Consider the following 69,249-nt stretch of genomic DNA (forward strand, 5'->3'; position numbering starts at 1 on the left):
CAAATGATGTGAAGTTAATGAGAATTAAATCGGAGGAGGATCAGACAGGACTACAAAGAGACCTGGACAGGCTGGAAGCCTGGTCCAGCAACTGGTTCCTTTAATTTAACCCCGCCAAATGCAAAGTCATGAAGATCGGGGAAGGGCAAAGAAGACCGCAGACAGAGTATAGGCTAGGTGGCCAAAGACTGCAAACCTCACTCAGGAAAAAGGATCTTGGGGTGAGTATAATAACGAGCACATCTCATGAGGCTCAAATCAACCCTGGCAGCATATGGGCGCCTGGCAAACCTGAGAATAGCGTTCCGATACCTCAGTAAGGAATCGTTCAAGAATCTGTACACCGTGTACGTCAGGTCTTACTGGAGTATGCAGCATCAGTTTGGAACCCACACCTGGTCAAACACGTCAAGAAATTAGAGAAAGTGCAAAGATTTGCAACAAGACTAGTCCCAGAGCTAAGGGGAATGTCCTACGAAGAAAGGTTAATCGAAATCGGCCTGACGACACTGGAGGACAGGAGGTTTAGGGGAGACATGATAACGACATACGAAATACTGCGAGGAATTGACAAGGTGGACAGAGACAGAATGTTCCAGAGAGGGGACACAGAAACAAGGTGCTACAATTGGATGTTAAAGACTCAGATGAGTCAAAGGGATGTTAGGAAATATATCTTTAATCATAGAGTTGTATGGAAGTGGAATAGTCTGGCAAGTGACGTAGTTGAGGCAGGAACCATACATAGTTTAAACACGAGGTTCAGTAAAGCTAATGAAGCAGGGAAAGAGAGGATCTAGTAGCTATCAGTGAAGAGGCAGGGCCAGGAGCTATGACTCAACCCTTGCAACCACAAATTATATATATATATATATATATATATATATATATATATATATATATATATATATATATATATATATATATATATATATATATATATATATATATATATATGCACATATGTGTGCATGTGTGTATAAATGTATGCATATAGTATAAGTGAATAAGGAAGAAATGAGTTGGCACAGTCATCATTATAAGGAAGGAAACGCAGTGATACGTATGTATGTATGAATATGCGTATGTATTGTTGTATGAGTGCATGTGTGTGTGTGTGTGTGTGTGTACTCACCTAATTGTACTCACCTAATCGTGGTTGCAGGGGTCGAGACTCAGCTCCTGGCCCCGCCTCTTCACTGACCGCTACTGGGTCCTCCCTCTCCCTGCTCCATGAGCTTTATCATACCTCGTCTTAAAACTATGTATAGTTCCTGCCTCCACCACATCGCTTGCCAGACTATTCCTTTTCCTAACAACTCTGTGGCTGAAGAAATACTTCCTAACATCCCTTTGACTCATCTGAGTCTTCAGCTTCCAAATGTGACCCCTTGTTGCTGTGTCCCATCTCTGGAACATCCTGTCTCTGTCCACCTTGTCTATTCCACGCAGTATTTTGTATGTCGTTATCATGTCTCCCCTGACCCTCCTGTCCTCCTCATAATGTGTGTGTGTGTGTGTGTGTGTGTGTGTGTGTGTGTGTGTGTGTGTGTTTGTGTGTGTTTGTGTGTGTGTACTCACCTAATTGTACTCACCTAATTGTGGTTGCAGGGGTCGAGACTCAGCTCCTGGCCCCGCCTCTTCACTGATTGCTACTAGGTCCTCTCTCTCTCTGCTTCCTGAGCTTTATCATACCTCTTCTTAAAACTATGTATGGTTCCTGCCTCCACTACTTCACTTGCTAGGCTATTCCACTTCCTGACGACTCTATGACTGAAGAAATACTTCCTAACGTCCCTGTGACTCGTCTGAGTCTTCAGCTTCCAGTTGTGACCCCTTGTTCCTGTGTCCCCTCTCTGGAACATCCTATCTCTGTCCACCTTGTCTGTTCCCCGCAGTATCTTGTATGTCGTCATCATGTCTCCCCTGACCCTTCTGTCCTCCAGTGTCGTCAGTCCGATTTCCCTCAACCTTTCCTCGTACGACATTCCCCTGAGCTCTGGGAATAGCCTTTTTGCAAACCTTTGTACTTTCTCTAACTTCTTGACGTGCTTGACCAGGTGTGGGTTCCAGACTGGTACTGCATACTCCAGTATGGGCCTAACATACACAGTGTACAGTGTCTTGAACGATTCCTTATTAAGGTATCGGAACGCTATTCTCAGGTTTGCCAGGCGCCCGTATGCTGCAGCAGTTATTTGATTGATGTGTGCCTCCTGTGACGTGCTCGGTGTTATGGTCACCCCGAGGTCTTTCTCCCTGAGTGAGGTCTGTAGTCTTTGTCCACCTAGCCTATACTCTGTCTGCGGTCTTCTTTGCCCCTCCCCAATCTTCATGACTTTGCATTTGGCAGGATTAAATTCGAGAAGCCAGTTACTGGACCACATGTCCAGCCTGTCCAGGTCTCTTTGCAGTCCTGCCTCATCCTCATCCGATTTGTGTGTGTGTGTGTGTTAGTTACCATTTTGTCCTAGGCACATGTCGATTAGACACTAGGCCTGTTGTATATGAGCACGTGTGTGTGTGTGTGTGTGTGTGTGTGTGTGTATGTGTGTGTGTGTGATGCCTGTGTGTGCGTCATGCATGTGTGTGATGCGTGTGTGTGTGATGCGTGTGTGTGTGATGCGTGTGTGTGTGTGATGCGTGTGTGTGTGTGATGCGTGTGTGTGTGTGATGCGTGTGTGTGTGTGATGCGTGTGTGTGATGCGTGTGTTAGTTAGTTACCATTTTGTCCTAGGCACATGTCGATTAGACACTAGGCCTGTTGTAGGTGTGTAGGTGTGTAGGTGTGTTGTGTGTCGTGTGTTGTGTGTTGTGTGTTGTGTGTTGTGTGTTGTGTGTTGTGTGTGTGTGTGTGTGTGTGTGTGTGTGTGTGTGTGTGTGTGTGTGTGTGTGTTGTGTGTGTGTGTGTGTGTGTACTCACCTATTTGTACTCACCTATTTGTGGTTGCAGGGGTCGAGTAATAGCTCCTGGCCCCGCCTCTTCGCTGATTGCTACTAGGTCCTCTCTCTCCCTGCTCCATGAGCTCTATCATACCTCGCCTTAAAACTATGTATGGTTTCCGCCTCCACTACTTCACTTTCTAGGCTATTCCACGGCTTGACTACTCTATGACTGAAGAAATACTTCCTAACATCCCTTTGATTTATCTGAGTCTTCAACTTCCAATTGTGACCTCTTGTGTCTGTGTCCCAGTGTGTGTGTGTGTGTGTGTGTGTGTGTGTGTGTGTGTGTGTGTGTGTGTGTGTGTGTGTGTGTGTGTGTGTGTGTGTGTGTGTGTGTGTGTGTGTGTGTGTGTGTGTGTGTGTGTGTGTGTGTGTGTGTGTGTGTGTGTGTGTGTGTGTGTGTGCGTGCGTGTGTGTGTGTGCATGTGCGTGTGCGTGTGTGCGCGCATGTGTGTGTGTGTGTGTATGTGTGTGTGTGTGTGTGTGTGTGTGAGTGTGTGTGTGTGTGTGTGTGTGTGTGTGTGTGTGTGTGTGTGTGTGTGTGTGTGTGTGTGTGTGTGTCTGTCTGTCTGTCTGCCTGTGTCTGTGCATGAGCGAGTATTTGTGTACACGTTGCAAGAAGCATACCAGGTGGGATGAGACATCTTGCCAGCTCTGCTAATTTTTGCCTCCACCTGTCAGGAAACTTCTCTCACCATCTTACATATACTGTACTTGCTGATCGTGGTAAATCCACACTTACATCTCTCCACCCACATTTACTCACCAACCCATGTTTCTCACCGTCCACCCACCGGTACAGGATTGTCTCACCCTCCACCCACTCCCCAGTTGTCCTCTACCTGTTCACGAGCTCCGTGTAACATTTCCTGCCAATGTTTGGATATAATTCTGGTAATGTAAAAAAAATGAGCTTATGAAATACAACAGCTGTGTTTTAGGCAGAATGTAAGTTTGGAAAGTTTTATATCAAAATTAAGAAAACAAACACAGTATTTATGATTACTATCAGAAATTTTGTAATATCTGTGGATGTTTATGACATAGATATATGTGTTTTGGGAATGCCACACATACATAAATATGCAAAACAACCACTCTGAAAGAATAGAGAAATTCCAAGCGCTTTCGTGACTACTCACATTATCAAGGAACTATGATAATGTGAGTAGTCACGAAAGCGCTTGGAATTTCTCTATTCTTTCAGAGTGGTTGTTTTGCATATTTTGAAATCACCTGTTTACTGTGATCTTATTGCATACATAAATATATGTGTGGGAATACTCTCGATGAGACAATTAAGACATCATATAAGGTCACATTGTTATATCTGTATTTTCTATAATATTGAACAAAATATAGTAAAGTCACAAGGACGAGCACACAAAAGTAGTACATTAAAACAGATGACTGAAGAGGGAAAGGGGGCTGTACCTGTATCTATCTGTATCCGGAGGTCGCTCCGGGGGCCAACGCTCCCCGCGCCCCAGTCTTTGACTAGGCCTCTCTAGTGGATCAGGGTCTGATCAACCTGAGAGGGACCTGGGACCAGGGACCTGAGACCACTCGATCTGCAGCCACCTGTTACACCCAATGTATCTCCCACAGCAAGAGACTGTGGGCACCTTCCTGCTTGGTAAAACACGTGCCCAGACCCGGGATCGAACCGGGGACCTTTAGATCTTCAGTCTAACGCTCTCCCAACTGAGCTATCTAGGCATTCTTATAGCCTGAATGTATTTACTTATGCGTGTGGGTCTGTGTTCACACAGATCTGCTAGTGGAGCCAGGGACTTGACCAGGGCCAAGGTGTGTCCACCTGGTCACCTATCCAGAGACTGTCCAGACCAAATGGGGCCTAATCTAACCAACGGACACTCATATCAACTACCAATCATAATGAATCAACAACAAATCATAATGTATCAATCACCAGTCATTATGTATCACTTAAAAATGCATTGTAAAAATCTGTTCATCTGAGATTGTTGGAAGTAATAGTAATGTGTGATAACGAGGAGCGGGATTTATATGAGATAAAGGAAGAGTATTGGAGACAGTTGTAAAAGAGGATGCAGAGTTGGGGAAAGGCAGACAGACTGTTGTAACGTACGTGTCATGTTCAACAGGTGAGCAGGTGGTACACCTGGCACCCCCTTACAGGTGGTACACCTGCATCCCTCGCAGGTGAACAGGTAGCACACCTGGCAACCCCCCCCCCCGGTCACAGGTGAACTGGTGTATGCCTGGCACCTCTCACGGGTACAGTTGGTACACCTGGCACCTCTCATAGATACAGGTGGTACACCTGGCATCCCTCACAGGTGAACAGTTGGTATACCTGGAACCTATCACGGATACAGTTGGTATACCTGGCACCTTTCATAGGTGAACAGTTGGTACACCTGGCACCCAGTACAGGTAAGCAGTTGGTACACCTGACACCCTTCACAAGTGAACAGCTGGTACACCTAGTACCTCTCACAGGTGAACAGGTAGTACACCTGGCATGCCTTACAAGTGAACAGTTGAAACACCTAGTACCTCTCACAGGTGAACAGGTGTTACACCTGACATGTCTCATAGTTGAACAGATGGTACACCTGGCAGCTGGTGGAGATGATAATCTCTTACCTTCACCTTCCCCTACAACCTTTCCTTCACCCTTCACCTTTCACCTCCCTGCACTTCAGCCATCCCCATCCCCCCAGTAAGCCACTCTCTTGCACTTCACTGGGTTATCCTGGTATGGCGCATACCTGGAGAGGGTTTCGGGGGTCAACGCCCCCAGCGGCCGGGTCTGTGACCAGGCCTCATGGTGGATCAGGGCCTGATCAACCAGGCTGTTACTGCTGGCCGCACGCAACCCGACATACGAACCAGTGCCTTCATGAAGACAGCCGCCAGGGGTCTATTGGTAATCTCCCATATGTATGCTGGGAGGAAGTTGAACAGCCTTGGGCCCCTGACACTTACTGTGTTGTCTCTTATCGTGCTAGTGGTGCCCCTGCTTTTCATTAGGGGGATGTTGCATCGTCTGCCGAGTCTTTTGCTTTGATAGGGAGTGATTTTCGTGTGCAAATTTGGTACTAATCTCTCTAGGATTTTCCAAGTGTATATAATCATGTATCTCTTCCGCCTGCGTTCTAGGGAGTACAGGTTGAGAAACTTCAAGCGTTCCCAGTAACTGAGATGTTTTATCGCAGTTATGTGTGACAAGAAAGTTCTCTGTACATTTTCTAGGTCAGCAATTTCACCTGCCTTGAGAGGTGCTCTTAGTGTGCAGCAATATTCCACTACGACAAGATCCTAGATGCACTAGAAGACAAAAAGAATGCAGATGTAATATATACAGACTTTGCAAAAGCCTTCGACAAGTGTGACCATGGCGTAATAGCGCACAAAATGCGTGCTAAAGGAATAACAGGAAAAGTCGGTCGATGGATCTATAATTTCCTCACTAACAGAACACAGAGAGTAGTCGTCAACAGAGTAAAGTCCGAGGCAGCTACGGTGAAAAGCTGTTCCACAAGGCACAGTACTCGCTCCCATCTTGTTCCTCATCCTCATATCCGACATAGACAAGGATGTCAGCCACAGCACCGTGTCTTCCTTTGCAGATGACACCCGAATCTGCATGACAGTGTCTTCCATTGCAGACACTGCAAGGCTCCAGGCGGACATCAACCAAATCTTTCAGTGGGCTGCAGAAAACAATATGAAGTTCAACGATGAGAAATTTCAATTACTCCAACATGGTAAACATGAGGAAATTAAAACTTCATCAGAGTACAAAACAAATTCCGCCCACAAAATAGAGCGAAAAACCAACGTCAAAGACCTGGGAGTGATCATGTCGGAGGATCTCACCTTCAAGGACCATAACATTGTATCAATCGCATCTGCTAGAAAAATGACAGGATGGATAATGAGAACCTTCAAAACTAGGGATGCCAAGCCCATTATGACACTCTTCAGGTCACTTGTTCTATCTAGGCTGGAATATTGCTGCACACTAACAGCACCTTTCAAGGCAGGTGAAATTGCTGACATAGAAAATGTACAGAGAACCTTCACGGCGCGCATAACGGAGATAAAACACCTCAGTTACTGGGAGTGCTTGAAGTTCCTGAACCTGTACTCCCTGGAACGCAGGCGGGAGATACATAATTATATACACCTGGAAAATCCTAGAGGGACTAGTACCGAACTTGCACACGAAAATCACTCACAACGAAAGCAAAAGACTTGGCAGACGATGCAACATCCCCCCAATGAAAAGCAGGGGTGTCACTAGCACGTTAAGAGACAATACAATAAGTGTCAGGGGCCCGAGACTGTTCAACTGCCTCCCAGCATACATAAGGAGGATTACCAATAGACCCTTGGCTGTCTTCAAGCAGGCACTGGACAAGCACCTAAAGTCAGTACCTGACCAGCTGGGCTGTGGCTCGTATGTTGGATTACATGCAGCCAGCAGTAACACCCTGGTTGATCAGGCTGTGATCCACCATGAGGCCTGGTCACAGACCGGGCCGCGGGGGTGTTGACCCCCGGAACTCTCTCCAGGTAAACTCCAGGTAAAATCCTAGATAAAACAAGTGACCTGAAGAGTGTCATCATGGGCTTGGCATCCCTAGTTTTGAAGGTTCTCATTATCCATCCTGTCATTTTTCTAGCAGATGCGATTGAAACAATGTTATGGTCCTTGAAGGTGAGATCCTCTGACATGATCACTCCCAGGTCTTTTGCGTTAGCTTTTCGCTTTATTGTGTAATTGGAATTTGTTTTATACTCCGATGTAGTTTTAATTTCCTCACGTTTTCCATATCGGAGTAATTGAAATTTCTCATCAGTGAACTTCATTTTGTTTTCTGTGCCCATTTAAAGATTTGGCTGATGTCTGCCTGGAGTCTTGCAGTGTCTTCAATGGAGGACACTGTCATGCAGATTCGGGTATCATCTGCAAAGGACGACACGATGCTGTAGTTTATATCCCTGTCTATGTCAGACATATGAGGATGAGGAACAGGATGGGAGTAAATACTGTGCCTGTGGAACAGAGCTTATCACCGAAGCCACCTCAGACTTTACTCTGTTTACTACTACTCTTAGTGTTCTATTTGTTAGGAAATTAAAGATCCATCTACCAACTTTTCCTGTTATTCCTTAATCACGCATTTTGTGCGCTGTTACACCATGGTCACACTTGTCAAAGGCTTTTGCAAAGTCAACTACATCTGCATTTTGTTCGTCTTCTAGAGCATCCAGGACCTTATCATGGTGGTCCAGTAGTTGGGACAGACAGGAGCGACCTGCTCTAAAACCATGTTGCCCTGGGTTATGTAACTGATGGGAATCTAGATAGGTGGCGATTTTGTTTCTTAGAACCCTTTCCAAGATTTTTATGATATGGGACGTTAGTGCTATCGGTCTGTAGTTGTTTGCTGTTGCTTTACTGCCACCTTTGTGGAGTGGGGCTATGTCTGCACAAGAAATATATTTTTTAATTAAAATCCACATGATTTTTCTCATGAAGCCATAACAAGTATGTGGTATCCCAGACTACTGAATAATTTTTCACGTACAGTTACACGAGTGTTAGATGATTACAGTTGTCTGGCATAGTAACATATGTGTAAGTACTTAGGACATTATTATTATTATAATCAAGGGGGAAGCGCTAAACCCGGAGGATTATACAGCGCCTAGGGGGGGATGTGGAAGGCATTCAAATTCAAATTCAAAGTTTATTCTCTATAAGGATTACAATGCTGAGTTTACAGAAATTTGGTTATTGTGTGGTTTACATGTAGTAAAATTGTGATTACAGAGTGTACCACTAGAACGCTTAGCATGGCTAGGCATTTCGGGCAGACTTAGTTTTATTCTTAATTGTAAAATATTCAGGCTTAATTTGGGGAACTGGAGCACAGATCCAATTCCCTAAATCAAGAGCCCCTCACCAACATCAAGGAACCTTCCTTGAGGGGGAAGTACTTAGGACAGCTCTGAAAAGTGATTTATTTCCACTGAAGTCCTTGTATTATCTAATTATCAGCAGCCTAGCTATTAGATGCAGGAGAAATCAGTTGTGAAAAAAAAAGGTATAATCGGAACCTTATTTTTTAAAGTGGTGGAGGGGTAAGCCAGTGTAAGGCCTCGGTCAGATGACCAAAAGCTCCAGCGGGTCATGATAGAGCTAAAACCCGCATCAGGAAACACTTGTCCTGTTTCCTAACCTAACCTAGTCGTGATTATATCCTTAAAAATTAAAACAACTAGGTGACTCAACTGCGTGAAAATCAGTTACAGTAACATGAACTACAATAAGAATAAAGTAAACTGAGTGGTATACATGGACATTAAACAAAGAAACCAGCTTAATAAAATAGTTATACCAATGTTAACTTTACAATTATTATAATAAAAAAGAAACGCTAAGCCACAAGGGTTATACAGCTTTAACTTTACAAGAAATCACTTTCTTTTCTTTCTGTTGCTTCATTTATTAGCAATGTTTTCTCTTTCTGGACTGTGTTCTGGTAGGACTGGCCTTGACCTGTTCAAGAAGTTCGTTTCACTTCTTTATTGCTGTATAATAAAAGATGTATGAAGCCTGACTACCTACCGTAGGTACTACAAAACTGTGTTTACCTCCCCTAGTACCATACTGGTTTTAGTTCCTAACCTTGACAAACTTGGCAGCAAGATATTCTGAACATTGCTTGTGAACAGTTTTATAAACATGATTTAATTTCAGTTGTTTTACTGTCTTCAACATTCAACATATCCAGCTGTTATAATTCATCCTGGTCTACATGTTCTCTTGAACCCAGGTCCAGGACCCAGGTCCAGGATGAGTCTTACCATTTTGTTCTGGGTGATTTATAGTCTTTTTATTTTTTATTAAGCCAAAGTACCACTAAGAACAACAATAATCTACATGACACTGTATAAGATTTAGACATAAGGTTCTGTGAGCCTCAGTAGTCAGATACTGTGTCTCTCTATACAAGAGATATAACCTGGCATTTCCTTTTTTAAGTACATTCGTATCTGTCAATTCTCCTGACATGCTTGTGGAAAATTGCATTTATCTGAATGTAACTAATTATGTACATAACAGTAAATGATAACAAAGATAATTATTATTTATCAATGTTACATAGACAAGTATGAATTTGGGACACCTAGGTCGCAAAAAATGTCCCCCTTCGATACCTACCACTGTCATAACCACAAGTTGCTCTGGACCTATTAATTAAATGAAATATACATACACCAGGAATACTGGTAAATATATAAATTTGTGGACTGTATATTAAATAATAATAAATGGTTATATATATACACAATTACATAACAGAAGGAAAATATATCTTAATATCACTCACCAATTTGACTGGAGATTAATGTATATCATACTCAGAAAACCTCACTCTAACTAAATTTATGAAAACACTGGCCAGAATTATACACAAATCTAGAGAGCTTATCTGAGGTTCATGGAGCTGTCTTGTCCAGTCGTCTGATATCTCAAGTTATGCAGGAATGCACATCCAACAATTTCGCTTCCTATTTGAGAGGTGTCAATCCAATTTTAACCTCTAGAGCACGAAAAATTCTTCCCGTTTTATTAACGTTCTATCCAATTCAAAACCAAGATGGCGAGTCCCTTTCTGCGCAGGCGCAGCTTCCCGTTTTCGATTACATAAATTTTAAATACAGTATGGCCATCTATTTACATTTAATAACTACTGTATTTCTGGAAAATATATACAGTATTTTCCACAATGGTTGGGGTCGGTGGGAGTTCCCAAATATTTCACTAAAGTGATGTTACCTCGTTGGAGTGTGCATGACACTATGTTACGTATACTACACAATGAAATAAAGTTGTGCATTTTTTATGTAATAAAATCATATGTTATATATGTGGACTAAATCAAAGTATGTTACTCCTTCCTCACTTGTAGCATCTCTCTCTCTCTCTTCAAGAGAGAAGCAGGCAGATAGATAGATAGATAGATAGATAGAAATAGATAGATAGATAGAGAAAGAGAGAGAGAGAGAGAGAGAGAGAGAGAGAGAGAGAGAGAGAGAGAGAGAGAGAGAGAGAGAGAGAGAGAGAGAGAGAGAGAGAGAGAGAGAGAGAGACGATTACAAACAGAAAAGAGCATGTGTGTACAGTGTGAAGAATGCCTAGATAGCTCAGTTGGGAGAGCGTTAGACTGAAGATCTAAAGGTCCCCGGTTCGATCCCGGGTCTGGGCAGATTAGATGTTTTAACTAACATCACACAGGAAGGTGCACGTAGTGACCATGTTAGCGTGACTGCTTCTTGCTGCGGGGAAATCTTTCTGCGGGGAAATCTCGACCTACATATTCCTACATTTTTTTTTTTTTGGTGGGGGAGAGATGTTAAAGCAAACACCAGTCACTCGTGTGTAGATGACACCTGTCACTCAGGTGCAGGTGACACCTGTCACTCGTGTACAGATGACACCTGTTACAGAACCCTGGCTGTTATACATCATGTCAGTGTTACAAACTCTCATCTCCCTTCCCTTCCTTACCTGTATTCCCTTTCTTACTTGTCCCTTCCTCCCTTGCTTGTCTTGTTTTCCACCCTTACCTATCTTCCCTTCCTTCCTTACCTATCTTTCCTTACCCCTCTTCCTCACCTCTTCCATCTCTCTCCCCCCCCTCCATTACGTCTTTTTCACTTTTCCCTCTCCCCTTCCCTTATCTCTTACCCTTACCATCTTAATACCTCAAGAAAGACATGGCAAGAATCAAGAGACAGACAAAAGAGAGTACATAAAAGGGAGTATATAAAAGGGAGTACATAAAAGAAAGAAGGATAGCAAAAGATCCTATAAACTATATTGAAGTTATCTGCTGAGGGCTAACACCTGTATAACAACCTCTAACTTTGTCTATAAATTTGAGGTTAGGAGAGTATAGCACAAGGATCTCTTCCCACTCTCCAGCCACACTACCCGTATAAATTATTATTGCATTCATGTGGGGGAGGGGGGTGCAAAACCCTGAGGGATGGGAGACGTTCAGGTTTGATCCAAGGAAGGGGACAAGTTCAATTCCTTGCTTGAAGTTTCAAAGCAGTATCCAGGAACCTCCCTGCGAGGAGGTTCTGCCATGCAAAAAATAAATTAGTCTATTCTCATAGATAATTAAAAAAAAAATAGTTCAATATTTTTATTATGTAACGCATATTGATGGAGTGGGTGGTAGTCAAGTATTACAGAGGCACAAAATGGGTATACTACATCTAGTGTTTACCTGGAGAGGGTTTGGGGGTCAACGCCCCCGCTGCCCGGTCTGAGACCAGGCCTCGTGGTGGATCGGGGTTTGATCAACCAGGCTGTTACTGCTGGCTGCACGCAAACTGATGTACGAACCACAGCCCGGCTGGTCAGGTACAGACTTTAGGTGCCTGTTCAATGCCTTCTTGAAGACATCCAGGGGTCAATTACAATTTTTCGACACCTTTTTATATGTATATAAATGCAGATCAAGTTGTGGTCACTTTTTCCTACTTCTCTCCCCTCACATGATGGGATAAAATCATAATTCGTAATCATTATATTAGTACGTTATTATTACATTATTATTATTATAATCAAGGGGAAACGCTAAACCCGTAGGATTATACAGCACCTGGGGGGGGGGGGATGTGGAAGGCATTCAGGCTTAATTCGGGGAACTGGAGCACAGATCCAATTCCCTAAATCAAGAGCCCCTCACCAACATCAAGGAACCTTCCTTGAGGGGACGTTATTATTACAACAGTCAGACAATCTGCTTTAATGTGAGAGAATTAATGTAATAGTCGGGGATAAGGAAAAGTTGTGGGATTCTCCGTCTTTAATAGCATTAATCGCTGCACGACATTATACAATGCTTAAAAACACTAGAAATTACCTAAGGAGAACGTTGGTCGTAGAAGGACCAGAAGCATGAGAAAGTTATTAGTTAAACTTTTTGGGATGAGGCTGAAGCATAGTATAGTTTAGTTTACACAAAACTGCCTTGCTCACCTCCAGTATATTTAATTCTCTTGTAATTAATGTAACTCCTAATTTTAGTTTTACATCCACCTAAGAGGCTGTATATATATAAGCAACCAGTTAGTTATTGCCAATCAACTAGTTATTGCCTCATGCTAAGGGACTTTCTGCATGTACACCTAAATGTCACTCATCCTCGTACAAACATTGTATCATGCTGAAATAATATTTGATCTTTAGCACTGTAAGTTTTATGGATGAGGCCAAAGGCCGTCTCCGGCGAGTAGTCGATAGATCCTACCATTTTCGTTACCAAACTTGTCCTATCTCGGCTGCCCTCATGACATCAGCAGCCCATCTTACCATGGTTCACGTTATACCAGCACTCTTCTTGAGTGCTTTCACTGTCATTTACAGCAACTAATGCACCTTTCAGGATGCACTACGCTAAATTAAGATTTCACTCTAACCTATCCTTGTTTTACAACTTCTTTTATGCAGATTTCAGCGTCAATTTGTGAATGCTTCCTTCATGATAAATTGTTTATGTTTTACTGGTTATTTGTGTCCCTTGAGCGACTAGTTTACTGTACACCTCTGGTCATCCTGTGAGCAGTAACGCAAAGACGGGATTGCAGGTTTTGCTGGGATACTTTGAATCTCTTACTCCCTAAGCAATTACGGAGTCAAAGAAATTTCTAAGCAAGATAAGACTTGTTGGGATTTTTAACCTGGGGAGGGTTAGCCACCCAGGACAGCCCAAGAAAATCATTGCGTTATCGAGAACTAAGTAAGTAAATATGTAAGTTTATTCAGGTACAGGTACACATAAGTAGTTACATAAATGATCTTACATAGCAGCATATGTGTAGATTACCTAGGATAACACAAGAAAGTCAGACAAAGTGACTTATTTCCATTGATGTCCTTCAACCTTGTCCCCCAGGATGCCACCCACACTAGTCGATTAACACCCATGTGCCTACTTACTGCTAGGTGAACAGGGAGAACACGTATCCTGAAAAAGAAAAAGAGGAGGAAGAAGAAAAAGAGGATAAGATTTAATGTTCCATAGAACAGAAGGATTAGAAGGATGACTATAAGGACTTGTGAATGGCAGTGATAGCCTGTAAACCCTTCATGCCGAGGATAACCCAAGAAAGCCATGCATTGTGGCTTATTTCCATCGAGTCCTTATAGGTTCTTATTGGTTCTTATTAAAAATATATTAAAAAACTGGATTAGAGTTCAATTTTTGTGGATTCCCCTCACAAAAAGCTTCTATAAATGTGAAAATTTAATGACGTGGCTAAACTAACATTAATGAGGAGAATGCCAAATATAGTTTTGTTTTTTAAGCGAAGAGAAACTAGCACAAGAGTTTGAAGAAAGTTTAATAATACGGACCCAAAAGCCTATACATCCTTTGGCCCTTCATATTACTATATGTTTTGTATGTACAGTAATTATAAATAAATAACTGAATTGAACCAACGTGGATGAAACTATGCGAGTTACTGCCCATCATAGTGAAATGTGTCAAGTAAAATATGTCTGTGGAGAAGCTAACAAGATCACTAGACTACGAGACATTTTCACTGCTAGACTCCATAAATATTTCTTTGTAAAAATTAAAAGAATTTCGATAAGCCACAGGATTCCTAACTTCCAACATACTATATCAGAAACATGAAGATGAAGAAAGGACGTGTGGAATATCACTTGAGAATGCCTAGATAGCTCAGTTGGGAGAGCGTTAGACTGAAGATCTAAAGGTCCCCGGTTCGATCCCGGGTCTGGGCAAATGCATGTTTTATTTAACATCACACAGAAAGGGTCCCTCTCAGTAACCTGGTTACCACGACTGCTTCTTGTTGAGAGAAATAGGATATAGGGGGGTGTAGCTCAGTGGTAGAGCATTCGACTGCAGATCGAGAGGTCCCTGGTTCAATCCCGGGCGCCCCCTAACTTTCCTTTTGCGGATGTTAAAGTAAACAAGTGTAGGTAACACCTGCCTGTCATTCACATTCATTTGTTACCACTGTGTAACAGGTAGATTACTACGTCACAAACCCTCCTCTCCTGACCCCTTACCTCGCTCCCCCTCTCCATCCTTCCTCGCGTTTCCTTCGTCTCCTTTATTTCCTCTTCCTTCTCACTTCTCTTTTCTTTTACCCACTTTTCTCCCCCCTTATCTCTCCTACTTTCCATAACACCTTAATTAATGCTCGTAGGAAGACACGAAGTGGATTAATTAAAACACAATACAAACGAGAGAGAGAAGAGAGAGAGAGAGAGAGAGAGGGGGGGGGAAAAAAAAAAAGAGAGAGAGAAGAGAGAGAAGAGAGAGAGAGAGAGAGAGAGAGAGAGAGAGAGAGAGAGAGAGAGAGAGAGAGAGAGAGAGAGAGAGAGAGAGAGAGCATAACCCACAGGTACAAAAAAAATCGTATAGTGGATCGAAGGGTACCTGAATGACAGATGATGAAGTGTAAGGTAAAGAGTGGCATCCCACAAGGATCAGTACGAGGACCACTCCTTTGCTTCACATAGTATGTCAATGACCCACCAGATGTGATCGAATCTTATGTGGTTGTTTGCAGATGTAAAGCTATCGAGCAGACTATGAACAGGGGAGATCAGTGATGGTCTCCAACAAGGATTAGATATGTTATAAGTGTAGTCAAACAAGTAGCTCCTGTAATTCAATACAAAGTGTGAAAGATCACGAAATTTAATGAAGAGGAAGGAAGATCAAAGACAGAATACTGGCTGGCAGTTGAGAAACTACAGAAATCGACGAAAGAAAAGACTTGGAGGTAAAATCACATCGAACATATCTTTTGTGGGAAATTATGGGGACGAGGTTCACAGGTACATTCCTGAAATATTTCATCCACGTAATTTGAGAGGGGTGGGGGGGCACAACTAAGCAACAATTTATTGTACTTACCAATGTTAGTTGTATCTCAGATAGGCGGGATTTTAGAGATACTAGGCTGCACCATGTCTTTCCTCCGAGACCCACACGTACTCTTTCCCACCCACAAACAAAGTCAGGCCTATCAACTGACAACATAAAATTAATACCAATAATGTTGATAAATTACAAGATATTGAGTGGACTGTATGATGGTTTGTGACTTGAAAAGTTACCAATTTAATTACTCGATCATAATTATTATTTTTTTGGAAATACACCACGATGCTACCACTACAACTAGAATTTACTATGGTCAATGCAAAAACTAATGCACATTTTGGGTAAGCATCACTTAGCTAAGGTGTGCTCCTAGGAAGAATCGGTGTCCTCTTATTTTTCCGTTCTTGTTGCCAAACTGTAAGGGTTTTCTATAATATTTATCCCAATTCTTCAGCAAGAACGAGTCAGCAATTTCTTAATTACGGACTGAAGACGATATACACCAAATGACCTTCGAAAACGCCTGATTACATTGCACAATTCAGACTAGTGTTCACACATTCAGTTTCAATATGGCATCTCCCTTGTCTGCTTCCCTCAGCAGCTGTTCTACCTCCCCCCTCTCACTCGAAATTTCTCGAAAGGGTCAAATTAGCATCACATTTTATCACACAATTATTGTATTATTCAAATTTACTCATGCTGAATTTAGGAAAATTAAAAATTTTCCACATCTGAAAAGCACATAAATTTACCGTATGGCTTCTGAATCCTATGTGAGGATAGCAAATTTTAGAATAGCTCTCAGGAATTTTAACAAAGAATCTTTTAGGACATTGTATGCAATGTACGTCAAGCCCATCTTAGAATATGCAGCACCAGCCTGAAGCCTTCACTAAGAGAAAACACAATAAATGTCCTGGGTCGAAGACTGTTCAACAGCCTCCCACCAGGGGATACGGGGAATTACCAATAGACCTCTGAGTGCCTTCAAGAGGGAGCTGGACAGATGCCTAAAGTCAGTACCCGACCAGCCGAGCTCGTACTTTGGACTACATGCGGCCAACAGTAACTGCTTGGTTGATCAGGCCCTGATCCACCAGGAAGCCTGGTCAAAGATTTGGCAGCGGGGGCGTCGACCCCCAGAGCACCCTCCAGGTAGACTCCAAGCCTCCATCTGATTAAGCTTTTGCAAAAGAATGAACAGGCACAAAAGTTTTCAATCAGACTAGCCCCAGAACTAAGAGGCGTACACTATAAGGAGAAGCTAATGGAATTTAACCTGACGGCTCTGAAAAAAGATGAGTACAAGGAAAGACATAATTACAGAATATATAATACTCAAAGGAATTTCTTGGGACTAGGCACAATGGGACTCAGATGAAGATGTATGGCGTTATTCGGATGATTAACGCAGAGGTTTAGTAACCGAGGATAACTCAATAAAGTCACTGTGGCTTATTTCCATTTAGGTCTATTGATTCATTTTCCCAGGATGCAACCCACATAAGTTGGCTAATACTGGTGTTGTTTTTGGTATTTGTGAACGACATGACGGAAGGAATAGACTCCGAAGTGTCCCTGTTTGCAGATGATGTGAAGCTGATGAGAAGAATTCAGTCGGACGAGGACCAGGCAGAACTACAAAGGGATCTGGACAGGCTGCAGGCCTGGTCCAGCAACTGGCTCCTAGAGTTCAACCCCACCAAGTGCAAAGTCATGAAGATTGGGGAAGGGCAAAGAAGACCGCAGACGGAGTACAGTCTAGGGAGCCAGAGACTACAAACCTCACTCAAGGAAAAAGATCTTGGGGTTAGTATAACACCAGGCACATCTCCTGAAGCGCACATCAACCAAATAACTGCTGCAGCACATGGGCGCCTAGCAAAACTAAGAACAGCATTCCGCCATCTTAATAAAGAATCGTTCAGGACCCTGTACACTGTGTACGTTAGGCCCATATTGGAGTATGCGGCACCGGTTTGGAACCCACATCTAGCCAAGCACGTAAAGAAACTAGAGAAAGTGCAAAGGTTTGCAACAAGACTAGTCCCAGAGCTAAGGGGTCTGTCCTACGAGGAGAGGTTAAAGGAAATCGACCTGACGACACTGGAGGAGAGGAGAGATAGGGGGGACAAGAGGAATTGACAGGGTGGACAGAGACAGAATGTTCCAGAGATGGGACACAGCAATAAGAGGACACAGTTGAAAGTTGAAGACACAGATGAATCACAGGGATGTTAGAAAGTATTTCTTCAGCGATGTAGTGGAGGCAGGATCCATTCATAGCTTTAAGCAGAGGTATGATAAAGCTCATGGTGCAGGGAGAGTGATCCAGTAGCGGCCAGTGAAGAGGCGGGGCCAAGAACTATGAATCGACCCCTGCAACCACAACCAGGTGAGTACAACTAGGTGAGTACCCAGGTACCTACTTACTGCTAGGTGAATAGGGGCAACATGCCCAACGTTTCCACTTGTGCTGGAATCTAACCTCTGCCCTTCAGATGCAAGCTGAAGGCGCTACCACTTGAGCCGCGATGTCGAAGTTAAAACACAGATGAGTCCCAGCAATGTTAGGAGATTCTTTTGAGTCTCAGTAAGTAAGTGAGTTTATTTAGGCACAGTTACACATAAGTACAATCATCATAAATAGTATAAAGTACCTAGGATAACCCCCCAAAAAAGTTAGACAAAATGACATTTCCATGGGGTAACAGGGAAGCGGAATGAACCGGAGGTAAACTCCATACATAGTTTTAAGAGTAGATGTGATAAAGCTCATGAAGCCAGACACTAGTAACGCATGTGGGTGAAGCTAGATTTTAGATTTTGCCACCGAAGTGGCTAGTTTATTGTGCACCCCATATCCATCCTGTGGACGGTAGCGCGAGAGCATATGGATACACACAAGACCTAGTAACTAGGCCCCAAAGGGTTAACAAGAATACATATGGATTTATATCTATATATCTATAGTTCACTTATCTGTTACAAGCAAATTTAGGAAATTTGCTTAGTATGTTTGGTATTATATTTTCATTAATAAGATATCTTGACATGTCACATAGATTATTATACTGTCCATCTCTGTATTCCTCTATAAGTGGACAATTAAGCACATAGTGTTCAAGACAGTGACCATATGCCTGATCACATAATTTACATTTAGTTTTATCATCATCTGTGTATCTCCCACACTGCCAGAAGTATTTGTAACCAAGCCTAAGCCTGGCCACTACAACACCAGTCAGTCTGTTCACATTGCAAGTTGCTCCATAAACATACTTATCTATGTTCATGTTATCATAGTGGATTATAGATCTACTCAGGCTTCTAACTGCATTCCTATAACAATCATTTTCATTATTTACTTCTCTCCTAATATTTTCCCTAATGCTAGACACAGATATACCAAAGTAATATTGTACATTCTCCTTCTGGGTACTCTTCTTGGCTAACATATCAACTTTATCATGAAGGAGTAATCCAGTGTGTGATGGGATCCATAGCAATTGTACATTAATTCCTTTGTCCCTGATTTTTGAGTATCTATACCTGGCTTCTCCAATGAGCATGTTGTTGGAGTCATTATATGTGTTAAGAGCATTCAGTGATGACATAGAATCAGTAATGATGATAGAGTCAAGCTCAGTGTCATAAGTTAGATTTAGCGCCGTTATGATTGCAAACAGTTTGCAATGCAGACGCCCAGTTCTTAATTCTTATGCCAAATTCAACAAGTTTATTGTCTTTCTTAACTAGGGAGGTGGCAACAAGAGCAGATGCAGCCCTGCCAGAAGACTCCTGTTTAGATCCATCAGTGTATATAACTTGTGATAACTTATTACTACCAGCTAGGCGAGAAATTTCTTCTTGAGCAGTTGCTTTAACAAGTGATTTAAGGAAGGGATTACTAGCAATGAGCTTCTTGGGAGGGACTTACAGGTATGTGATATTAAATGAACACATCTTCCATGGAGGGGTGAAATGCTCTTGTTGTCTACAGTGATAGTTTATGCAGGTTATAAAACTTAATGCAAATGCACGTTTTCACAATCCATTTATATATGTGTGTATTTACTTCTAGACACTCAGTAAGGTTCATTGTGACAGTGTCTGGTTCATTTCTTAACATTCTAATACCAAATACAGTGTTATTATTATTATTATTATTATTATTATTACTATTATTATTATAAAAAAGAAGCGCTAAACCACAAGGGCTATACAGCACTGCCGAATACAGTGTTAATATCAGCAATCCTATTACTGATATTAGAAATACCAAGCTCCTTCCTATTAAGAACCTTTGTAGATTTGGGACAACCAAGAATAATTCTGAGAGCTTCATTTTGCATTAACTCCAAGGGTCGGAGAGAACTTTCTCTAGCTAATATCAACATGGAAGCAGCATAATCAATTAAGGACCTAACGTAGGCTATGTACATCATTCTCACGATTCTCACATTAGCACCATAGTTGGGATTGTAGCCAGCAACAGCTTTGAGAGCATTTAGCCTGTCTTTGCATTTCTTATTTAGTTGTGGTATAGTGGATTTGTAAAGGGTACATCTACGCCAAGATATCTGTAAGTTTTAACGCAGCTAATGTTTTCCCTCCGGCAAATAGATGGGTGGGGGATGTCGTTTGCTTGTTAACACTGGAAGACAGGAGAGATAGGGGTGATATGATAACTACATATAAAATACTGAGAGGAATCAACAAAGTGGACAGAGACAGGATGTTCCAGAGATGGGACACAGCAACAAGGGGTCACAGTTGGAAGTTGAAGACTCAGATGAATCACAGGGATGTTAGGAAGTATTTCTTCAGCCACAGAGTTGTCAGGAAGTGGAATAGTCTGGGAAGTGATGTAGTACAGGCAGGATCCATACATAGCTTTAAGAAGAGGTATGATAAAGCTCATGGAGCAGGAAGAGTGACCTAGTAGCGGCCAGTGAAGAGGCGGGGCCAGGAGCTGTGAGTTGACCCCTGCAACCACAACTAGGTGAGTACAATTACGTGAGTATGCATACACACACACACACACACACACACACACACACACACACACACACACACACACACACACACACACACACACACACACACACACACACACGCACGCACACACACACACACACACACACGCACACACACACACACACACACACACACACACACACACACACACACACACACACACACACACACACACACACACACACACACACACACACACTGCAATGGATAAGGGAATACCTGACAGGGAGGCAGCAACGAGTCATGGTACGTAAAGAGGTATCACAGTGGGCACCTGTTACGAGCGAGGTCCCACAGGGGTCAGTTCTAGGACCAGTGCTATTTTTGATATATGTGAACGACATGATGGAAGGAATAGACTCTGAAGTGTCCCTGTTCGCAGATGACGTGAAGTTGATGAGAAGAATTAAATCGGACGAAGATGAGGCAGGACTGCAAAGAGACCTGGACAGGCTGGACATGTGGTCCAGTAACTGGCTTCTCGAATTCAATCCAGCCAAATGCAAAGTCATGAAGATTGGGGAGGGGCAAAGAAGACCGCAGACAGAGTATAGGCTAGGTGGACAAAGACTACAGACCTCACTCAGGGAGAAAGACCTTGGGGTGACCATAACACCGAGCACATCACCGGAGGCACACATCAACCAAATAACTGCTGCAGCATACGGGCGCCTGGCAAACCTGAGAATAGCGTTCCGATACCTTAATAAGGAATCGTTCAAGACACTGTACACTGTGTATGTTAGGCCCATACTGGAGTATGCAGCACCAGTCTGGAACCCACACCTGTTCAAGCACGTCAAGAAGTTAGAGAAAGTACAAAGGTTTGCAACAAGGCTAGTCCCAGAGCTCAAGGGAACGTCGTACTAGGAAAGGTTAAGGGAAATCGGACTGACGACACTGGAGGACAGAAGGGTCAGGGGAGACATGATAACGACATACAAGATACTTCGGGGAATAGACAAGGTGGACAGAGATAGGATGTTCCAGAGAGGGGACACAGGGACAAGGGGTCACAACTGGAAGCTGAAGACTCAGATGAGTCACAGGGACGTTAGGAAGTATTTCTTCAGTCATAAAGTTGTCAGCAAGTGGAATAGCCTAGCAAGTGAAGTAGTGGAGGCAGGAACCATACATAGTTTTAAGAAGAGGTATGACAAAGCTCAGGAAGCAGAGAGAGAGAGAGAGGACCCAGTTGCGATCAGTGAAGAGGCGGGGCCAGGAGCTGAGTCTTGACCCCTGCAACCACAATTAGGTGAGTACACACACACACACACACTGAGTCTCGACCCCTGCAACTACAATTATGTGAGTACACACACACAGGTATGATAAAGCTCATGGTTCAGGGAGAGTGACTCAGCAGCGGCCAGTGAAGAGGCGGGGCCAGGAGCTATGACTCGACCCCTGCAACCACAACTAAGTGAGTACACACACACATAATAATAATAATAATAATAATAATAATAATAATAATAATAATAATAATAATAATAATAATAATATCTTTATTTCTACAAGTACATGTACAAGGTATACAGTCCTAGCTGACATCAGTGACATAGTACTATATAGAAAGCCGCTGGTTATGCTGAGTATCTCGGGCGAATTAGGTCAGTTCCATTGCATCCAGAGGGCTTGTAGCAGCGATTCTCCCTGAACATCTTAGGGACAAGATTGGAGTCCAGGACCAAAAGTTCATTGACGGAGCCATGATCTGGGATAATCTAACAGGCTCTGAAACCAGACCTGTTCTCCCCAACAACTACAAACAGTCGCACTGGGATGGCCCAATAGTGGAGAAAATAGCCTCAACAATGATTCAGAGTGTGTCAGGGAAGGATAGAGCTCGCCTCCTGGCAGTGAGAGCTCCTCTTGCAGGGGACTTTCTGTTGGCTGTTCCCAACTCCAGCCTTGGCACACGCCTCGACCCACAGACCATCCGCATTGGTGTTGCCCTTCGACTTGCCGCCCCTATTCTCGCCGAACACAGGTGTATTTATGGCAATGAAGCAGCAGACCGATTCTGGTACCATGGTCTTGTGTGCCGTAAATCCGAGGGAAAGATTGCAAGATATGAGGAGGCTAATAACATTATCAAGAGGAGCATCACAACAGCCGGATGCCCAGCAGTAAGGGAGCCACCCCAACTATGCAGATCTGATGGCAGCCAGAAGCGTCCAGATGGTATTATACTTCAAGCCTAGACAGACGGTAAGCAGGTGATGTGGGACTACACATGTGCATCTACCTTGGCTGATACCTATCTCCAATACACCAGGGAGGAAGGAGGTGCAGCTGCTAACTTCAGGGAGTCCCAAAAGTCTAGAAAATATGAAGAACTTGCCCATCATTATATGTTTGTTCACATAGGCTCAGAGACACTTGGCTCGTGGGGAAAGAGTGCATCTAAGTTCCTTAAGAAGCTAGGCAAAAGACTCATCAGGATAAATAGGGATCCCAGGGCAGCTAGTTTTCTGTTCCAACCACTCAGTGCAGCTGTTCTGAGGGGTAATGCCTGCTCTATTTTGGGCACACGCCCTGGCTCTGAAGAGTTGGATGAGATTTTCACATTATAATCAGTGACAAACACGTAACAATATGTACTAGACATGTATCTGTGACATCTTATTTACTGTATATGCCATCTTTATATCAACAATGTATCTCTTAAATCTTTTGTACCATATTATGTAATAAAATATACCTATTGGTAAAAAAGAATGAAAAGATGGGGTAGTAGGGGAAGTGGAATACTGAAACGGCTTCAGGAAGAAATCCAAATATTCTTTCTTGAAGCCTTTTTATCCACTTCTCCGAGGCTGTGGCTCCCACAATTTACACCAGAGGTGGACCCCATAATATATATACATATATATATATATATATATATATATATATATATATATATATATATATATATATATATATATATATATATATATATGTATATATATATATATATATATATATATATATATATATATATATATATATATATATATATATATATATATATATATATATATATATATATATAAGGCCAGAAGATGAGAGGAGGGGAGCGTTTGTCTCTTTTGGAAACAGGTATTAATGTTGAGATTCTTTGATCCTCACTTCCTCGAGATATCATTTACTCTGGTTAATCTGTCACCAGTCCTGTTCAGTATGGACCAGTAAGTATCGTGCAATATTCCTGTGTTATTTTTCTTCTCTTTCACCACTACAAACACTCTACTCTGTTCTATTGCTAGTGCTACCACTACTATTACCTCATTACTACTACAACTACCACTGCTGCTAAAGATTCTACTACTACTACTACCAGAAGTGTCTTGATCATGGTCCAGGATGGACCGAAACGTCGTAATAAGCTTCCTTCTAGGTGAGGGTCACAGTTCTCTCCATTCCAACCTTCAGTTAATAATACTCTGTACGATAGACATAACTGTACTGATTTAGTTGGTCTTAAATCATTAATGATTATGATTAATATCATGGATATAAATAATGTCAGTTTGAGAGTGACCAAATCACGCAATAATGGAGTGAACAGACTGCTTGCACGTGTCCAAGCCAGTCATAGCATGAGCCAGTTCAAGAAGAAAGCCAAAACGTACCTAATGAATGTAGCTACAGAAAGGAAGGAGAGTGATTTATTGTATAGCTAACATACATGTACCTATTATTCTTTTCTGACCCTCTCTTTAATGTTAATGTGAATGACTCAAGGATCACAATGGAAATAAGTCACTTTGTCAGACTTTTTAGGGGTTATCCTAGGTAATCTACACATATGCTGCTATGCATGATAATTTATGTAACTGTATTTATGTGTACCTGTACCTGAATAAAGTTACTTTCTCACTATGACCAGCGGTAACTGAAACGCATATCAGGACTAATAGTCATAACCTGAGCCTTTGAGTGCCCTGGGCAGCAAGTAGTTCAAACTGTAGACCTCATGACGATGCAAGGATGTGCCCGTCTTGCGGCGACGTTGGTCGCTGGAAACCGGTGAACGAGACATAATATAGTGCGAGTGAGTCTCTCGCGCGACATTAAGTCACCCATCACTAGCGTTTTGGTCTTAGAGAAACTTCAAAGTCTACCTAGGCTCGTAGATCTCATGTCGTCTCCTGGAATAAACCAGAGGGACTCTGAACACTTATAATAATACTACTACTACTACTACTACTACTACTACTACTACTACTACTAATAATAATAATAATAATAATAATAATAATAATAATAATAATATAATTTTTGTTTCTACAAGTAAATGATACAACTTCTACAGACCTAGCTGACATCAGTGACATACTATATAGAGACGGCCTGAGCTTGCTCCCAGCTGCAGCTCATAAGACTGCCATCCCCACGAGCCCCTTTGGGGCGGGGCAGATGGCAGACCAGAGGCCTAGCTTCTCCCTACCAGCCCCGTGAGGGCGGGGAATGTGGCTAGGCCTGGGGACACTTGGTCCCTAAGATGAGGAGGTACTTGTACCTCTTCCCATGGGAGACTTAAGTCTCGAGACACTCCCCAGATAGGGAGCCAAGGCCGGGTCACCACTACTTGGAAAAGACCCGGGCCGGGAGAATACCGGCGAATAAAAAAAAAAATACTATATAGAAAGCCCCTGGTTATGCAGAGCACTTCAGGCAACCTATATTAATCTTGTCCGCCAGGATGCAATCCACACTATTCAGCTAACACCCAGGTGTTAGGTGAACAGGAACAGGCAGGTGTAAGGAAACACGCCCAATGTTTTCGCTTGTACCGGAGATCGAACCAAAGATACTCAGTGTGAGAGCTGAGTGCGCTACCAATCAAGTGGACACTCTTATGAGAATACTGGAATATAGCCGTTTGCTTTGTTAATTTCGTGAGTTTTGTGAGTCAGTTAAATGGTTCAGTGCGTGGCTTGTAGTCATGCTCAGACGTCTGTCCAAGACGAAGTCACAATTTTGCTCTCAAGATATACCACCAGGTCCTGTGCGTATACTCTCATGTACACTAATATGGTAAGTCCTAGTGTAATAATTACCAGTGTCAGGTAAAAAAAAGTTGCGACTATTCATAGCTGAACAGGTAGTATTATTGGACTTAATATAATAAGGGGGTTTCAGTAGACTGTTCTTAAAAGTGATTCACACCAATATAAGAAACGTAGAGTGCAACAACTCACCTGTTAAGTGTTTAAGGTAAGTGTTCAGGCTAGAACGTGATCGAGTCTAGAACTGGTGATAGTTGCGGCTCTTATGGGAATAATTAGAGATAGTGCGCTGTTTTAACTGGTCATTTATTTACTTTAATCCAAGTAAATGTAATTCCCCAAACCAGGGAGTTTCGATCTACCGTCGAGTGTTACACTCCCTCCTGCCTCGCCTCCCACAGCAAGTAGTCACGCTAACCAGGTCACTGTGTGGCAACCTAGGATCCTGCGGAATTTTAGTTAAAACATATAATCTGCCCAGACCTGGAAACCTTTAGATCTTCAGTCTAACGCTCTCCCAACTGAGCTATCTAGGCATTCCTTACAAAGCACCCATATGTTTTCTTCTGTGGATGATCATGGCTTAATTGGCAGGGGCCTCAGCTCACACATTAAACTCTCCTCGTAGGACATGCCCCTTAGCTCCGGGACTAGTCTTGTTGCAAACCTTTGTACATTCTCTAGTTTCCTTATGTGCTTGGATAAGTGTGGATCCCAAACTGGTGCTGCATACTCCAATGTTTGCCTAAAGTACACGGTGTACAGGGCCCTGAACGATTCCTTATTGACATGTCGGAATGCTGTTGTTAGGTTTGCTAGGCGCCCATATGCTGCAGTAGTTACTTGGTTGATGTGCGCCTCATGAGATGTGCTCAGTGTTACACTCACCCCAAGATCCTTTTCCTTGAGTGAGATTTGTAGTCTCTGGCTCCCCTAGACTGTACTCCGTCTGAGGTAGTCTTTGCTCTTTCCCAATCTTATATTCATATTCATATAGTTTATTTGGATATAATACATAGTTGTACAAGGAATTATAGTAGTTGGGTGTACATGCCAAAAGCCCTTTGTATGCAGAGCATTATGGGCAGGCTTAAAATTAACTTAAAATTAACAAGCAATGAAAGGTTCAGTGGTAAAAATTACCGTAAACAATTTACAATATGAAGTACAATTGAGTATTTGAAACAATGAAATTTGAACATTTCGATATTGAAGCATTATAGTTGTACAAATTTGTCGCATTACAATGTATAACAAACAAGATGATCAATTTACTGTATGTTGTCTTGAAGTTTTAAGATTTAAGTAATTGGGAGAATTATTGGTAATGTTAATTATTGAGTGTTGATTTTTTAGTCCTGGGCGAGTAAGTGGTTTTTTAGAAGAGTCTTAATTTGATTTTCAGGCCTGGTTACTGTAGTATGTTCTGGTAATGAATTCCAGATTTTGGGGCCCTTTATGTGCATAAAGATTTTACAGAGTGTGATATGGACACGGGGTACATAAAAAAGAGATCTGTGTCTTGTGTTATGGTCATGTGTCCTGTTAAGGTTGGTGAGAAGTTTAAGTGGAGGGTTTATGTTTGCGTGTATTGTTCTATGTATGTAGTAGGCACATGAATAAGTGTGGATGTTCTTTATGGTGAGCAAATTTAGACTTTTGAATAGAGGTGGAGTATGCTGTTGCAAGTGGGAATTTGTTATAATTCTGATTGCAGCCTTTTGCTGGATTATTAGAGAGAAATCAGAGTGGGAAAGTGTCACGAGCGGTGTTCCACAGGAGTCAGTGTTGGGCCCCCTGTTGTTCACAATCTACATAAACGACATAGATGAGGGCATAAAGAGCGACATAAGCAAGTTTGCCGATGACACCAAAATAGGCCGTCGAATTCATTCTGACGAGGACATTAGAGCACTCCAGGAAGATTTGAATAGACTGATGCAGTGGTCGGAGAAGTGGCAGATGCAGTTTAATATAGACAAATGCAAAGTTCTAAATGTTGGACAAGAAAATAACCAGGCCACATATAAACTAAATAATGTAGATCTTAATATTACGGATTGCGAAAAAGATTTAGGAGTTCTAGTCAGCAGCACTCTGAAACCAAGACAACAGTGCATAAGCGTTCGCAATAAAGCTAACAGAATCCTTGGCTTCATATCAAGAAGCATAAATAATAGGAGTCCTCAGGTTCTTCTTCAACTCTGTATATCCTTGGTTATGCTGCAAAGTTTTGGTCACCGTATTACAGAATGGACATAAATGCTCTGGAAAACGTACAAAGGAGGATGACAAAGTTGATCCCATGTATCAGAAATCTTCCCTATGAGGATAGACTGAGGGCCCTGAATCTGCACTCTCTAGAAAGACGTAGACTTAGGGGGGGATATGATTAAGGTGTATAAATGGAAGACAGGAATAAATAAAGGGGATGTAAATAGTGTGCAGAAAATATCTAGCCTAGACAGGACTCGCAGAAATGGTTTTAAGTTGGAAAAATTCAAATTCAGTAAGGATATACGAAAGCACTGGTTTGGTAATAGAGTTGTGAATGAGTGGAATAAACTCCCGAGTACAGTTAAAGAGGCTAAAACGTTGTGTAGTTTTAGAAATAGGTTAGATAAATACATGAGTGGGTGTGGGTGGGTGTGAGTTGGACCTGATTAGCTTGTGCTACTAGGTCAGTTGCCGTGTTCCTTCCTTAAGTGAATGTGACCTGACCTGACTAGGTTGGGGCATTGACTTAAGCTGGTAGGAGACTTGGACCTGCCTCGCATGGGCCAGTAGGCCTTCTGCAGTGTTCCTTCTTTCTTATGTTCATAATTATGTTCTTAGGTGATTTGATGTTGTTGATCCCCATGCACAAATTCCATATGGTGGGGTTGAACTCCAGGAGCCATTTGCTGGACCAGGCCTGCAGCCTGTCCAGATCCCTTTGTAGTTCTGCCTAGTTCTCGTCCGATTGAATTCTTCTCATCAACTTCACATCATTTGCAAACAGGGACACTTCGGAGTCTATTCCTTCCGTCGTGTCGTTCACAAATACCAGAAACAGCTCCGGATCTAGGACTGACTCCTGTGGAACCCTGCTGGTCACAGGCGCCCACTCTGACACCCCGGCATGTACCATGACTCACTATTGTCTTCCCATCAGGTATTCCCTGATCCATTGCAGTGCCTTCCCTGTTATCCCTGCCTGGTCCTCCAGCTTTTGCACTAATCTCTCGCGTGGAACTATGTCAAACGCCTTCTTACAGTCCAAAAAAATGCAATCTACTCACCTCTCTCTCTCTCTCTCTCTCTCTCTCTCTCTCTCTCTCTCTCTCTCTCTCTTGTCTTACCACTGTCACCCTGTCATAGGACTCCAGTAGGTTTGTGACACAGGATATCCCATCCCTTAAACCGTGCTGGCTGTTGCTGAAAAACTCATTCCTTTCTAGGTGCTCCACCACTCTTCTCCTGATAATCTTCTCCTTGACCTTGCATACTATACATGTCAGTGACACTGTTCTGTAGTTTAAAGTTTCGTGTCTGTCTCTGTTTTTTAAAAATTGGGACTACATTTGCTGTCTTCCACACCTCAGGTAGTTGCCCTGTTTCGATAGATGTGTTGAAGATTGTTGCTAGGGATACACATAGTGCCTGTGCTCCCTCTCTCAGGACCCATGGAGTGATGTTATCCGGGCCCATCGCCTTTGAGGTATCTATTTCGCTTAGCAGCCTCTTCAATTCTTCCTCGGTTGTATGTATTGTGTCCAACAGTTGATGGTGTACCCCTACCTCTGTTTTTCTGGAGTCCCATTGGTCTCCTCTGTGAACACTTCTTTGAATCTCATGTTGAGCTGTTGTTTCTTGTGATCTCTCCTCTCTTATGTGTACTCACCTAGTTGAGGTTGCAGGGGTCGAGTCCAAGCTCCTGGCCCCGCCTCTTCACTGGTCGCTACTAGGTCACTCTCCCTGAACCATGAGCTTTATCGTACCTCTGCTTAAAGCTATGTATGGATCCTGCCTCCACTACATCGCTTCCCAAACTATTCCACTTCCTGACTACTCTGTGGCTGAATAAATACTTCCTAACATCCCTTTGATTCATCTGTGTCTTCAGCTTCCAACTGTGTCCCCGTGTTGCTGTGTCCAGTCTCTGGAACATCCTGTCTTTGTCCACCTTGTCAATTCCTCTCAGTATTTTGTAAGTCGTTATCATGTCCCCCCTATCTCTCCTGTCCTCCAGTGTCGTCAGGTTGATTTCCCTTAACCTCTCCTCATAGGACATACCTCTTAACCCTGGGACTAGTCTTGTTGCAAACCTTTGCACTTTCTCTAGTTTCTTTACATGCTTGGCTAGGTGTGGGTTCCAAACTGGTGCCGCATACTCTAATATGGGCCTAACGTACACGGTGTACAGGGTCCTGAACGACTCCTTATTAAGATGTCGGAATGCTGTTCTGAGGTTTGCCAAGCGCCCATATGCTGCGGCAGTTATTTGGTTGATGTGCGCTTCAGGAGATGTGCCTGGTGTTATACTCACCCCAAGATCTTTTTCCTTGAGTGATGTTTGTAGTCTCTGGCCCCTTAGACTGTACTCCGTCTGCGGTCTTCTTTGCCCTTCCCCAATCCTCATGACTTTGCACTTGGTGGGATTGAACTCCAGGAGCCAGTTGCTGGACCAGGTCTGCAGCCTGTCCAGATCCCTTTGTAGTTCTGCCTGGTCTTCGATCAAATGAATTCTTCTCATCAACTTCACATCATCTGGAAATAGGGACACTTCGGAGTCTATTCCTTCCGTCATGTTGTTCACAAATACCAGAAACAGAACTGGTCCTAGGACTGACCCCTGTGGGACCCCGCTGGTCACAGGTGCCCACTCTGACACCTCGCCACGTACTATGACTCGCTGCTGTCTTCCTGACAAGTATTCCCTGATCCATTGTAGTGCCTTCCCTGTTATCCCTGCTTGGTCCTCCAGTTTTTGCACTAATCTCTTGTGTGGAACTGTGTCAAACGCCTTCTTGCAGTCCAAGAAAATCCAATCCACCCACCCCTCTCTCTCTTCTCTTACTGCTGTCACCATGTCATAGAACTCCAGTAGGTTTGTGACACAGGATTTCCCGTCTCTGAAACCATGTTGGCTGCTGTTGATGAGATCATTCCTTACTAGGTGTTCCACCACTCTTCTCCTGATAATCTTCTCCATGACTTTGCATACTATACATGTCAGTGACACTGGTCTGTAGTTTAGTGCTTCATGTCTGTCTCCTTTTTTAAAGATTGGGACTATATTTGCTGTATTCCATGCCTCAGGCAATCTTCCTGTTTCGATAGATGTATTGAATATTGTTGTTAGGGGTACACATAGCACCTCTGCTCCCTCTCTCAGGACTCATGGAGAGATGTTATCTGGCCCCATTGCCTTTGAGGTATCTAGCTCACTCAGAAGCCTCTTCACTTCTTCCTCGGTTGTGTGTACTGTGTCCAGCACTTGGTGGTGTACCCCATGTCTCCGTCTTTCTGGAGCCCCTTCTGTCTCCTCTGTGAACACGTCTTTGAATCGCTTGTTGAGTTCCTCACATACTTCATGGTCATTTCTTGTTATCTCTCCTCCTTCCTTCCTTAGCCTGATTACCTGGTCCTTGACTGTTGTTTTCCTCCTGATGTGGCTGTATAACAGCTTTGGGTTAGATTTGGCTTTCGCTGCTATGTCGTTTTCATATTGTCGTTGGGCCTCCCTTCTTATCTGTGCATATTCATTTCTGGCTCTACGACTGCTCTCCTTATTCTCCTGGGTCCTTTGCCTTCTATATTTCTTCCATTCCCTAGCACACTTGGTTTTTGCCTCCCTGCACCTTTGGGTGAACCATGGGCTCATCCTGGCTTTTTCATTATTCCTGTTACCCTTGGGTACAAACCTCTCCTCAGCCTCCTTGCACATGGTTGTTACATATTCCATCATCTCATTAACTGGCTTCCCTGCCAGTTCTCTGTCCACTGAACCCCGTTCAGGAAGTTCCTCATTCCCGTGTAGTCCACTTTCTTGTAGTTTGGCTTCATTCACCCTGGCCTTCCTGCTTCCCCCTCCACTTGTAGCTCTACTAAGTAAGTAAGTAAGTATTCGAAGCTTAAAACCACAGGATCGCTGGCCCCAAGGGGTCTTTCATATGTGTTGTCCTCAATATCTGCACTACTCAAGGTGAATACTAGGTCTAGTCTTGCTGGTTCATCCTCTCCTCTCTCTCTTGTAGTGTCCCTTATGTGTTGGTACATGAAGTTTTCCAGTACCACCTCCATCATCTTAGCCCTCCATGTATCTTGTCCCCCATGTGTGTGTGTACTCACCTATTTGTAGTTGCAGGGTCCCGCCTCTTCACTGGTGTGTGTGTGTGTGTATGTGTGTGTGTGTGTGTGTGTGTGTGTGTGTGTGTGTGTGTGTGTGTGTGTGTGTGTGTGTGTGTGTGTGTGTGTGTGTGTGTCTGTGTGTGCCACCCCCACCACAAAATTTGGCAACATGGTGCTATTTAGCCTCCCAGAGCGCAGACTCGGCCACACCATTGTCTGTACGCAGATGTCTTGCCTCGGTGACTTCATCACTTCGATTTTCCTTATATCATAAATTTATACACTTTAGCGGCTTTTGTATATTAATTTTATTAAGAAATATATCACAGTTTGTTAGTGGTTAGATTTACATAGCTGGTTTGTTGATTAAATCTTGAAAATTATTGTACCAAAGTTATCTGTGAAGTATCTTGGCAAGATTGGAGAGTGACGGGAGATCCAGCGGCCAGAGGAGAGAGCTCGTCGTCATTGTTTTTTCTTTTCAGCGTTTTACTCTAACAATCTCACAAGATGGTAAGTTCTACATCGGCGGTGCATCCACCGATAAACCAGCTACCATCGAGACACGGCGTTACCGAGACCGAGATTAGCAGGAGGGCGTGATAAGGAGAAGAAGAGATTGTTTTCGTTTGGTTGGAGGCGGGAGGTGGTGGTGTCTGAGAAATCAATGAGAGGAAGATCACCTGTTTTGTGCTCACCTTATGTACAGATGACAGGCTGACTGTTGCATGTAGTGCCACACCTGGTGTGGCTCTCCTCCAACCACTGCCCTACATCATATAACTCTCCACTACCATACCTTATACTTCTCTCATATGTAATATTCTTGTAGTTTTAAAGATACAATTTGTATACGAGTAATTTCACTCTTTTGAAACTGATTATCTTAAAGGATAGGTATGATTATTTTCGGGTTGTAATGGGTAAACTTTATTACTTTATGAATTGTTTATTTCTAGAACATTAATATTTGTTTATTTTAGGACATTATTTACTAAGGCAGAAGCTGAAGACTTTTTGAAATAAAGATTATTATTGTTATTGTACTTTGTTACTTGGCAAAACATGGGCATTAGTTTACATTTCATAATACAATCTATGTACACCATGAAAAGAGTATTAGTTGATAATTTTTTTGCTACATAATAGCAAAAAATTGTCAATTTTTAGTGGTATTATGCACCTAGCTCAGTGTTAGCATAGATGTCAGTATTGATGGCAGAGTAAGTTTGTTAGGGTATGATATTTTACGTTTGTTTAAGTTTTGTTAGGCTACATTTTTGTTTTACAACTTGTGCAGTTCAAACTATAATTGATGGTGAGTGTGTTGCATGCACCCATTGTGCACGAGAAGTATCCAAAAGCAAAAGTGCAAAATTAGGCAGTGTGTGCACCAGTGGGGAGGACAGGAGCTGTGTCTCGACATAAACTACCAAGATTTTGCACATGGTGATGCTTCTGGCTTAATCAAAGTTTTCTCAAGTGCTATGAAAAAACTGCACTTTTTTCAATTGCATTTAGACAAAAATTGCACCGTGTAGTGCAGCTTTACAAGAGTATGTACTGTGTATGCTGGTAGTAAAAGTTTTCTCTGCCCTTGAATTTCCTCTTCACATCGTGAACTCTTCCAATATTCTCTCCAAACATAAGGAAAAAATAACCTCTGTATGAGAGCTAACGCTTCATGCTAGTCCTGTGGTTGTATTATAACCCCCTCTAGGAAGTCAACACGAGCATCATTATTCTACGTCAAAACATCCAAGACTGCTAAAACACATCACTTATAAGAACACAGGCACAGCAGGAGTTTTCGGTACTGTGTTCCTTGCCGTGATTGTAATTGCTTTTGTATGGGTGAGACAGCAAGGGATTTTTGATACTAAAGAACATACACTGGACAGGCACCTGGTTGGTCAGTAGCTGACCAACCAGGCTGTGGTTCGTACATCAGCTTGCATGTGGCCAGCAGTAACAGCCTGGTTGATCAGATCCTGATCCACCATGAGGCCTGGTCTCGGACCGGGCCACGGGGGCATTGACCCCCGAAATCTCTCCAGGTAAACTCCAGGTAAACACGTGTAAATTAAGATGAAATATGCAGTGCATGCATAATGCACTACTATACACATTTCACACATTTGAGTTACTTAGCTGTTTTAATTTTTAAGGTTATAATCATGACTGATTTCTACTGTATCTTACAGCTAGACTTTAAGTAAGATATTACAACAACCTCAATGGGAATGTCACTTTGACTTTTTGGATTATCCTAGGTAATTTATGCATATGTTACTAATTTTGATAGTTGTACTTGTATGTGCGTATACCTAAATAAACTTCCTTATTTAAAAAGAAAACCATCAAACTAAGTGCAGGTGTCTTAAAGCTACCACTACTCACTTTGCTAATAACATAGAACAAAACAGGGCTTTACATTTTGTCTAAATCCATTGCTCAGATATCATGAGGGATATTACCATCATATCTAAGGGGGTATAATTGTATCCCAAGGAATGGCATCATATCCCAGGGATAGCATATCTTGTGGGATAGCATCATATCGGGGGATAGCATCATTATATCTTGGGGGATAACATCACATCCTGGAGGAGGTAGCAACATCACATCTCGTGGGGGGTAGCATCATCACATCTCTGGGGGTAGCATCACATCCTGGGGTTAGCATAATCACATTCCAGGGGTAGCATCATCACATCCAGGGGGCAGCATCATAACATCCTGGGGGAGGTAGCATCATCACATCTTAGGGGAAGGTAGCATCATCCCATCCAGGGGGTAGCATCATCACATCCAGGGGGTAGAATTATCACATCCATGGGGGTAGCACCATCACATCCTGGGGGTTAGCATCACATCCTGGGGGGTTAGCATCACATCCTGGGGGATAGCATCATATCTCTCATGCCCAGACAGATGACTGATAGATACTTGGCCAACAGACAATAGACCGAATGGACATATGGCCAAACAGATAATTAGGTTTGTTATTTTATCGCTTTTATAATTTTGTTTATTTGTTTTTTCTTTTTAATGTTTTGCAAACATTCTGTGATTCATGAATGCCAATTTGGCCATATGCCTGTTCGGTCAAATGTCCTTTGTTGAAATGTCCATCAGCTAAGTGTCTGGGAGCCATATCTCGGGGGATAGCATCATATCTCGGGTCATAGCATCATCCTGTCTCTGGGGATAGCATTATCATATCCCGGGGGAGGGGGATAGCATTATCATAGGCTTCTTCCAACATTCTCTGTATCTGCAGTAGTGAGTTCCTTGAAAAAGAATGCTCTCTCCTTGAACAGGCATTTAATAAATTTCTATCCTCATAGTTCTTCGACCTGCCTAGATGAGAGAGGCAGCATGCGTAAGGAAACATGCATAAGAGGGGCAGCAGGCATAAGGAACCAGGGACAGTGTGTGAACTGAGTGAGCTACCAACTAACCATCTAACCTGGTTTCCCCTTGCTGTGCTTAACCCTTTCAGGGTCCAAGGCCAAAATCTGAAGTCACGCACCAGTGTCCAAGAAATTTTGAAAAAAAAAAAAAATTATTTTTTCTTACAGAATTAAAGAGCATATTTTTGTGAAGGTAATAAAACAAAAAAAAAAATAGAATCTGATCAGTACTTACCGAGATACAGTGCCAAGAAGTTTATAGAAAATGATGTGGTGGCGGCAACATCGACGAATTCCACATACGCGTATTATATTATTTTGTTGTTTTAGTTGTTTTTTCTTTTCTTTTCCAATTTTTTTCTATTCCTACTAACATTTGGGGCCTGAGAGACCAATACTGTATATAATTGATATATATATACTCACTGTATTGAACACAATAACCGCACTAAAGTTATTATCATATTATTGTTTACCACTGTTGTTTATTACAATAAACATGCACAAATATTGTATAATACTAATGTTCTATCATATATTTACATATTTACAATCACTGGACATGGTTTTAGAACTGCTGGAGCTTGTGGAACTCCTTGAAACAAGGCACCATGCACAGAGGCACCTTACATTCCTCACACATAAACCGAGTGTCTTTGCGTCTTTGTTGCCGTCGTTTTGTTTGTGCACAGACAATGCATCTCTTCTGAGCAAATTTCTTTTGAGTTGAAGGAAGCTGTATTATGAAATGATCACCGTCTCTCCTCAAATGCTTGGGTATATTGTGATGAATTCGAGGACCATGTTGTATTGCAGGTGTTGTTACCTGGTACTTCATTATGAGTTGTCTGACAACAGACAAACAAAATTCACCATACGGTGGTCTGTTACCAGTCTTTATTTGGTACATATTATATGCATTCAGCATTGAAATGTCCATGAGATGGAAGAAAAGTTTCATGTACCACTTGTAACTCTTATGAACACAGTCAACAAAACCAATCTGCATGTCACACTTGTCAACCAAGCGCATGTTTTGTGTATAATCAATCACTGTCACTGGTTTTCGAATACGTTCATTAGTCACTCGATCAACTTTGCCACTGTCTTGCATTTCATTACGGTGAATGGTTGTCAACAATGTGACATCTCGTTTGTCATGCCACCGTAATGCCATGATGTCATTGGCAGTAAACACCTGCACGTCATCACCACGAACACCTGCGTTGAGCCTGGGCATATGTTTACGATTAGAACGCACTGTGCCACACACATCTGTCTTGTTCACTCGCATGAAATCACTGAGTAATGGGCTTGTGTACCAGTTATCGGTATATAATGTATGGCCCTTACCAAGATAAGGTGCCATCATGTTTCTCACTACGTCACCTGATATACCCAATAACATCTTGGTATCTTTCAATGTTTTACTACCCGTGTATACAACAATATCCAACACCAGGCCACTGTCACAATCACAGAGTACAAACAATTTTATACCAAAGCGGTTCCTCTTGCTCGGTATATACTGCTTGAATGACAGTCTACCTTTGAACAAAATCAAAGACTCGTCAATTACAAGATTCTTGAATGGATAAAAGTATATCCTGAACTTTTGTTTGAGATACATGAAAACATTTCTAATCTTGTATAACCTGTCACTTCTGTCAGGCCTGGTTTTGTCAGAGAAGTGCAACATACGTAACAGTAAGATAAACCTGTTCACTGGTATTATTTCACTGAAGGATGGGGTACAAATTAGGCGATCTGTGGACCAGTATGCTTTTATATTATGCTTATAGACGTGAGGCATAAGCATTATTGTTGCAAAAAGCAAATACATTTCTGCAACAGTCGTCTCTTTCCACCTATGTAGTCTTGACTGTGGTGATAAGATCGTATTTGCCATGGTGTACTGAAAATACTTATTACTTTCCCTGACAATAATTTCCATCAATGGCTGGTCAAAGAATAATTCAAAGAATTCCAGTTCATTGGCCGTGGTTCCAAGGGGACAGGTAGGTAGAATTCCACTTTGAGAGTCATCAAAGTGGTGAGGGCTGGGAACAAAATTGGGATTTTGCTGCTAATCCCAGATACGGTTTGCTGGTGGATACTGGACATCATAGGCTGGTTGTACGGGTGGTTGTGGCGGGCTGGTAGGTGACGCTCCGCTTTGTCCTTGAACTGACGAGTCAGCAGCGTGGGTCCCCGCGTGGCACAGTGAGTTACGCATGGCGGTGCCACTACCACCACCAGCCCCACTAACACCATCCACTGATGCCTGTGGCCCATCCATGCCAAGTGTAGCCACATCATCCTCACTATCACTACCTAAAACGGGTGTAGGGCCACGGGATGTACTCCGGGATGTACTCCGGGATGTACTCCGGGATGTACTCCGTCCCCTGGGCACAGCATAGGGTACACTACCCGAGCGCATGCGGCGGCGAACATACCGACGCTTCACTGGTGAATATGTTTCCTCACTATCACTACTCGAATGATCGTCGAGCGCAATAAAATCACAATCCACGTCAGAATCATCGTCATTACTGAAGTCAGAGGCCAGGCCACGGGAAAATATTAGTTTTCTCTTACGTTTAGGAACACCCGACCGTGAGTCACGAGTGCTCACACCAGAGGTAGAAGGGCGAGGATCGTCGGGGTTTTCTGCACTATTATCGATATCCTGGTCATTATTTTCGGTCACTAACTTATCAAAGCCGTAGAATTCGTCTTCATTTCCACTTCCATCAGTGTCAGAACTATCAGACAGGAAGAGGAGAGTCCCAATTTTCCGGGGAGTGAGAGCTGACTTGCGACGAGGCATGGTGAACAAGGGTGACTGAGCCGGCGTTCCCACAATGCTATGCAGGCGCCTAGATTTTTTGTTTACGGCGCACACCCACGGCGCAGACCCATTCTCTCACATGTAGGCCTATGAGCGCTTTCGCGCTAAATTTGACGGCGCTAGAATTTTGGCATAGATCTACGGTTTGGACACTCACCAACCAGCCGTAGATCTACGGGACGGACCCTGAAAGGGTTAAGTATCAGGGTCCAAGGCCCAAATCTGGAGTCACGCACCAGTGTCCAAGAATTTTCAAAAAAAAATTTTGTTATTTTTTCTTATGAAATCGTAGAGAATCTTTTTGTGAAGGTAATAAAACAAAAAGTACGAAATTTAGATGGAAAATTGACGAAATTATGCTCTCACGAATTTTGATGTGTCAGCGATATTTACGAATCGGCGATTTTGCCGACTTTGACTCCTATTTTAGGCCAATTACATTATTCCAATCAACCAAATTCTTAGCTATTTCACTAGTATTACTTCTATTCTATCGATTGAGCACAAGAAATAGCCAAGTCAACTGTTTCAACTACAAAATAAAGTGATCGGAAATTGTTAATTTGGCCAATTTAACACAAAGTTCAAAATATTCCAATTTTAAAATAGGGTCCAGAATAAACAATGTAGGCATTCCTGGCACTAAACTAACATTTCCTCTGTTCATTAGTTATATTTTGAGGCTTTACAAATAAATTCCATTTTGATTTTTTATTCACATAATGAATTTTTATTCACACCAAAAAATAGAAGATTTACTGTTATGCAATACTGTAATAATTTTATAAATATCATCACCATATTTGTTAATGTATATTAGACCCACCAGCTGGCGTGTATTAGATGTGTGAGGTCGTTTGTTTACTCTTGAATATCGGCAAAAATTTAACATTTCCGCTACTTTGAGCTCAGTTTCAAGCCATTTCCAGTGCTAAAACCAATCAAAATCATCTCTATTTCTGTAATATGTCATCCATTCTATCAAATGAGACCAAGAAATCGCAAATAAAACTATAAAAAACATACGAAAAAATGCTGCAAAGTTGCTATTTTAATCGAAAAATCATTATTTCATTTTTTTTCTCTCATTATACACAGTGTGCTGCAGAATCTGTTTTATGTGGTGCACACATACCACATAGATGTATTCTCTCATATCTAGGCCCAAATGTACCACTCACAGTTTATCAGAGTGAGCTGAGCTCATGGCGTAGATCTACGGTTTGGATACTCACCGTAAAGCCGTAGATCTACGGGACGGACCCTGAAAGGGTTAAGGTTTAGGGGTCCTAGATATGAATGTTTTACATGGTTGTGGGTTATATACTTGTTCTCTTATAGTGCTCTTTTTTTTTTTTTTTTTTTTTTTTTAATTGTATATGCTGTAGCAGTGCCATATTCCAGGAGGGGGGGGGTAACATTTCTACTAACATATCTCTTGATTTGAGTGGATGAAAAATGTTCATGATTTTAATGAGGCCTAATTGCACATGGAAACATGCACTGGGCACATTTCACATTAATTTCCATATCAGTTGACTAGAATTCCTTTATGCAAGACTCCTATCTTCTTATCATGAACAAACAGTATGTACTGTCCAATATCTAACAGCTGTGGCAGTTTGTGTATACATAAATGCTTAATACAATGGAACCTCTACTTACGAGTTTAATCTGTTCCGTGACCTTGCTCGCATCTGGATTTGCTCGTTTGCAGAGTCAATTTTCCTCATTTAAATTAAGTGAAATGGAATTAATTCGTTCCAGTGGAATTCCAGACACAACAAAATACTTCAATAATTCCCCTAATATCAACTCTATGGCTTATTTATCTATCAAAATTCATCTAATATGACATAATAAACAATATTAATAACACAGAAACATGATATATACACTAGAATGAATAAAACACATATCATAAAGTATGTGGCTTCTTTCTTTCTTTCATTGTTGGGTTTATCAGGGCCACTGACAGCATAAGCCGTATCAAGCCCAGCTTCCCGATGACACTAGGAAGATTTGTTACCCAAGGCTGGATGATGAGAGAAAAGGAACAAAAGTTCCTTTGTAAATAGAGATCGAAACTTGAAGTTTCCAATTGGATCCGGTGGACCCCCTTGCCAAGCCCCAGCAGAGAGGGACGCCCACACCCCCACCTGAGTTCAGTAACCGGCTTCCCACCAAAGACCGCTTTTACCCTTTGAGGGTCGCCAGGCCCTCTCAGAGACTTGTTCTTAGGGTTGCCAAAATTTAAAAAAAAAAATTATTTTTTCTTATGAAAAGATAGAGAATCTTTTCCCGATCATAATGACACCAAAAGTATGAAATTTGATGGAAAACTTATGTAATTATGCTCTCGCAAAGTTAGCGGTCTCGACGATGTTTACACATCGGCGATTTTGCCCACTTTGAGCCCTATTTTCGGCCAATTCCAGTGTACTAGTCGACAAAAATCATAACTATTTCGCTAGAACTCCGTTTTTTTCTATCGAATGAATACAAGAAACCACCCATTTACCGATTACAACTATCCAATAAAGTGGTCAGAATTTAGCAATTTTGCCAATTTCTCTCAAATTTCAAAAGATGCCAATTTCCAAATAGGGTCCAGAATAAACAAGAAAGACATTCCTGGCACTAAAATAACATTTCCTCTGTTCATTAGTCACATCCCTACACTCCTCTTACATTTCTTTTGCTTTCCACTTTGAATTTTTATTCTCCCAAAAAATAGAAGATTTACTGTTATGCAGACTACTGTATTAGTGTAGAAATGGTATAAATAATACCAGCGCATTTGTGAAAGAATATTAGATTCACCAGTTGACGTGTCTTGGACACGTGGCATGATTTGTTTACTTTTGAACTTTGGCAAAAATCGAACATTTCTGCTACTTTGAGCTCAATTTCAAGGTACTTTTCATTGTGAAACCAATCAAAATCATCTCAGTTTCTGTAATATGTCTTCCATTCTATAAAATAAGACCAGGAAAACTAGAATACAACCATAAATGCCATACGAAAATACTTTGCAAAGTCGCTTTTTTAAACCAAAAACACTGTCAAAGTTTTTTTTTTCTCATTACGCACTGTGTGCTGCAGGATTTTTTTTTTATACTGCGCACACTGACCACATAGACCCATTCTTTCATATGTAGGCCTACCAGCTTTCTCTTGCTAGATTTGAGGGCGGTAGAATTTATGCGTACTAGTACGTCAAAAATCCTGGCGCGTAAGCTAGTGGTGATAGTGGCGTTGTTGTTGTTGGGGTTTATAGGGCCACCACAGCGGCCATTCCTGCTCCTGATTACATGTGTAGAGAACCTAGAATAGCCCAAAAAAAGTCAGCGACATAATTGCTACACTGTTAATGCTACACTTAATTGCTACACTCTTAATGCTACATTTCATTGCTACACTCTTAATGCTACACTTAACCCTTTCAGGGTTGGTGCCGTGCTAGTACGGCTTGCACGCCAGGGTTGGTGCCGTACTAGTACACATAAATTTTAGCGCCTTCAAATCTAGTGAGAGAAAGCTGGTAGGCTTACATATGAAAGAATGGGTCCATGTGGTCAGTGTGCACAGTATAAAAAAAATTCTGCAGCACACAGTGCATAATGAGAAAAAAAAAACTCCGACCGTGTTTTTGGTTTTAAACAGCGACTTTGCAGTGTATTTTTGTATGCTATTTATGGTTGTATTCTAGTTTTCCTGGTCTCATTTCATAGAATGGAAGACATATTACAGAAATTTAGATGATTTTGATTGGTTTCACAAAGAAAAGTAAGCTTGAAATTGAGCTCAAAGTAGCAGAAATGTTCGATTTTTGCCAAAGTTCAAAAGTAAACAAATCGTGCCATGCATCCAATACACGTCAACTGGTGAGTCTAATATTCTTTCACATGTGTTTACCTGGAGTTTACCTGGAGAGAGTTCCGGGGGTCAACGCCCCCGCGGCCCGGTCTGTGACCAGGCCTCCTTAGGTCAGTGTCCCAGGATGCAACCCACACCAGTCGACTAACACCCAGGTACCCATTTTACTGATGGGGAACATAGACAACAGGTTGAAAGAAACATGTCCAATGTTTCTACTCTGGCTGGGAATCGAACCCAGGCCCTCACCGTGTGAAGCGAGAGCGTTAACCACCACCATTTCTACACTAATGCAGTAGTCTGCATAACAGTAAATCTTCTATTTTTTTGAGAATAAAAATTCAAAGTGGAAAGCAAAAGAAATGTAACAGAGGCCTGGGGACATGACTAATTAACAGAGGAAATGTTATTTTAGTGCCAGGAATGTCTGTCTTTGTTTATTCTGGACCCTATTTGGAAACTGGCATCTTTTGAAATTTGTGTGAAATTGGCAAAATTGCTAAATTCTGACCACTTTATTGGATAGTTGAAATCGGTAAATGGGTGGTTTCTTGTACTCATTCGATAGAATGATGTCTGCCACTGCTGCTTCATGATGTCTGCCACTGCTGCTTCATGATGTCTGTCATTGCTACCTCATGATGTCTGCTCCCACTTTTGCTAGCATGTTGAAGAACTTTCCAATATGTGAAGGTTGAGGGGCAGTGCCAATCGAACAGGTACTGGACGGTGATGTCATTTGTTTACTCTTGAACATCACCAAAGAATCGAACATATCTGCTACTTTGAGCTCAATTTCAAAGTACTTTTTGTTGTGAAACCAATCAAAATCATATCTATTTCTGTAGTATATCTTCCATTCTATCAAATAAGACAAAAAAGAAAAAAAAAGAGAATACAACCATAAAAACCATACGAAAATATGCCGCTAAGAGGAGGCTAATGGTTGAGAAGTGAACTCCGTTATTTATGGTCCGATTTCTTTCATTTTTGGTATACGTCAAGAAACATCTTCCCATCATACATTGCCCAAGTTTCAATAAGATAGTCCAACAAACATCTGAGATCCAATTCTCTAGATCAAGAGCAAGAGTCCCTCACCAGCGTCGAGGAACCTCCCTTGAGGCCTGCTTGTATCTGGAAATTTCACTCTCGTCTGGAGGTGAAAAATCAACCTAGCGACTGCTCATATCTGGAAAAACTAGCACGTGGATGCACTCGTAAGTAGAGGTTCTACTGTAAAAGTAAATTGTCATTACTGTACAGTGTAAGTGAAGTACTTTGTGTGCATGCACACACCAGTAGAATACGTACTGTACAGTGGACCCCCGCTTAACGATCACCTCCAAATGCGACCAATTATGTAAGTGTATTTATGTAAGTGCGTTTGTACGTGTATGTTTGGGGGTCTGAAATGGACTAATCTACTTCACAATATTCCTTATGGGAAAAAATTCGGTCAGTACTGGCACCTGAACATACTACTGGAATGAAAAAAGTTCGTTAACCGGGGGTCCACTGTATTACCAAATAGAAAGTCATCCACTAGTTGCAGTTTATTCAAGAGCTGCTAGTTGGGCAACCCTCACATATAGGATATAAACAAATTATCACTTGTTTATGCACACCATATAATTTTAATTGAATGTTACCTACTGGTAGTAAATAATAATAATAATAATATTTTATTTTGGCATGATGCATAGTTGTACAAAGGAATATAATACAGGTCCTCCATCACAAATCCGGCATCATTGGAACCTGTAGTGTGCCGGATTACTGAGTTTGCCGGATTACAGAGTGGTTAGGTTAGAATACACTTAACAAAATTAACCAACTTGACTTACACATTGGCAAAAATCGAACATTTCCGCTACTTTGAACTCAATTTCAAGGTACTTTTCGTCATGAAAACAATCAAAATCATGTCTATTTCTGTAATATATTTTCCATTCTATCAAACGAGCCCAAAAAAATGAGAATACAACCATAAAAAACATACGAAAATATACTGCAAAGAGGCGGCTAATGGCCGAGAAGTGAACACCCTTATTTATGGTCCGTCTTTTTTATTTTTGTTGTACGTTAAGAAGCATCTTTCCATCATACATTGCCCAAGTTTCAATGAGATAGCCCAACAAACAACCGAGAAAAAAAAATATTTACCAAAAATCATATATGGCAAGCCCAAGCCAGGTACTGGAAATAAGTCACTTTGACTTTTCTGGGTTATCCTAGGTTCTCTATACATACACTGCTGTGTATGATAATCTATGTAACTGTATTTGTGTATACCTGAATAAACTTATTTACTTCTAGTCTCTCAACTGAGTACAAGAAACCGCCCATTCACTTATTTCAACTACCCAATAACGTGGTCAGAAATTGGCAATTTGGCCGATTTCACACAAATTTCAACAGATGCCAATTTCAAAATAGGGTCCAGAATAAACAATGCAGACATTCCTGGCACTAAAATAACATTTTCTCTGTTCATTAGCCACAGCTACAGGCCCCTCTTATATTACTCTTGCTTACCATTTGGAATTTTTATTCACAAAAAGAATAGAAGATTTACTGTTATGCAGACTGCTGCATTATTGTAATAATTGTATAAATAATGTCAACCCATTCTTGACTCCGTATTGGAATTTGGACTGGCAGGCGGACAGGTATTGGACGGTGACGTCATTTGTTTACTCTTGAGCTTCGCTAAAGAATAGAACATTTTTGCTACTGTGAGCGCAATTTCAAGGTACTTTTCATTGTGAAAGCAATCAAAATTATATCTATTTCTGTAATATATCTTTCATTCTATCAAATGAGACTGAAAAAATGAGAATATAACCATAAATAACATACAAAAATATACCGCTAAGCTGCCGCTAATGGCTGAGAAGTGAACTCCGCTATTTATGGTCTGATTTCTTTCATTTTTGGTGTAGGTTAAGAAGTATCTTTCCATCATACATTGCCCAAGTTTGAACAAGATAACCCAACAAACAACTGAGAAAATAATATAATAATAATAATAATAATAATAATAATAATAATAATAATAATAATACAGTGGACCCCCGGTTAACGATATTTTTTCAATCCAGAAGTATGTTCAGGTGCCAGTACTGACCGAATTTGTTCCCATAAGGAATATTGTGAAGTAGATTAGTCCATTTCAGACCCCCAAACATACATGTACAAACGCACTTACATAAATACACTTACATAATTGGTCGCATTCGGAGGTAATCGTTATGCGGGGGTCCACTGTATCTTTATTTACTACACGTACATGTACAAGGTATACAGGCCTAGCCGACATCAGTGACATACTACTATATAGAAAGCCGCGTGTTATGCAGAGTATTTCAAGAAAATTAGGTCAGTGTCCCAGGATAACACCCACACTAGTCGGCTAACACCCAGGTACCCATTTACTGATGGGTAAACATAGACAACAGGTGTAAAGAAACACACCTAATGTTTCTACCCTGGTTGGGAATCGAATATTTACCAAAAATCATATATGGCTAACCCAAGCCAGGTACTAAAAATAAGCTACGTTGACTTTTTTGGATTATCCTAGGTTCTCTACACATATGCTGCTGTGTGTGATAATCTATATATTATTATTATTATAATCAAAAAGAAGTGCTAAGCCAGAAGGGCTATACAGCGATAATCTATATAGAGAAAATAACTTTTTTGTTTCAGGTTTATGGTGCAGTATGAGTGTATATCACAGCCCTGTGCTATACTCCGTTTTCTCTAATATAAGCCCCAAGACAGGGATAGGAGAACGGTACTTGTATACCATATCCTCTTCATACCTCCATCGAACTGCTCGGTATTATGCCAGATATTATTCATTCTGGAGTATTTAACATGTTTTATGTTATTTATATTGTTTATTATGTCATATTAGATCAATTGTGATAGGCAAATAAGCTGTAGTGTTGATATTAGCGTAATAATAAAGCATATTCTCCTGCTTCATGAGACTGAGCTCATGGCAGCCGACAGTGGCTTCAAAGCCACCTTATCTTTAATGGATAATGTACTGTGTAGGTGCTTTACATAATGAGAAGCATTTCTTTTATTCATTGGAACCATGGCTAGGGCTAAAAGTAAGCAGGTTAAAACAATAAATGGAGAAAAAGAAATTGGAATGACTTGTGCAGCAAGTAGTGCCACCGAACAGTACCAGCAGGTTTTTGTGGCGACCCTGGAAATTTGAAATTATGCTAGCCAAAATTAGTGGCGAATAACTGAAGGAACCGAATAACTGATTGCCGGATTTGTGATGGCGGACCTGTAGTTGAATGTACATGCAAAAAGCCCCTTGTATGCGGAACATTTTGGGCAAACTTAAAATTAACTTAAGATTAATTAGGTTATAACAAATTAAGTGGTCATTAGGTGAGTGACATTAAGTACAAGAGAATTGAGTATTATTAAGTAATGATTTATGGCTTTAATAGGTCTAGTAGAGAAGTTTAGTAGTGAATAATTAGTTTTGAATTATTTTATAAAAATTACAGTATTACAATAGAACAATTTAAACAATTTACAATATGAAGCACATATTACAATTTAGAATTCAAGACAATGAAATTTGAACATCCTGATTTTGAAGTAATGATTACATGGTTGAGCAGTCTCAAGCACATACATTTAATCTTCAGTTTGGTATTCAATACCTTGTTATTTGTAGTTTAAGAATCATCCTTTATGTCCTTGCATTGTGTAGCTCATAAATAAAATAATAGTTGTTGTTGCTTTGCAGGGTAACGAAGCATCACTACCAATGGAGATGTGCTCCAATTGTAAGTACATGTTGCTGAGACATGTTCTTTTGTTTTGAGTGTTGTGACTAGGCTCAGTGATAACACATGTGGATTGTGGTACAATTACAATTAGTGGACTTAGCTCTGGTACATACAGGAATACAGTAATGTTTCATTCCTCTGCTGGTAATTTACCTTATAATACAAGTGTAATTGCTGTAGTCAGCAGAGCCTGGGATTCCCTCTTAACCTGCTGTATAAAGCTGTAGAGAGTTATGCCAGATAAGTTTTGCTGATTATTTATTTGCATTAACTTTGTATTTATGGCATTGGCTTAAGCAGTATTTATTTGTCTGACAAAGACTGTTAACTGTGTTGGCCTGAGTGGTAATCATTTGACTGATTTTTGGCCCATCAATTATTTTTATACCACAGTTTACTGTCAATCAGCAAAAAATGCTGGATTTTTTCCCCTCCCCCTTGTCTTTCAAAATGTACAGTAGTTATGCATTTCTGCTCTTCACTTCATATTAACTTGCCATTAGATATATTCTATTTTTACTGTGAGTTGCAAGTATTTTTGTAGTGGCACTAATATTTTTTAAAGTCCTTCAGCATTTTTTTTGGATTGTCCTATTAACAAAATAAAAAATAACTATTATGGTATTTCATAGGACTTTAATTAGAATTAATTGTAATGTAGTATATTTTGGAATTATTATTATTTAAATCGTGTCCCCATTGTATAGGAAATTCCAGATTTATAATATTATTTCTATGCTACCACGGATGAATAAATAGGGACAGATCAATGTACGTATTCATTTCTAGTAATTGCTATGTATAGGTATTTGCTATGTATAGGTATTTGCTATGTATAGGTTTTAGAGTGTACGTTTGCTTTCTGAGTTTGAGCTAGAAAGCAATTCTAGGGCCTTTTATGTAGTGATAGAATGGTAGTATATATAAGAAGTTGTAGACAATTGGAATGTATTGAGACTAAAGCAATTTATATTAAATGGGTCCCAGATACATAATGCTTTTTCGATAACTGAGTAGTCTATGGCCCAGATTCTGATAAACTGCTTGAGTTAATCATTTGTCATTCCCTGTAACTTTTAGAGATTGTTAGTGTTCTCTCAGAATGTGGGCCTGACCTTAGCTGAGGCAGAGCATGGATGTACATAGGCCTAGTGTGGTGGTGAGTCTGTAGAAAAAATTAATTGATTCGCCTCTTCCCACTCTTAATTGCGCTCCTTTGGAACTCCTAAGTATAGTTGAATAGAAATTTTTACATTCTCTCCCAGAGCTACAGATATGGAAATCTTGGCGCACCATCTGAAGCTTTCCTTGTACAATATAAAGTTTTACATCACTTGTTGATTGTGATATACAGAATGGTGGTGAGCCCTAAATGTTCTTTTATTATGGTTAGTTTATGTGCAGCACAGATCATAAACCATATTGAAAAGATACATTATGGTAATGCCACACTCTCAGTTACCATCGTTATAACCAAAATAAATGTTAACGTGTATTTGAAAAACTAATCAAAAGCTAGCCTTAGTGAATGTGAGACTTTATATCTTTAACAACAAATGAAAGTTGATAGAAAGTAATGTCTGCATGTTGACAAAGAGGCAAGAGAGGTCATGAGTTACTGTCAGTTAGGGGTCATGTAGCTCAGCACCTCGGTCTGTAGGCAGATCTGCAAGAATGCAGAGTTCTGTGCTGTGTCAGACAGGAAATTGATAACGTCAAGACTAGTCAAGGCCTCTTAAGACACTGAAATTATAAATTTGAATCTTTTGATAAATTTTACATTTTATTTAATTATTTTTAATATTTGTTGTCCCTTCCCATGATCTGGGCCATGTGCCTGTAGCAGTGTTTATTAATCTTATTGTTGTATAAGTTTTGCATGTTTTCTTATACAAATGCTAAACTAAACCTAGAAATGATTATCATTTCATGCATACAAGTCACACATGTTAATTTAACATAAATACAACATTGTATTAGGACTTAAGGCATGATTTGATACTTGTAATACAATTGTTGTATGAAGTGCCAAAGATATGGTACAAATATTTTCTTTGTAAAGCTGATGCTAAAGTTAGAGTAAGTGTTTTCCAGTACCCCTGTAAACTTAACTTTAAAAAATCTTGTATAACCAAGCAATAGAAGCTTGATTAAATGCACAGGAGCATGTAAATGTGAATGTGTTATTGCCAAGTCTTACCAGGAGTATGACAGTTGAATGAGCTAGGTCCCTCATAGTTTGGTGCTTCTATACAGCCAGGCTTCGACAGCACGGTATACTGTAAAAATACAGTACTGGATATAAATACCATTTTCAGGATTGCTTCCAGGATTGTTGGACACTAAGTACCAGGATTCTTTGCAATGACACTGCAGATGGTCTTCATAGTAGCCAGAGTTTTATTTTCATGCAGTTGTGTATTTATTATCAGTAATATTTGCTGCTTTATTAAGTTTTTAATTTTGATTCGTGCCTGTGTGTAGCTTTTCCAAAACCACGTGAAGTTGTTGCGAAGTATACCTGGTAGCCATGTGATCACGACGACCCCTACCCCCTTCAAGCAGCGCACCAAATGTGATGTGTGTTGCCAAGATGCCATACTAGAGCGTAGCACCACCTGGGGGGCAGCTCGAGGATGTCCATTATGAGTGCTGTTAGACACAGTTTAGTGGTTCACAAGTATTTAGGGATGAAGGGGACCTACACTTTATTTAAAATAGAAGTTTGAATTGAGGTACTCTGTATTGTGTTGATTTTCATTAAGGTAATTCTTGAAAATTATCAGATACAGTATTGAGTATATACTTGTCAAATGGTACATTATTAATGGTAAGGAATTAATTTATTAAATTTTTATCATATTTAGAAAAAAACTGTACTGAGATACTTGTAATTTAAAGTTTGTCTTGATTGCATAATATCGGTTAACTGCTGGAATTATTCAAATTTGCTCATTTAATACATTTTCTGAAAATAATTCCAAAGTACTTTTAAGAGTTTGTGCATTGCAGTTCACTGTAGCAATAACAAGAGGAAAAATAGAAAAAATCCCAATATTTGGATCTATTTTGCTTAATTTTATGTAGACCTGTACAAGAAATATGAATTTGTGTTAGAGCTCTTTTCACCTAAATACTGTATTGTGTATGGTGTGGTGCACTGTAAATGCTCATGTATAGTCCTACTGGTATATGATATATACTTTTCTCATAACATTATATAATGAATAGGAAGTATGAACTGAACACAGTTTAAAAGTTAAAAGGTAATAAATATCAGAGTTAGGATATATAATGTCAGTATAATTCAGAAGTACATTATTACCATCTGTCTAGTAAGAAATGGTGTTCGTAAATCTGTTTTAATGAAGAGTTAACTGTACGCAAATGTTGAATTAAAAGATTGCTATAGTTATAAATTCCTAATATCACTTTGTTATTAGTACCTGTTGATTGACATGTACAGTAATTAAGATTAATAATTGTCTCAAAAAATGTCTACCATTAGTTAGTGTGATAAACAGTAGTGGTAAAAAATTTTTAAATACAAGTTCTGTTAAAAAAAAAAAATGGTTTGGTTTTTGTATTTATTTAATTCTTTTATTTATTAAATTCAGTATTGCAAATTTGTATCATCTACTATTTGTACATTATTTTATCATAATGAAATAGTGTTGGAGAATATTAGGTTTTTTGGGTACACTAGGTCCCCAACTTACGTTGATTCACACTTACGATGATTCACACTTACGATGATCTGCACTTACGATGATCTGCACCTGTAATATTCCACACTTTTTATGAATCGTATTTAGAAAATTGTGCATTTGAGAGGTTCTGCTCTTATGTACCATATTTACGATATTAGCACTTTGGAACCAATTGATTATTGAATGCTGATCTGCAGCTACAGTTATTGCAAACATTCAGACAAATTATTTTAAACACAGTAGGTCCTCTTAAGTAATGTGCAGATTAAGTTTCTCTCACTTTTACAACTACTTGACAACTGCAGCACAGTGATGATCATACTTTCACTACACAACTCACATTTAACATTTAAGAACTTTTTCTTTCTTTATTATCAATTACTGACATAGTCAATTTTTTTCTAATGCAGTTGGGTTGGGGAAATGGCTGTTAACCCCTTTTCAGTGTTGGAACCGACACTGGCTATGAAGCCAGTGTTGGTTCCACAATACTACACCAAAATTCTAGTGGCTTCCAGTCTTGCAGGAGAAAGCTGGTAGGCCTACATATGAGAAATGGGTCTGAGTGGCCAGTGTGCGCAGTATAAAAGTCCTGCAGCACGTAGTGCATAATGAGAATAAAAAAACATCGATCGTGTTTTTTATTTGAAATAGCGATTTTGCAGTGTATTTCGTATGGTAGTTAAGGTTGTATTTTCGTTTTCTTGATCTCATTTGATAGAATGGGAGATATATTACAGAAATAGATGATTTTTGAATGGTTTACAGAATAAAAGTACAGTGGACCCTCAGCTAACGATGGCATCAGCTAACTTTAAATCCAGCTAATGATACATTTTAACGCAAGAATTTTGCCTCGGCTAACGCTAAAAAACTCGCCCAACGCGATTCATTTGAGATGCGTCCACATGTGGCCTGAGCGCGCCTCAGTTGTTCCGTGGGTGCCAGTGTTTACAAGCCTGCCAGTGCAGTCACATCCACGCATACAATTGGAACATTTCATATTGTCACAGCGTTTTTAGTACAGTGGACCCCCGGTTAACGATTTTAATCCGTGCAAGAGGGCTCATCGTTATGCGAAATAATCGTTATGCGAATGAATTTTCCCCATAAGAAATAATGGAAATCAAATTAATCCGTGCAAGACGCCCAAAAGTATGAAAAAATTTTTTTTTTACCACATGAAATGTTAATTTTAATACACACAAACTGAAAAAGGCATGCACAATTAAATGACACTTACTTTTATTGAAGATCTGGTGATGATTGATGGGATGGGAGGAGGGGAGAGCATTATCTTCTTACTGTTTAGAAGGGGAATCCCCTTCCATTACGACTTGAGGTAGCAAGTCCTTTTCCGGGGTTACTTCCCTTCTTCTTTTAATGCCACTAGGACCAGCTTGAGAGTCACTGGACCTCTGTCGCACAACAAATCTGTCCATAGAGCTCTGTACCTCCCGTTCCTTTACGATTTGTCTAAAATGGGCCACAACATTGTCATTGAAATAGTCACCAGCACGACTTGCAACAGCTGTGTCAGGGTGATTTTCATCTATAAAGGTTTGCAGTTCAACCCACTGTGCACACATTTCCTTAATCTTTGAAGTAGGCACAATGGATTCCACAACTGGCATAGGCTTCTCAGGGTTAGCCCCAAACCCTTCAAAATCTTTCTTAATTTCCATACTAATTCTCACCCTTTTTACCACAGGGTTGGCACTAGAAGCTTTCTTGGGGCCCATGGTCACTTATTTTCCAGAAACAGCACCGAAAACACTGTAATAATACGAAATATTCCGAGTGTATGCTTGGATGTTACCGCGGAGGCTGGCTGGTAAACAATGGGACGGCCGGCACATGTGAGGCTGGCTGAGGGCACATTGGACGCGTCTCGGACGAAAATCGGTAAGCGGGTTTTTAATCGGTATGCGCGGCAAAAATTTTGCGATAAAAGTAATCGGTATGCGGAAAAATCGCTATGTGATGCCATCGTTATGCGGGGGTCCACTGTAATTGTACCTGCAAAATAAGTCACCGTGGGCCCCAAGAAAGCTTCTAGTGCCAACCCTGTGATAAAAAGGGTGAGAATTAGTATGGAAATTAAGAAAGGTTTTGAAGGGTTTGGGGCTAACCCTGAGATGCCTATGCCAGTTGTGGAATCCATTGTGCCTACTTCAAAGATTAAGGAAATGTGTGCAAAGTGGGTTGAACTGCAAACCTTTATGGATGAAAATCATCCTAACACAGCTATTGCAAGCCATGCTGGTGACTATTACAATGACAATGTTGTGGCCCACTTTAGGCAGATCTTAAAGGAATGGGAGGTACAGACCTCTATAGACAGATTTGTTGTGCTGCAGAGGTCCAGTGACTCTCAAGCTGGTCCTAGTGGCATTAAAAGAAGGGAAGTAACCCCAGAAAAGGACTTGATACCTCAAGTCCTAATGGAAGGGGATTCCCCTTCTAAACATTAACAACTTCCACACTCACCCCTCCTCCCATCACATCAATCATCACCAGATCTTCAATAAAGGTAAGTGTCAGTTTGTGTGTATTAAAATTAATATTTCATGTGGTAAAAAATTGTTGTTTTTCACACTTTGGGATGTCTTGCACGGATTAATTTGATTTCCATTATTTCTTATGGGGAAAATTAATTCAGCTAATGATAATTTCAGCTAACGATGAGCTTTCAGGAACGGATTAATATCGTTAGCTGAGGGTCCACTGTAGTTTGAAAGTGAGCTCAAAGTAATGGAAATACAGGTCGGCCATCACTAATCCGGCAATCATTTATTCAGTTCCATCAGTAATCCGGCACTAATTTCAGCTAGCATAATTTCAAATTTCATCATTATACTGACTCAAATTTTATCAGAAAATGTGCAGATGGTTGTAAATCCACAGTAGCAAACCAGTAGAGGAGAAAGCAGTGATGATAATGAGGAAGATGTAGTAGAAAGAGTTTCTATTAATAGGTTAATTTAGTGTATTCTAACCTAACCACTCTGTAATCCAGTAAACTCACTAATCCGGCACACTACAGGTCCCAATGATGCCGGATTAGTGATGGCCGACTGTATTTAATTTTTGACAATGTTCAAGAGTAAACAAATCACATCACGTGTCCAATACATGTCAACTGGTGGGTCTAATGTGCATTCATGAATGCACTGATACAGTATTATTTATACAATTATGCAGTATAGCCTCTCCTCGCTTAACGACAAAGTTCCGTTCCTAAGACCACGTCATTAAACGAATTCATTGCTAAGTGAGGAGCATACTATAATGGTAGTGAGTTTTTGTCAACCAGCTTTGATATTGTTTTAATGTCACCTTTGCACTATTTATATCATTTCTGGTATATTTTTAAAAGTTTATGCAGTAGTGTATTGTATATTGAAATAAACAGAAGAGAAAATCAGCTCCAGTATACATTATTTAGGTATGAATACTGGTCAAAGAGCTCGTTGTAAGTCTGAGGCATCAATACACGAGTACATCACTGAGGAGAGGCTGTAGTCTGAATAACAGTAAATCTTCTATTTTTTGTGTGATTAAAAATTCAAAATGAAAAGCAAGCGTAATGTAAGAGGGGCCTGAAGACGTGACTATTGAACAGAGAAAGTGTTATTTTAGTGCCAGGAATGTCCGCATAGTTCTTGAATTATGTATATTGGTCAAATTAGTAATTTTTGATCACTTTTTTTGGGTAATTGAAATAGGTAAATGGGCAGTTTCTTGTAATCAGTTGATAGAATAAAAGGAGTTCTAGCAAAATAGCTGTGAGTTTGGTCGAGTTGAGCAAAGGGCTCAAAGTGGGTGAAATCGCTGATGTATAAATATTGCTGAGACCGCTAACTTTGCAAGAGCGTAATTCCGCAACTTTTCCATCAAATTATATACAGTGGAACCTCGGCTTACGAATTTAATCCATTCTTTGACCTTGTTCATATCCCAATTTGTTCGTATGCTGAGTCAATTTTCCTCATTTAAATTAATTGAAATGGCATTAATCCTTTCCAGCGGAATTCCTGCTCTTAGGAGGCACAACAAAATAGTACTTCCATATGATGCTAAAATCAACTCTACGGCTTGTATATATCACAGTTCATCTAATTACACCATCACTCAAGGAATGCACAACAGGTGCATCATTGTCAATGCTGAGCGTTTCTTCGATGTCAGCTTCCTGTAACTCCATTAGCACAGTTGAGATGAGTAAATAGAATTGTGGGACTTCTGCGCCAGTCTTTGTCGGGTGTGGACGTCTCTCTCTCGCCTGAATATCAGTGACAAATTTCCCCCATTCTCACTGGGACGCTTGTCCTCACCTATTTAGCCCGCTGGGCAGTCTACAGGAGGGGCACCTGTTCATCGGCTTACTTTAGCCAGCTCCATTTTTTCCGCTCTGCGGGAAATTCTTTAACGGTCTTTGGTGGGAAGCCGGTTACTGAACTCAGGTGGGGGTGTTGGCATCCCTCTTTGCTGGGGCTTGGCAAGGGGGTCCACCGGATCTAATTGGAAGCTTCAAGTTTCTATCTCTATACAAAGGAACTTTTGTTCCTTTTCTCTCACCGCCCAGCCTTAGGCAACAATTTTTTCTCGTACCATTGAGAAGTCCAGCTCAATACGGCTTGTGCTGTCAGTGGCCCTGATAAACCCAACAAAGAAAGAAAAGGAAAAGAAAATAGAATTGTCAACGCTTATTGCATGGGTACATTTATTCTGTTAGTGGGTTGGATCTGTGAAGGACCTGCCTAGTATGGGCCAACAGGCCTACTGCAGTGTTCCTACTTTCTAATGCTATTATGTACCCACAACACCAATAATACCTATCCCCTCCCACTCATATTTGTCCAGTCTCTTTTTAAAGCTACCCAAGGCTCTTTCAAAGTTAAAACCTTGGGTAGTTTCAAATTTAAGTTGGATAAATACATTAGTGAGAGGGGCTGGATTTGAGTGGGACTTGCATGTGAGTAAATAGGATTATTAAAGCTTATTGCTTGGGTAGTGTTGATTCTGTTAGTGGGCTTGATTTGTGAAGGACTTGCCAAGTATGGGCCAACAGGCCTACTGCAGTGTTTCCCTTTCTTATTTTATGTTGATTAGTGGAACAATCTGCCTAGTATGGTTATTGAGGCTAAAACCTTGTGTAGCTTCAAATTTGTGTTGGATAAATACACGAGTGACAGGGATTGGATGTGAGTGGGTCCTGCACATGAGTAAATAGAATTATTAAAGCTTGTTGCTTGAGTAACATTGAAAATTGAGTTGGGCAAATATTCTGTTAGTGGGATGGATTGTAAAGGACCTGTCTAGTATGGGCCAACGGGCCTGCTGCAGTGTATATTATTATTAATACGTATGTATTATAATAATAATTTTTTATTTTTTTTAACAAGTCGGCCGTCTCCCACCAAGGCAGGGTGACCGAAAAAGAAAGAAAAAATCCCCAAAAAGAAAATACTTTCATCATCATTCAACACTTTCACCTCACTCACACATAATCACTGTTTTTGCAGAGGTGCTCAGAACACAACAGTTTAGAAGCATGTACGTATAAAGATACACAACATATCCCTCCAAACCGCTAATATCCCGAATCCCTCCTTTAGAGTGCAGGCATTGTACTTTAGAGAAGTGGAGCACAGACCCAATTCCCTTGATCAAGATCCCCTCACCAAGGAACCTTCCTTGAGGGGGAGGTTTCGCATCTTGAATTTTCGTTCGTATTCAGAAGCAAAAAATCGATCGAGTGACTGTTCGTATCCTGAAAAATTTGCATGGTGGGGCATTCGTAAGCTGAGGTTCCACTGTACTCTTGGTTTCATTACATTTGGAAAAAGACCCTCTATCATAAGAAAAAATAATTTAACACTCGAAGGGTTCAAGGCCCTAGAATGTGTAATTAGTGTAATTATGGGTTAGAATCATTTGTACAATGCCTCCCAATTTTACTAATCGCCTTGAAGCATATCTAAAAATGTACCGAGAGAAATTCAGTCTTAATTTTCTTCTTAGGACCTTAGCATTACTAGTATTACTTTTGGGTCCCAGGGTTAGTATCTATGTGAAAATGGGTGGTGATGACACCTAAAATTATTTGATGTCCACATTGGGTAGGTTGCATGATGCTGGATCTTCCCTGTAAAAAAATAATGGCCTCTTGTCCATCACAAGTTATGGTGCATGCATTGGGTATTTTCAGCACAAATCAAATTCGAGGCATTTTAATACATTTTTCACTAAATGCTTTGGTATTTAGTATATGTTCTTATGCATGTGTGTGGGGAATTCATGCTTTTTGGTAGATTGGTTAAAATCTATAGGATAAATAATACACTGTTCTTTTGAGATGTGGTACCTGCTGCTTCTGCTAACATTTTCGATATGTCTAGTGGGTGAGGCACAGAATAGTGGGAGCTCATGCTACACCTCTCCTTGTACAATTATCCTTGCCTCTATCTTACCACATGATATGAACAAGGGAGTGGTGAGCCTTTTTAAAAAAATCCTTGGTTAGATGTGAAAGAGGGTGGGAGTGAATATGAAAGAGAATAAGAAGGGGAGGAAAACAAAGACGTAAACTTTATTTCTTACTGCAGTATACAAAGCTTAGTTTACCAGTAATAAAATATTGTTAAGCACAAGAAAGCCACTAGCATGCTGTGCATTATGGGCAGACTGATTATAACACAGTAGACTGTCATTTAGCATGAGTTTATTTGGCACGATTTGGGTATTGCACGATTGAAGAATTGCGGCACAATTTTATGTAACACGTCGTATAATTAATTTAACGCGGTTCAGTTTGTGGGAAGGAAAAAAAAATTCACATTTGCTCAACCGGCCGCCTTCTTGTGGAGCAATCGGGAAGCCCTCCCGCCATCCCCTGCCACTCCCTGACACCACGCCACCATCCCAGCGTTCGTAATTCATACATGTCCAGTCTTTCTCTGCTACAAGGCAGCTGTGTTTGTGAATTGTGTTATGATATTTTAATCACTATATCTTGTATTTGCCAAGCAATCATGACACCCAGTAGCCATACCAGTGTTGCTGAAAGTGGTACAAAAAGGTGTAAGCACTTAAGTCCTAGAATTAACAAAGAAACAAAGATATAAGACAAGTGATAACCTGTAGTCGTAATGAAGTGTTACTTTGTACACAGAAAAAGAGGTAAACGTGAGTTTGTGAGACTGACTGACTGACTTACTGAATGACTGACTGACTTACTGAATGACTGACTGACTGACTGACTTACTGAATGACTGACTGACTGACTTACTGAATGACTGACTGACTGACTTACTGAATGACTGACTGACTGACTGACTTACTGAATGACTGAATGACTGACTGACTGACTTACTGAATGACTGACTGACTGACTTACTGACTGACTGAATGACTGACTGACTGACTTACTGAATGACTGACTGACTGACTGACTTACTGAATGACTGACTTACTGAATGACTGACTGACTGACTTGCTGAATGACTGACTGACTGACTGACTTGCTGAATGACTGACTGACTGACTGACTTGCTGAATGACTGACTGACTTACTTGCTGAATGAGTGAATGACTGACTGACTGACTGACTTGCTGACTGACTGACTGACTGACTGGATGTCTTAAAATTAGACACTCCAGTACAACCATCAACTTCAGTACCAGAACCTCTACCATCCACCTCAGCCCAGTAGGGCCACAGCATAACTCTTCACTCTTCAAAATCATCCACAAACACCAGCACCCACAATTTAAGGTAAGAAATACTGTTATAGCTTTTACATTTGTAGTCTTAAGCAGTAAAAACAGCATAATACATCACAATCTACAACTACATATTCACTTTTATTTTTCTAAAACGTGGAGGCTTAACCCCTTCAGGGTCCAAGGCCAAAATCTGAAGGTGCTCCAGTGTCCAAGAAATTTTGAAAAAAAAAAAAAAAAAAAATTTTCTTACAGAATTAAAGAGCATATTTTTGTGAAGGTAATAAGACAAAAAAATTTTCTGATCAGCACTTAATGAGATACAGTGCCAAGAAGTTTGTCCAAAATGATGTGGTGGCGGCAACATCGACGAATTCCACATACGCGCATTACTTTATTTAGCGGCTTTTATAGTTTTTCTTTTCTTTTCCTACTAACATTTGGGGCCTGAGAGACCAATACTGTATATAATGTATATATATAAACTCACTGTATTGAACACAATAACCGCACTAAAGTTATTATTATATTATTGTTTACCACTGTTGTTTATTACAATAAACATGCACAAATCTTGTATAATACTAATGTTCTATCATATATTTACATATTTACAATCACTGGACATGGTTTTAGAACTGCTGGAGCTTGTGGAACTCCTTGAAACAAGGCACCATGCACAGAGGCACCTTACATTCCTCACACATAAACCGAGTGTCTTTGCGTCTTTGTTGCCGTCGTTTTGTTTGTGCACAGACGATGCATCTCTTCTGAGCAAATTTCTTCTGAGTTGAAGGAAGCTGTATTATGAAATGATCACCTTCCCTCCTCAAATGCTTGGGTATATCCTGAGTAATTCGAGGACCTTGTTGTATAGCAGGTGTTCTTACATGGTACTTCATTACGAGTTGTCTGACAACAGACAAACAAAATTCACCATACGGTAGTCTGTTGCCAGTCTTTATTTGGTACATATTATATGCATTGAGCATTGAAATGTCCATGAGATGGAAGAAAAGTTTCATGTACCACTTGTAACTCTTACGAACACAATCAACAAAACCAATCTGCATGTCACATTTGTCAACCAAGCGCATGTTTTGTGTATAATCAATCACTGTCACTGGTTTTCGAATACGTTCATTAGTCACTCGATCAACTTTGCCACTGTCTTGCATTTCGTTATGGTGAATGGTTGTCAACAATGTGACGTCTCGTTTGTCATGCCATCATAATGCCATGATGTCATTGGCAGTAAACACCTGCACGTCATCACCACGAGCACCTGCGTTGAGCCTGGGCATATGTTTACGATTAGAATGCACTGTGCCACACACATCTGTCTTGTTCACTCGCAAGAAATCACTGAGTAAAGGGCTTGTGTACCAGTTATCGGTATATAATGTATGCCTCTTACCAAGATAAGGTGCCATCATGCTTCTCACTACGTCACCTGAGATACCCAATAACATCTTGGTATCTATCAATGTTTTACTTCCCGTGTATACAACAATATCCAATACCAGGCCACTGTCACAGTCACAGAGTACAAACAGTTTTATACCAAAGTGTTTCCTCTTGCTCGGTATATACTGCTTGAATGACAGTCTACCTTTGAACAAAATCAAAGACTCGTCAATTACAAGATTCTTGAATGGATAAAAGTACATGCTGAACTTTTGTTTGAGATACATAAAAACATTTCTAATCTTGTATAACCTGTCACTTCTGTCAGGCCTGGTTTTGTCAGAGAAGTGCAACGTACGTAACGGTAAGATAAACCTGTTCACTGGGATGATTTCACTGAAGACCAGGGTAGAAATTAGCTGATCTGTGGACCAGTATGCTTTTATATTATGCTTATAGACATGAGGCATAAGCATTATTGTTGCAAAAAGCAAATACATTTCTGCAACAGTTGTCTCTTTCCACCGGTGTAGTCTTGACTGTGGTGATATGATCGTATTTGCCATGGTGTACTCAAAATACTTGTTACTTCCCCTGACAATTTCCATTAAGGGCTGATCAAAGAATATTTCAAAAAATTCCAGTTCATTGGCCGTGGTTCCAAGGGGACAAGTAGGTAGAATTCCACTTTGAGAGTCATCAAAACTGGGAACAAAACTGGGATTTTGCTGCCAATCCCAGATACGGTTTGCTTGTGGATACTGGACATCATAGGCTGATTGTGCGGGTAGTTGTGGCTGTGGTGGGCTGGTGGCTGACGCTCCGCTTTGTCCTTGAACTGATGAGTCAGCAGCGTGGGTCCCAGCATGGGCTGGTGAGTCACGCATGGCGGTGCCACTACCATCACCACTACCACCATCCACTGATGCCTGTGGTCTATCCATGCCAAGTGTAGCCACATCATCCTCACTATCACTGTCTATACCTGGTGTAGGGCCACGGGATGTACTCCGTCCCCTGGGCATGGCATAGGGTATACTACCCGAGCGCACGCGGCGGCGTACATACCGACGCTTCACTGGTGAATATGATTCCTCACTATCGCTACTCGAATTATCGTCAAGAGCAATAAAATCACAATCCATGTCACTATCATCATCATTACTGAAGTCAGAGGCCTGGCCACGCGAAAATAATAGTTTTCTCTTGCGTTGAGGTACAACTGACCGTGACTGAGGAGTGCCCACACCAGAGGTAGAAGGTTGAGGATCGTCAGGGTTTTCTGCACTATTATCGATATCCTGGTCATTCCTTTCTGTCACTAACTGATCAAAGCCAAAGAAGTCGTCTTCATTTCCACTTCCATCAGTGTCAGAATTATCAGATAGGAAGAGGAGAGTCCCAATTTTCCTTGGAGTGAGAGCTGCCTTGCGACGAGGCGTGGTGAACAAGGGTAACTGAACCGGCGTTCCCACAATGCTATGCAGGTGCCTAGACTTTTTGTTTATGGCGCACACCCACCACGCAGACCCGTTCTCTCACATGTAGGCCTATGAGAGTTTTTGCGCTAAATTTGACGGCTCTAGAATTTTGGCGTAGATCTACGGTTTGGACACTCAACGTGAAGCCATAGATCTATGGGACGGACCCTGAAAGGGTTAACTGTGTTAAAGAAGCAGTTAAAGAGTACGTCTAAGATAACTGCTAGAGAATTGAAAGAAAAGAACCCACATTTTCCTCAGAGGTGTCTGTAAGAGCCGTTAACAGACGTGTGTCAGAACTGGGCTACAGTACTTGCTGCCAGGTTAAGCAACCGATGCTCTCCACGCCACAGAAGAAACATAGGCTGGATTATGTAAAGAAATATCTTCACTGGAATCCTCAAAAGTGGTCTGAAGTACTTTGGAGTGATGAAGCAACCTTCACCGTCACCTGTAACCATAGGGGACACGTGTACCTGCCCAGAGGTAGTGACCCGCTAGACCCATGCTACACCTGTGGGACTACCAAACACCCAGGCTCGCTCATGGTTTGGGGGTATTTCAGTGATCAGTGTGTTGGTGAACTCATGGTGCTTCCAAAAAACCAGTATATAAACCAGTATAATTACCTGGAGTTTTTGTGTGACAATTTACCTGAAGCATTTGACAAGTGTGGGGCTACGGTTTTTATGCAGGATGGTGCACCGTGTCATACTGCCAAATTTGTAGTCAGTAGCTTAAGGACTGTGAAGTGAGGTTCTTTAATAACTGGCCAGGCAATTCCCCAGACCTAAACCCTATTGAGAACCTCTGGTCACTAGTGAAACTAAGTTTACTTGACAAGGATACCAGTTCCTATGGCTGGAGGCTGCTCTACATGAGGCTTGGAATAATATACCTCCCCAAACCTTCAAGAATTTGTGTGAGAGTCCTCCTATATGGCTGAGGGACATGGTCAAGTGTAAAGGATGCCAAGCATTAAAACCTCAATAAGTGTGCAAATACATATTATAATCTTTCATGGTATGTGTTTGTGTTTTGGTACGTGTGTGGGGAGGGGGCGTCATAATGCTGTGACTAGTACTGTAGGTTATTGAGTACAGTGGACCCTCGACTAATGCCTTTAATCCATTCCAGAGAGCTAGCCTTTAGCCAATTTAGCCTTTAGCTGAATTAACTTTCCCCATAAGAAATAATGGAAATCCAATTAATCTGTTCCAGACACCCAAAAGTATTAAACAAAATTTTTTTACATGAAATATACATTTCCCTACACAGAAAACAATGATACATGCAAAATAAACAATGCTTAAATGATACTTGCCTTTATTGTGTACTTGTTGACGAGTGATGAGACAGGAGCAGGGGAGATGATGGTGTTCTATTGTTTGGAAGGGGAATCCCCTTCCATGAAGACTTTGTGTACCAAGTCCTTTTCTTGGGTTACCTCCCTTCTTGGTTTTTTAATGCCACTAGGCCCAGCTTGAGAGTCACTGGACCCCTGTCACACAAAATATGTGTCCAGAGACCTCTTTTTCTCACATCCCCTTAAGATTTTCCTAAAATGGGACATAAGAGTGTCATTGTACATGTTGCCAATACAGCTTGCAACAGCAGTGTCAGGATGATATTCATCCATAAATGCTTGCACCTTTGTAAACATTGTACACATTTCCTTAATCTTTGATGAAGGCAACTTCCTCCATCTCTCTTCCTCCTCCTCTAAGGAAATTCCTGAGCTGTGATCTGTTGCTGTTGCACCTGAAGCTCTTGCAGCTTTGTAGTGGTTAGCTTTTCACCATTGTCCTCCACCAACGCTTCGACATCCTCACCACAAACCTCCAACCCCATGGACTTCCCCAATGCCACAGTAGATTCCACAAGTGGCATAGGCTCCTGAGGGTTAGCCCCAAACCCTTCAAAATCCCTCTTTTGTACACATTCTGGCTACAGTTTTCTCCAAGCAGAGTTCAAACTCCTGAAAGTCACTCCCTCCCAAGCCTTAACTATAAGGTTTATGCAACTGAGGATACTGAAGTGATCTTTCCAGAACTGTCTTAGGGTCATTTCAGTGTCTGAGGTCACTTCAAAGCACTTTTGAAACACTGCTTTTGTGTAGTTTTTTTGAAGTTTGAAGTGACCTGCTGGTCCATGGGTTGGAGGAGAGGAGTGGTATTAGGAGGCAAAAACTTCACTTTGATGAAGCTCAACTCCCCCACAATTTGCTCTTGCAAGTCGTGAGGATGAGCAGGAGCATTGTCCATAACCAGAAGGCACTTGAGTGACAATTTATTTTCCAGGAGGTACTTTTTCACAGTGTAGGGCCAAACACATCATAGAACCAGTCTAAGAAAATGTCCCTAGTGGCCCATGCCTTACTGTTTGCTCTTCACATCACACACAATTTAGTCTTGATGACATTGTTTTTCTTGAAAACACTGGGAGTTTCAGACTGATACACGAGTAAAGGCTTCACTTCGCAATCCCCACTAGCATTACTACAAAACATTAGAGTTAGCCTGTCTTCATAGGCTTGTGTCCTGGGAGTGCCTTTTCCTCTTGAGTAATGTAGGTCCTGTTTGGCATTTTCTTCCAAAACAGGCCTGTTTTGTCACAATTAACCCTTTGACTGTCACAAGCCCTTTTCTGAAACTGTCATTCTGTCGCAAAATTTTTGGGGAAAAAAAAAAGATTTTTTCTTGTGAAATGATGGAGAATCTTTTCCCGATGGTAATGACACCAAAAGTATGAAATTTGGTCGAAAACTCACGGAATTACGCTCCTGCAAAGTTAGCGGTCTCAGTGACATATTTGCAGCAGCGATTTCGCTGACTTTGAGCCCTGTTTTTGGTCAATTCTGTTGTTCCAGTTGACCAAACTCATAGCTATTTCTTTAGAACTCCATGTTTTCTATCAATTGAGTACAAGAAACTGCCCATTTACTGATTTGAACTACCCAATAAAGTGGTCAGAAATTTGCAATTTGGCCAATTTCATGCAAATTAAAAATGCCAATTTCAAAATAGGGTACAGGATAAACAATGTAGACATTCTTGGCACTAAAATAACATATCGACTGTTCATTACTCACGTCTCTAGGCCCCTCTTATATTACTATTGCTTTCTATTTTGATTTTTTATTCATACAAAAAAAACAAAATTTACTGTTATGCAGACTACTGCATTATTGTAAAAATTGTATAAATAATATCAGTGCACTAGTGAAAGAATATTAGACTAAAACCAGCAAAGGCTGGTTTGAGAGGTTTAAGAATCGTAGTGGCATACAGTGTTGTAAGGCTGGCAGTTTAGACAAAAAAGTGGCTGAAAAATATGTGAAGGACTTTAAGGAATACATAGAGACTGAAAACTTAAAACCTGAACAAGGGTTTAATTGTGACGAAACAGGCCTGTTTTTGGAAGAAAATGCCAAACAGGACCTACATTACTCAGGAGGAAATGGCACTCCCAGGACATAAGCCTGTGAAAGATAGGCCGACATTAATGTTGTGTAGTAATGCTAGTGGTGATTGCAAAGTGAAGCCTTTATTGGTGTATCACTGTGAAACTCCCAGAGCGTTCGAGAAAAACAATATCGTCAAGGGTAATTTGTGTGTGCTGTGGAGATCAGACAGTAAGGCATGGGCCACTAGGGAACTTTCCTTGGACTGGTTTTACGGTGTGTTTGGCCCCACTGTGACAATATACATCTATGCCCCTCGTTTCTTTCCTCAAAGTCTGCCAGAGAGTTAGCACCCTTGGACTTTTCTTCTCTCAGAGAAGAACAGTATAATGTGCCTTTTACACTTCAAGAACTGGAGGCAACACTCTCAGCTTGTCGATCATCGGCAGCTGGGCCCGACGGCATTCATATTCGTATGCTACAACATTTACATAAGTCAGCCCTTGCAGTCCTATTACGCCTTTATAATCTTATTTGGTCACAAGGAGTTCTTCCACAGCTGTGGAAATCCGCCATTGTTCTCCCTTTCCGCAAATCAGGCACTACGGGACATGAAACCTCCCACTATCGTCCCATTGCTCTTACCAGTGCAGTTTGCAAAGTAATGGAACGCCTAGTAAATAGACGTTTAGTGTGGTATTTAGAGACACACAACAGTCTCTCCACTCGTCAATATGGCTTTCGTAAGGGACGTTCTACCATAGACCCCTTACTACGCTTGGATACGTATGTTCGTAATGCCTTTGCGAATAACCACTCAGTTATTGCCATATTTTTTGACCTTGAGAAGGCATATGACACAACTTGGAGGTATAATATTTTAGCCCAAGCCCACTCCTTAGGCCTTCGAGGCAATCTACCATCCTTCCTTAAGAACTTTTTAACTGACAGGCATTTCCGTGTTCGGGTTAATAATGTGCTCTCCCCGGACTTTATCCAAACTGAAGGTGTCCCCCAGGGATGTGTTCTGAGCACAACACTTTTTCTCCTTGCTATTAATGATTTGGCCTCTAGTCTTCCATCAAATATTTGGTCATCACTCTATGTTGATGACTTCGCTATTGCCTGTGCAGGCGCTGACTGTCACCTCATTACAGTTTCTCTCCAACATGCAGTCGACCGTGTTTCCAATTGGGCCACCACACGTGGGTTTAAATTTTCCAGCACTAAAACCCACCAAATCACTTTCACTAGACGCTCTGTCATCTCCGATCATCCTTTGTACCTCTATGGCTCCCGTATCCCTGAACGTGATACAGTCAAGTTTCTGGGCCTCCTCTTTGATCATAGGTTATCCTGGAAACCTCACATTACCTCTCTGAAGGCAACTTGTCACAGCCGGCTGAACCTTCTTAACCCTTTCAGGGTCCGTCCCGTAGATCTACGGCTTTACGTTCAGGGTCCAAACCGTAGATCTACGCCATGAGCTCAGCTCACTCTGATAAACTGTGAGTGGTACATTTGGGCCTAGATATGAGAGAATACATCTATGTGGTATGTGTGCACCACATAAAACAGATCCTGCAGCACACTGTGTATAATGAGAGAAAAAAAATGAAATCATGATTTTTCGATTAAAACAGCAACTTTGCAGTGTTTTTTCGTATGTTTTTTATAGTTGTATTTGCGATTTCTTGGTCTCATTTGATAGAATGGAAGATATATTACAGAAATAGAGATGATTTTGATTGGTTTTAGCATTGGAAATGGCTTGAAACTGAGCTCAAAGTAGCAGAAATGTTAAATTTTTGCCGATATTCAAGAGTAAACAAACGACCTCACACGTCTAATACACGTCAGCTGGTGGGTCTAATATACATTCACAAATATGGTGATGATATTTATACAATTATTACAGTATTGCATAACAGTAAATCTTCTATTTTTTGGTGTGAATAAAAATTCATTATGTGAATAAAAAATCAAAATGGAATTTATTTGTAAAGCCTCAAAACATAACTAATGAACAGAGGAAATGTTAGTTTAGTGCCAGGAATGCCTACATTGTTCATTCTGGACCCTATTTTGAAACTGGAATATTTTGAACTTTGTGTTAAATTGGCCAAATTAACAATTTCCGATCACTTTATTTTGTAGTTGAAACAGTTGACTTGGCGATTTCTTGTGCTCAATCGATAGAATAGAAGTAATATTAGTGAAATAGCTAAGAATTTGGTTGATTGGAATAATGTAATTGGCCTAAAATGCTTTGGGACGGGATTATTGGGGCCCCCTTGTATCTTCTCCCTTAACCCCTTCAAAGGGTTTAGTTTTGCCGGTGCTCGTTTTTGACCTCTATGCAAGCGGCGTTCCACCCTTATCCGATGGTGATCCCCTTGCCTGCGTTTTCTATATGCTCTCATGATCTCTAACCCTTCCATTTATAGAATGGTCACTATATTAAATTCTTTTTTTCCCCCCCTTTTTCTCCGTCCCTTCTCTTTCCCTTATTTTTTGTCTTCTCTTAACTACCACCTTTCTATGTCTGAAATCTCCTTTTCCCTCCCCCGGAACCAGCTTTGAGTCTGTTTTTTCTCCCCCCCCTTGCTAAAAAACCCCAAACTTCCACTTCCCCTCTCTTTTCTTGCCACTTTCCTCTCATTCTCTGCCATTGCTGTGTACACAGATGGCTCTAAGTCTTCGGGGTAGGTTCACAGCAGTTTTTCGGGGTCGTAAAAGGGCTTTTACTATCTTGGTAGTATTTTACAGCTGAATTTTTGCCACCCTTAAGCATTATCCGTTTTGCATCTATCCCTTTATCATTTGGGGTTTCCAGACTCCTTGTGCTTTACAGGCTATAAAAAAATTTTCCCTCCCCCCTTGTCCCCGTACCCAACTTTCTCCTCTTTCCAACTAAAAGATTTGTTTTGTTGGGCCCCTGGTCATGTTGTCAGGGCAATAAAAGGCAGAACTGCTCGCGGTCAGCATCTGACCCACCAGTTTCTTATAAAATTACCATTTGGACTATTTGTGCAATATCTTCCCCCCTTCCCCCCGTTTAACCGTTGGTCTATTGGGAACAAACAATTTTTCCGGTATAGGGTTCTGGCCCTCTTCTTATCAATGGGGTTGGGGCCTCTCTCCGTCTTACGGTGATACTGTCTTACTCATGGATATCTCGGGGGGTCTTCCCCCTCCCCTGAGTCCAACTCCATTATCATCAGCCCATTCTGTTGGACTGCCCCCTTTATCCAGCCCCCAAATTTTCCCCTGTCCCGTCTTGCTCCGCTGCTCTCTTTTTTCCCCTTTTTCTGATGGACCCCCCCTTTCATCCGGACTCTCTCATTGACTTTTGAAAAAACTGCTTACTTCAAAATTCCCGATCCTTGCCTTTCTACTTCAATCTCTTGCTACCTTCTACCCCTGCTATCCCCCGCCCGCTGTTTTCTTCCTCATCTCCCCCCCCTTCTGCCATCAATACCCTCGCTTTTCCCTCCCCGCCCGGGGTGTTGCCCTTGTGGCTTAGCGCTTCTTTTGATTATAATAATAATAATACTGTTATCAATATTGTTAATTGTTAAATATCATCCACATTTGTGAATGTATTTGACCCACCGCTGGGGGTGTATAAGCGTGTGGTCGTTTGTTTTTCTCTTGAACATGGAAATTTTAAAATTTCCCCACTTTGAGCTCAGTTCAAAAACCATTTCCCGTGCTAACACCCAAACAAAAATTTTCTCTATTTCTGTCATATGTCTTATTCTATCAAATGGAACCAAAAAATCCAAAAAAAAACTATAAAACATCCGAAAAAAAACAAAGTCGCTGTTTTTGAAAATCACGGTCCGGTTTTTTTTTCCCAAAAGTGTGCTGAGGTTTGTTTTTTTGGTGCACACATACCACATAGATGTATTCCTCGTATCTAGGGCCCCAAATTACCACTCACAGTTTATCAAAATGGCTGAGCTCATGGCGTAGATTCCGGTTTGGACCTGAGCTCCGTAGATCTATGGGGGGACCCTAAAAATTAAAGGGGTTTATCCCCGTATCAGACACCCCACAACCTATCATCTGCGCTGCCGTGCCTTCAAGTCCTAATAGTTGAATGGTTTCTGGGGGTGAAAGAGGGGGTTTTTTAAATTCGAAGGGTAACAATTGAAAAACCCCCGGTTAGAAAAATTTTTTGCCTTTCTTTAAAGGACATTCCTTTAACTGTAAAAAGTCCAACAGATTTGTTCTGTGTTGCCCAAAGAATCTCCCAAAATTT

General features: G+C 41.0%; 5 non-coding genes across 5 annotated transcripts; 4 read left to right on the forward strand and 1 right to left on the reverse strand.

Annotated features, from left to right (window-relative positions):
• Positions 1-4,592: 4,592 nt before the first annotated feature.
• TRNAF-GAA (transfer RNA phenylalanine (anticodon GAA)) lies at positions 4,593-4,665 on the reverse strand. Its single transcript has one exon. It is a non-coding gene; the product is annotated as a tRNA-Phe (tRNA).
• Positions 4,666-11,149: 6,484 nt separating this feature from the next.
• Positions 11,150-11,222, forward strand: TRNAF-GAA (transfer RNA phenylalanine (anticodon GAA)). The gene has a single exon. It is a non-coding gene; the product is annotated as a tRNA-Phe (tRNA).
• Positions 11,223-14,709: 3,487 nt separating this feature from the next.
• On the forward strand, positions 14,710-14,782 carry TRNAF-GAA (transfer RNA phenylalanine (anticodon GAA)). Its single transcript has one exon. It is a non-coding gene; the product is annotated as a tRNA-Phe (tRNA).
• A 91-nt stretch (positions 14,783-14,873) lies between these two features.
• On the forward strand, positions 14,874-14,945 carry TRNAC-GCA (transfer RNA cysteine (anticodon GCA)). The gene has a single exon. It is a non-coding gene; the product is annotated as a tRNA-Cys (tRNA).
• Positions 14,946-32,508: 17,563 nt separating this feature from the next.
• LOC128687955 (uncharacterized) lies at positions 32,509-59,614 on the forward strand. The gene is made up of 3 exons (XR_011391817.1): positions 32,509-32,788; positions 47,211-47,250; positions 49,738-59,614. It is a non-coding gene; the product is annotated as an uncharacterized protein (transcript).
• Positions 59,615-69,249: the final 9,635 nt, after the last annotated feature.

This window comes from Cherax quadricarinatus, chromosome 10, assembly GCF_038502225.1.
Source record: "Cherax quadricarinatus isolate ZL_2023a chromosome 10, ASM3850222v1, whole genome shotgun sequence".
Taxonomy (NCBI): Eukaryota; Metazoa; Arthropoda; class Malacostraca; order Decapoda; family Parastacidae; genus Cherax; species Cherax quadricarinatus.